At 39.5% G+C, this 72,089-nt stretch overlaps 3 protein-coding genes across 3 annotated transcripts; 2 read left to right on the top strand and 1 right to left on the bottom strand.

The window, feature by feature from the left end:
• Positions 1–36,629: 36,629 nt before the first annotated feature.
• On the bottom strand, positions 36,630–37,632 carry LOC110621751 (protein MIZU-KUSSEI 1). Its single transcript, XM_021766036.2, has one exon. The coding sequence runs from the start codon at positions 37,630–37,632 to the stop codon at positions 36,910–36,912; it is 723 nt and encodes a 240-aa protein (XP_021621728.1). The 3' UTR covers positions 36,630–36,909.
• A 4,663-nt stretch (positions 37,633–42,295) lies between these two features.
• LOC110621507 (glycine-rich cell wall structural protein 1.0) lies at positions 42,296–42,694 on the top strand. The gene has a single exon (XM_021765787.1). The coding sequence runs from the start codon at positions 42,296–42,298 to the stop codon at positions 42,692–42,694; it is 399 nt and encodes a 132-aa protein (XP_021621479.1).
• A 2,073-nt stretch (positions 42,695–44,767) lies between these two features.
• LOC110621508 (glycine-rich cell wall structural protein 1) lies at positions 44,768–47,310 on the top strand. The gene is made up of 2 exons (XM_021765788.1): positions 44,768–45,047; positions 47,021–47,310. Exons 1-2 carry the CDS (start codon positions 44,768–44,770, stop codon positions 47,308–47,310), a joined length of 570 nt encoding a protein of 189 aa, XP_021621480.1.
• The last annotated feature ends 24,779 nt before the right edge of the window (positions 47,311–72,089 follow it).

The following is a 72,089-nucleotide window of genomic DNA, read 5'->3' as shown; positions in this document are numbered from 1 at the left end:
AGTTTTGGTGAAGGAAAAGAGGTGTTGGTGCATAGCTTGGTGTTCAGGGTGTCCAGCTTCTGATTTCAGGAGGTAAGGGAAGTCTGTATACTTGTTTTAATGCTTTCTAATAGCTTTTTAAGAGGCTAAGGGTAGAGTTATGGTTATAGGTTTAGTTGTGATGTTTTAATGGTTTATGCATGCTTATGTGTTATGTGTATTGATTGTTGGGGTTGATAGGTAGGTTTGGACCCCTTGGAGCATATACTTGGGTATATGTAAGTTGAGGTTTGGAGTTATGCATGGTTAGTGAGGAGGAAAAGATGGAGGAGCTAGGTTGCGGAAGAAGCTGAGTTCGTGACGAACTCAGGTTCGGCAGCCGAAGAAGGATTCGGCCGCCGAACCCCTTGCATGGTGGCTTAGGCTGCCACAGCTTGCCCCGAGTGTTTTTGAGGTTCGGCTCTGTTTAGGGGATTCGGCCGCCGAAGGTGCCGCCGAAGGTTAGAGACTTTCGTCTCTGGAGTGAGTTGTAGCCCCCGAACCTTGCCCCCGAAAGGGTTCGGCAGCCGAAAGTGGAGATTCGGCCGCCGAAGGTACTTGAGTTTCGGCTCTGGAGAGGACATTCGGCCGCCGAACCTGCCGCCGAAAGTGTTCTGTCCAGCCTTCCTTTGCTTGTTTTACATGCATGTTTTGACGTGTTCTAGAGGGGTTTTGGGGCAGTGTTTATCAGTTATAGCGAGTATGTTTTGGTGCCTCATTTGCGTCCTCCATTGTAGGATTGGACCCGAGGAACCGAAGAGTTTAGCAGTCGTAGCTGTCTCAGAGGTAAAGGTAGCCCAGAGGTAGCCAAGCAGAGGCTACAGGTGAGTGGAACTAACTGTACTCTTTTTACATTCAGAAATGACACGAATCTAGCATGATCCATGCATCATAAAATGCCATGTTATGTATTAGGTTGTATTGCATTAGATTCCACGAATATGCTGCATTGCATAAGCTGATATTTGTGTGGATGAATGTTGGATGATCCGTAGCCCTTGATAGAGCACAGATACAGAGTTATGGCATGAGATAGCCATACCAGGTCGCCCCTGGGTAGTCCAGGTCGCTCCTGGTACTATGAGTGAGACAGCTGGGCTGTCAGACAGCTGGGCTGTCAGATCAGAGTTCAGAGCAGTCCAGGTGAGGCCTAATCGCCCCTGGCACAGTTGGACATGTTATGATATAAGTTACTTCAGAGAAGTCCAGGTGAGGCCTAATCGCCCCTGGCACAGTTGGACATACTATTATGTATGTAGAGGGCTATGGTGACAAGTTCATCCTTGAGATGATATGTTTGTGATGTGATGCATTTCATGAGAGCATGTAATGAATGAACTGTTTTTATTGTTCCTCCTCACTGGGCTCTAGAGCTCATCCCACTCCCTTAATCCCAGTTTTGCAGGTTCTGAGATAGCTATGGGAAGTTAACGTCAGCAAGAGTACAGAGGACAGTTATGCGTGAATGTATGTTGTAATAAGATAGTGGACATGATGTAATTGAAAGATTAGTTGTAATGTAATAGAGAAATATGTACTGTCATATACTGGATAGACTTATGCTTTCCCTAGTGTCACTGCTATAGTGTGATGTATGATTCATCCCTTGTACACAATCCTGTTTTACGTTTCTTGATGAGAAATGTGTGAATTAGGCTTAATGTATGGCTTCGATGAGATACCAGTGGGATGTGTTACAGATTGTGTTAATCCCTGGACCACAGCAGATAGTAGTCCCTGGTACAGGCCCTGAGGGCCATTTCAGATTGACATATCTGAGTAGCAGTGGTTAAGCCTACAGAGTATTACAGGATTGTGAGTATTGTTTTGTCTTCTGACTGGGATTTATCAGGTACACAGAGAGTATAGTTGGCTGACTACGGGTACCGGCGGCCTTAAGCCGATCTGGATCCTAGTGCCAGTGATGGTTCGGACCGTTACTGAGGGGTACCGGTTTCCGGGTCGTTACAGATTGGTATCAGAGCATAGGGCCTCTAGAGTACGATGTGCTGAGTCAGTATACTCAGGGATCAGAGATATCTCACATCGGAAAGAGGTTAAGATGTCAGAGTTGTAGATCTTTCGAGTACGGTGTGTTGAGCGAAGATGCTCAAGGATTAGATTCCCACATCGGAAAGAGGTGTAGTCTCGTATAGGAGGGAAAGCACAATAAGTTAAACTCATGTCCACTAGGATAGGATGTGGAGTCCTGTCTTGCATGATGATGTGAAATGCCATGATGAGCTACATGTGCTATGAATATGTTTGATATGTGCTGAGGATTCATGTGGTCTCACATGGATCATTTGATGATATTTTTGTGTGCTGTTGTGCTTTTCAGAGGCAGGATGAGAGGAACTCGTCGATCTGCGAGATTGATTGGAGCTCCGCCGGAGAATGAGGACATGGATGTCCATCTCCCTATTCTGCAAAGGGCAACATCCGATAGTTTACGTAGAGAAGGTACATCAAGGGACCCTAGAAGGTCTGTTGAGGAAAGTAGAAGGGGAGTTGTCCAGAGTGGTATGTCAGGGTTTATGCGAGAGGAGGATGACCAGAGTAGAGAGGGCGGCTTTGGTATGAGCGGTTTAGGAGGAGATATGGGTGAGTCCCAAGGAGGCACTCAGGCCTCGAGATTTGTTCCACCTCAGTATCCACCCTACCAGTGGGGGGCAGAGTACCCGATGAGAGGTACATCAGAGTGTCCTAGGTATCACCCATATTCTACCTTTATGCCCTATCCTCCCTTTTATCCGCCATATCCACCGTCATATCCACCATATCCACCATCATATCCACAATATACCATGTTTCCACCCTTCTTTTGTTACCCAAGGTACCCAAGGTCAGTAACCCCTAACCCAGGGCAAGTTGCACCTCCTCCAACATTAGTAGAACCAGTAGCCCCAGTCATCCAAACACTTAAGCTTAGTTCACCTGGAGAAAGTATGGTGCAGCTGACAGATTATTTGAGGTTAGATGTTCCCCAATTTGAGGCTGGTGATGACCCTGGTGAGTATCTTAGAATGGTTAAGATGATAACTGATGAGTTGGGAGCCAGTGAGAGTAGAGCCATTCAGATGGCAGGGGTCACATTGAAATGTGAAAAGGCAAGGGAATGGTTCAACCAGTATGTGAACCCGCGGTTAGATAGCTTAGCCTGGGAGCAGTTTACTCATGAGTTTGTAGGAGGGGTTCTCAGTAGGTCAAGGGCGAATTCCCATGATATAGTAGATATGGCACAGAAGAGAGAAGCTAGTGCCAAACGTGTAGGGACAAGTAATGTGAAGCTCTCCCCTCTGTATGAGGCTAATACAAAGAATAAGAAAGGAGGTAGAGGCCTCAGACGATCAAAGAAGAATAAGTTCTGGAAGCAGATAAAGTCTGGTCTGGGACTAGGTGAGGGTTCGAGTTCTGGTTTGACTACCTCAAAATGTCCGAGGTGCGGTAGGTCGCACAAAGGAGTCTGTTTCGTAGGGACAACAGCATGTTTCAGGTGCGGACAAGAGGGGCACATAGCACGTGAGTGTTCCACCGCTACTTTGCAGTCCCAGCAAACAGTCTCAGACAGAGTGGCTCAGCCAGAAGCTCTAGCCATGGCGCAGGGCAGAGGCAGAAGGAGCGGGATCACTCCTTTTTCCACAGGTTCCCCAGGGAAAGATCCATCAGTACCAGCACGGATCTTCGCTTTGACGCAGCAGGAGACTGACACATCGGACATGGCGGTGACAGGTACTTTTCACTTCCATATGTTTTGATGTGTTTGTTCATAGCGACTTTGATGTTTCGCTTTCCTTAGGGCCGTGAGAGCTGTCGAGAGTATGGGTTTGATAACTTCTGGGATTAGAATGTCCTCTTTGGGTCAATAGACTCAAGTGTGATCCGTCAGTGGCAGAGTGAGTCTGCCAATAGAGTTGAGTGTGAGTTTTGAGTAGGTGCCTTCCAGCTGACCTTGTGGTTCTAGAGTGACTGGTTGATGTCATTCTAGGGGTGGATGGGCTAGCTACTCATCGTACTGCCTTAGATAGCAGAGGCAGAGTAGTCAGGCTTTGAGACTAGGATGGATGGATCACAGGTAATGTGTGAGGGGACAAAGTAGAGATGCCTAGAAGTTTGCTATCAGCCCTAGAGGCTCTTACGCTGTTTAGGAGAGGTTATCAAAGGTTTCTTGCTTGTGTCAGAGAACAGCATAGTTAGTCAGAGTAGAAGGGGAACAGTTGTAGTGCCCACAGTCAGAGAAAAGTTGTCGATAGGACCCAGACAAGTCATCAGGTGTACCACCCGCTAAACGAAGAGAGTGAGAACGAAGAATGGTAAGGAGAGTGCGGGAGATAGGAAAAGCCAAATGAGGAATAGCGAAATAGTGAACCAGGAATGATATTCGAGAGTGTTGCTATGAGATGCTATTTATCCAGGTATAGGGATAGGGAGAGTGATCTCTCATCTCCGAGTGCAGCCCTCAAAGATAAGAAATAAGTCAAAGAACAGAAAAGAATAAGAGTAAGAGAAAAGTAAGTGTCATAGAGTAACAAAATAAAAGAAAGAAAAGAGTAAGAATAAGGGTAAGTTCAGGAGGAGCTTTCAGTTTACTCTGGGATTCGGTGATAAATTGAGGCAGAGGAAAGGGTTAACCTTTTCATTAGTACGTTTCCGAGAGAAGGTCCGTTACCTATAGTTCGGATCTTCCTTCTGACTCCGTAAGGAAACTATCACATCGAACACAGTGACGTTAGGGATGTTCACTTGTGGATGTTCGGATGTGTATGCTTTGTTTTGACCCCGCGTGTTCCTATTTCCGTGTGACTTAGTGAGCTGTGACTCGAGTGGGTTGGATGCCTTCTAGGCTTAGAGTAGTTTTCTCTGGGTTCGTGGACCCGAGTATGATCCATCTGAGGCAGAGTCAGTCAGTCAGAGCAGTTTAGCGGTTGGAGTGAGTAGAGACTATCCAGCTGACCTTATGGTTCTAGAGTTGACTAGTTGATGTCATTCTAGGGCGGATTGGCTACTTACTCATTGTACTACTTGTGTCTGTATCTGTATAGACAAGGTAAGAGAGTTCAGAGGCTAAGATGGATCAGAGATAGTCCTTGAAAGGGACAGAATATAGGTGCCTAGAGGTTTGATGTCAGCCCAGTAGGCTCAACGGTACACAGGAAAGGGTATCAGAGGGTCTAACTCTTGTGAGCGAGTTTAGGAGTCAGATCAGGGACTCAGCCTCAACGCCCATTGCTAGTGAGTTCTAGATGGTTGTCCCAGACGAGCTGTCAGGTTTACCATCTGTCAGGGAGTCAGAGTGTGGAATAGAAGTGGTGTCTGGACGCGGAACCATTTCTTTCCTTCTACCCTACAGAATGGCACCTGCAGAGAGAGCCTAGTCAGCATAGGATAGAGAAGCTTGGTAGAGAAAGGTTATATCCGACCTCGTACCTCATCCTGGAATGTTCCAGTGTCAGTATGAGAAACGAAGGATGAAACCTTGAAATTTTGTACCGACTGTGAGCAGTTGTACAAAATCACTACCAGGACAGGTGTTTCCATGTAACATGGATGAGCTATAGGACCAGCTAGTAGAAGCTAGTAGTTTTCTAGAAGAGATCTGAGAGTTGGGAACTATATGTCGAAAGTTAGAAAACTGACATCTTGATCATAGTGAAGAGTCTAAACCCGTAATAAGGGGTAAACCTGCTCAGCGACTCTGAGTATACCAGACAGTATCTACTGGGTAAGGCAACTGAGATGTGAGCTGCCCTCAGTCAGAAGTCGCTTGTCAGTTGAGCCTATAGAACCAGCTAAGCTAGAGAGCTAGCGAGCGCTCTACAGATAGTTCAGTGTAGGTCAAAGGGAGAGAAGAAGAAAAGCGGGCAAGGATCAGAGTGCGCAGCAAAAGCGTAAAATAGTTTAGAAACAAACAGAGAAGCATGCCCAGTAGCTACTCAGTGTAGTAGTAGCTAGAGAACACGGCATGAAGGCCAAGATCAGAGCATGTCTATTCCCTTGTGTTGTGAGTCATTGCTCCTCTGACCGGAGTGAGTACAAGGAAACTAGCATCGTGAGAAAGCTAAGAAGAGCCAAAGAGAAACAGAAAAGGTAGCAGTCCCTATAGAGGAAGGACACAGATGACGCAGATAAGAATCCACAGAGTCAGTAAATATGGCTAACCCGGGAATATGTACTCCAGTGGATCTGTCTTAGAGGAAAGTGGTAGGCTTTCCTTATTTACTTGTGTGTATATGTGTTTGTTGTGTGAACATTCGAGGACGAATGTTCTTAAGGGGGGAAGATTGTAATACCCGGCTAAATCAGGCATCAGAATTCCTACCGTCCGATGGAATTCAAGGATGTCAGAGGTGTCTAGAAGGGTAGAGTGAAGGTTGTCTAAAAAGACTGATGGGTTTAAGTATTTTTAAGGATTTGTTTAAGGAAAGAGTTAAGTTTTGTGGAGAATTAGCCAAAGGAGTTTCTGTCATGTTCGGCCCCCGAATGGTAAGTTCGGCCGCCGAAAGTGTCCAATGTTCGGCCCCCGAAGGTTATGTTCGGCCCCCGAACGTTGCATGGTTTTGCATGCAGTTTCGGCAGCCGAAGCTGAGTTGGCCAGCCAATGTGTGGGCACTCCTTAGTCATTGATTTGGGACAGATGTTACCTCCAAATCGTCCCAGAGGTTATGCCACGTCTCCCATGACTCATCTATAAGTGTTTAATCACTCATGCACAGGTTTGAGGGTGGTAAAGTGTTTAGAACGTTGTGAACCAAAAGAAGAGAGTTTTGGTGAAGGAAAAGAGGTGTTGGTGCATAGCTTGGTGTTCAGGGTGTCCAGCTTCTGATTTCAGGAGGTAAGGGAAGTCTGTATACTTGTTTTAATGCTTTCTAATAGCTTTTTAAGAGGCTAAGGGTAGAGTTATGGTTATAGGTTTAGTTGTGATGTTTTAATGGTTTATGCATGCTTATGTGTTATGTGTATTGATTGTTGGGGTTGATAGGTAGGTTTGGACCCCTTGGAGCATATACTTGGGTATATGTAAGTTGAGGTTTGGAGTTATGCATGGTTAGCGAGGAGGAAAAGATGGAGGAGCTAGGTTGCGGAAGAAGCTGAGTTCGTGACGAACTCAGGTTCGGCAGCCGAAGAAGGATTCGGCCGCCGAACCCCTTGCATGGTGGCTTAGGCTGCCACAGCTTGCCCCGAGTGTTTTTGAGGTTCGGCTCTGTTTAGGGGATTCGGCCGCCGAAGGTGCCGCCGAAGGTTAGAGACTTTCGTCTCTGGAGTGAGTTGTAGCCCCCGAACCTTGCCCCCGAAAGGGTTCGGCAGCCGAAAGTGGAGATTCGGCCGCCGAAGGTACTTGAGTTTCGGCTCTGGAGAGGACATTCGGCCGCCGAACCTGCCGCCGAAAGTGTTCTGTCCAGCCTTCCTTTGCTTGTTTTACATGCATGTTTTGACGTGTTCTAGAGGGGTTTTGGGGCAGTGTTTATCAGTTATAGCGAGTATGTTTTGGTGCCTCATTTGCGTCCTCCATTGTAGGATTGGACCCGAGGAACCGAAGAGTTTAGCAGTCGTAGCTGTCTCAGAGGTAAAGGTAGCCCAGAGGTAGCCAAGCAGAGGCTACAGGTGAGTGGAACTAACTGTACTCTTTTTACATTCAGAAATGACACGAATCTAGCATGATCCATGCATCATAAAATGCCATGTTATGTATTAGGTTGTATTGCATTAGATTCCACGAATATGCTGCATTGCATAAGCTGATATTTGTGTGGATGAATGTTGGATGATCCGTAGCCCTTGATAGAGCACAGATACAGAGTTATGGCATGAGATAGCCATACCAGGTCGCCCCTGGGTAGTCCAGGTCGCTCCTGGTACTATGAGTGAGACAGCTGGGCTGTCAGACAGCTGGGCTGTCAGATCAGAGTTCAGAGCAGTCCAGGTGAGGCCTAATCGCCCCTGGCACAGTTGGACATGTTATGATATAAGTTACTTCAGAGAAGTCCAGGTGAGGCCTAATCGCCCCTGGCACAGTTGGACATACTATTATGTATGTAGAGGGCTATGGTGACAAGTTCATCCTTGAGATGATATGTTTGTGATGTGATGCATTTCATGAGAGCATGTAATGAATGAACTGTTTTTATTGTTCCTCCTCACTGGGCTCTAGAGCTCATCCCACTCCCTTAATCCCAGTTTTGCAGGTTCTGAGATAGCTATGGGAAGTTAACGTCAGCAAGAGTACAGAGGACAGTTATGCGTGAATGTATGTTGTAATAAGATAGTGGACATGATGTAATTGAAAGATTAGTTGTAATGTAATAGAGAAATATGTACTGTCATATACTGGATAGACTTATGCTTTCCCTAGTGTCACTGCTATAGTGTGATGTATGATTCATCCCTTGTACACAATCATGTTTTACGTTTCTTGATGAGAAATGTGTGAATTAGGCTTAATGTATGGCTTCGATGAGATACCAGTGGGATGTGTTACAGATTGTGTTAATCCCTGGACCATAGCAGATAGTAGTCCCTGGTACAGGCCCTGAGGGCCATTTCAGATTGACATATCTGAGTAGCAGTGGTTAAGCCTACAGAGTATTACAGGATTGTGAGTATTGTTTTGTCTTCTGACTGGGATTTATCAGGTACACAGAGAGTATAGTTGGCTGACTACGGGTCCCGGCGGCCTTAAGCCGATCTGGATCCTAGTGCCAGTGATGGTTCGGACCGTTACTGAGGGGTACCGGTTTCCGGGTCGTTACACCTGAGTTGATGAAAATTGCCAGGACTGTTCAGTCAGGCAATAGTGTAGAGTTCAGATTTGACAGCAAAGGGATCCTTCGCTATGGGAGTCGACTTTGTGTACCAGATCGGGGCAGTGTGAAGGAAGACATTATGAGGGAAGCTCATAATGCGAGGTATAGTGTTCACCCAGGAGCCACCAAGATGTATCAGGATCTGAAAAGGGTCTATTGGTGGCCAGCCATGAAGAAAGAAGTGGCGCAGTTTGTGACAGCCTGTGAGGTGTGTCAGAGGGTGAAATTAGAGCATCAGAAACCAGCCGGAATGCTTAACCCATTACCAATTCCAGAGTGGAAATGGGAGAACATAGCCATGGATTTTGTAGTGGGTTTACCAGTAGCGTCCAACAGGATAGACTCGATATGGGTGATTGTGGACAGACTCACGAAATCTGCTCATTTTCTTCCAGTACGGAGTAACTATTCTGTGGATAAGTTGGCACAGGTCTATCTGGATGAGATAGTGCGATTACATGGAGTTCCAGTGTCTATAGTTTCAGACAGAGGACCTCAGTTTACCTCTCGCTTTTGGCGGAGTCTGCAAAGTGCGATGGGCACGATATTAGATTTTAGTACTGCTTTCCACCCACAGACTGATGGACAGTCAGAAAGGACCATCCAGACCATAGAGGATATGCTTCGCCTATGTGTGTTAGACTTTGGCGGTTCTTGGAGGCAGCATCTACCTTTGGTGGAGTTTGCCTACAATAACAGCCATCATGCGAGCATCGGGATGGCTCCTTATGAAGCTTTGTATGGGAGGAAATGCAGATCCCCTGTTTGCTGGGAAGAGGTAGGAGAGAAGGCTCTTGCAGGGCCAGAGTTAGTAGACATTACCAGTAGAATGGTGCCCATGATCAGAGAGAGAATCAGATCAGCTCAGAGTAGACAGAAAAGTTATGCAGACGTTCGCAGAAAGCAGTTAGAATTTCAAGAGGGTAATTGGGTATTGCTGAAAGTGTCTCCAATGAAAGGAGTGGTTCGTTTTGGCAAGAAAGGTAAATTGGCTCCACGGTACATTGGACCCTTTGAGGTGTTGCAGAGGATCGGAAATGTGTCGTATAAGCTGGATTTACCTGCTTCTATGGAGAGAATTCACCCGGTATTTCATGTTTCTATGCTACGACAGTTTGTGTCAGATCTGAATCAGGTTCTGAATGAGCCTGAGGTGGAGATTCATACGGATCTCACCTATATAGAGCAGCCAGTGCGGATTCTGGACACGCAGATCAGACAGCTACGGAACAAGGAGATTCCGATGGTGAAAGTTCTCTGGAACCACCATAATCTAGAAGAGTGCACCTGGGAGACACGGGAGTCTATGCTCCAGCAGTATCCATATTTGTTTTGAGGTTAGTTTTTCTCCGTTTTATGTGTTTTGTTTTAGGAACATCCGAGGACGAATGTTCTTAAGGAGGGGAGAATGTAATATCCGGCTAGAATCTGGCACCGGAATTCCTGTTGTCTGGTAGAATCCGGGGTGTTGGGATTCTATATACGGGTAGGAGTTATGTTTGCTACGTGGTATGATGTGTTTTATGGTTTTCCATTGAGTTGAAATGAACCAAGGCAGAGGAGCCAAGTTCGGCCGCCGAAGATAAGTTCGGCCGCCGAAAGTGCCCAATGTTTGGCTTCCGAAGTTCAGGTTCGGCCCCCGAATGTTGCATGGTTTTGCATGCGATTCGGCAGCCGAAACTGAGTTGGCCAGCCAGCTGTTGGGTATCCTTAGTCAGCATTGTGGACAGGTGTTATGTCCAATTTGTTGCCAGAAGCTTGGCCACGTCTCCTAGGCTTTATTTGCTAAGTTTGAGCAGCTCATGCAGGAGTTTGCTCGTTTACCAAGTTTTGAAGGTTTTGAAGCAAAAAGTGAGCTTTGGAGAGTTAGTGAGGGTGAAGAAGAGTTGATCCGTTTTCCTTTGTTTAGATCACTCACCAGGAGGTAAGTGATGTTTTTGAATATGTTTTTATGTGTTTTCTGAAGGTTTTATGGGAGGTGTGAAGAGAGAGATGCATGATGGGAGTTTTACGGCTATGTGCATGTATACATGTTTTTTTTTTGTTATGTTTGATTTGTTGTTTGGGGTTATTAGATAGTTTTGGACCCCTGTGATCATATACTTGAGTATATGTGAGTTGAGTAGATGAGGTATGCATGTTTTGAGAGCTTGAAGGGAAGGAGGAGATGGTTTGCCGTTGAAGCTGAGTTCTGGATGAACTCAGGTTCGGCAGCCGAAGGTTCATTCGGCCGCCGAACCTCCTGCATGGTGGCTTGGTTGCCACAGCTTGCCCCCGAGTGTTTTTGCATGTTCGGCTCTGTTTGGGGGATTCGGCCGCCGAAGGTGCCGCCGAAGGTGCTTGAGTTTCGTCTCTGGAGAGGACATTCGGCCGCCGAACCTGCCGCCGAAAGTGTCCTGTCCAGCTTTCTTTTGCATGCTTTGCATGGATAGTTGAGTGAGTTTAAGAGGATTCTTGGGGACGTTTAAGAGAGTTAGTACTGCTCCAGAGGTTCAGAGCCTGCAGAGTCAGTCAGTCCAGATAGCCAGAGGTGAGTGGAACTAAACTTATGACTTTTAATTGAACCACAAACTGCTTTTAGCATATCTCATGCATCATGTTTATGCCATAGGTTGATTGCATTAGTATTCACGAATATGTTGCATTGCATCGTTATTTGATGATGTGAGTGAATGCTGAATGAGCCAATAGTCTCAGACAGGAAGTCCAGGAGCCTTTGACTACGCCCTGGCAGGTATAGCGAAGTCCAGGAGCCTTTGACTACGCCCTGGCAGGTATAGCAAAGTCCAGGAGCCTTTGACTACGCCCTGGCAATGGTAAGTACAGAGGTGTTATATACACATATACATATATGACAGGAAGACCAGGTGCTCGATTCTACGCCCTGGCACAGAGTTACTGGGACTATGTGGTGACAGGTTTACTCTTGATGTGGCTTGTCTGTGATATGGTGCATTCCATGAGATCATATTTTATTGAGATGTTTTACTGTTCTACTCACTGGGCTATAGAGCTCATCCCACTCCCTTAACCCCAGTTTTGCAGGTTCAGTGTACAGTGTACAGGGACAGTCCAGCAGAGTACAGGAAAAGTAAAGAGATCTGTAATAGCTTAGAGTGGACATGTAATATTAAAGAGATGTACTAGTTGTTACTTGACCTAGTGATGTATGTTTTGTACATGATCTGTATATGTATATATGTTTTCCTGTATGTGAAAACCAGGCTTAACAGGTATGAGTTAACCCATCTAGAGCAAGCTCTAGTGAGGGATACAGAGTACAGAGTACATGAGTACAGAGTACAGAGATAGTGCATGCACAGGTTAAGCCTTGGTTCAGAAAAGAGTTTTATTTTCACAGAAAATGTATGATCATGTATGAGGTTTACAGGTACACAGAGAGTATAGCAGGCTTGCTACGGGTTCTGGCGGCCTTAAGCCGACCTGAATCCTAGCGCCGGTGACGGTCCATTTTGGGGTCGTTACAGTAATATTTTAATATCTATTTATTATTTAATTTTATGAAAAAAAATAAATAAGAAGAGTATAAAAATTTTAATTCTATTTAAAATAATTTAAAAGTTTATATTTAATAATTAGATTTAATAAATTTTAATTTTATATATGATGTTATTAGTATAAATATATTATTATTAATTAAAATATCTAAACTCCATTAAATTTTAATTTGAAAAGTAGAATTATTTAGGAAGTAAGGAAAAAATATTTTAATTGAATTGACCTGGAAAATTGCAATATAAGATAAGAGGGAGTAATGATATTTAAATTAAAGTTGAAAGAGTTTTTTAAAAAAATTAATTTTTTTAAAAAATAAAACTACTGGTTGTATTAATAAAATTCTATAAAATAAAGAGGGATATCATCCAAACAGAGAGACAATCCTGCCTAATAGATTCTCTAGCCAAAGTATAAGCAGTTAGAGTGACATGACGATGAACTCATCTAACAGAAATATCAGTTCTAGAGTATAACAAAGATTTACAATCATTCAAAATCAAACCAAGTTCAGAAAAGTCTAAATGTGGAGACTGAAGAATTTGAATCACTTGCAAACAGTCCATAAAAATGTAACCATTAAAAGGCAAAAATTTCGTCGCAAAAAGTAAATAGTGATGAAGAGTTAAAGTTTCAACAATTACCGGCGTACCATTACCTTCCAATAAACCAGAAACACCACATTGAAATATACTCTCAGACTTTTTCACAACAAAACTGTAGCCAATAAAATCTTGAACTTGAAACAAAACCCCATCAACTTGACAAAACCAACTGAAATTATCCAAGCTTGAAGATGATACACGGATTTGGAGAGGAATGACTTTAGGATCATGAGCAGAGATTGGAAGAATAAAATAAGTTCCTGCCCTGATATAAAGTAGCAGTTGTATTTCCATGCAAAACACCAATATGTTGAGTAGCTTCCCAATACAAGATATGATGTATGACATCTTCCACAAGGTGAGCTGCTGAATTTTGCACTTGATTCCATAATTGAGTTTCTTATTGACCATAATCTCCATGCACAGACCATTACAAATGTTTTTCGAACCTTGTCTTGGGACTTCAAAATCTGCAGTAAAAAATTAAAAAAATGATCATTAGGCTGCAAAACTCCCACTCCCCCTAACCTCTAAATTTCCTTGGACACATAACATTGCAACAAAATATGATTGACACTTTCATCTTCATGGCACCAAGGACATCTAGCATCCACATCCACACTCCTTTGCCTTAAGTTATCCTTTGTAGGCAATATATTTCTATAAGCTCTCTAACAGAAATCCTTCACTTTTGGAGGGACCGAAACATTCCACAAACTAGTCCATAACTCACCCCCATATTAAAAGATGATCTTCCTAGCAAGTCCATATACACAAAGTATGCGGACTTTACCGTATACACACAAAGTATACGGACTTCACCGTATACACACCTCTTTTATCAAAGTGCCACAAGAAGGGATCTTCCTTATTAGTAATACTAATAGGAATTGTAATGACCCGGAAACTGGACCGCTACTGGCGCTAGAATCCAAGTAGGCTTAAGGCCGCCGGGACCCGTAGCAAGCCTGCTATGCATCCTGTACAGCTGGTATAATCCCATACATGATCAAACATTTCCATAAAACATTAAAACTTTTCATTTACCAAGCTTGACCTGTGCATGCACTATGTCTGAACACATAGAACCCCTAGGGTCAGCATACCCTAAGTCAAACTCGGTCCAACACATATATCAATACAATACATAACATAAAACTCATGTACCAAGGGATTATCCAACTCGGGCCAAGCACAATACGATAACTCTGAATTACATAATAGCATTTTACAATACATAACTTTGAATTACATCATGTCCACGACTATGTATTGCATATTCTTCACCCTAGCTGCTATCCCGTGCTAACTCTGACTGGCCCTGCAAAACTGGGAATTTGGGAGAGGGATGAGCTACTAAACCCCAGTGAGCAGAACAATAATACAAATCCATTTAAAACATATGCTCTCGTGAAATGCATCACATCTCAAACATATCACATCAAGGATGAACTTGTCACCAATAGCCCTCTACATATCATCATATGTCCAACTACGCCAGGGGAGTTAGGCCTCACCTGGGCTTCTCTTAACTAGCTCATATCATAACATGTCCAACTACGCCAGGGGCGGTTAGGCCTCACCTGGGCTTCTCTTACATCTAACATAGTGCCAGGAGCGACCTGGTCTTTCTAGCTCATGTCATATCTCATATCATGTCATCTCATCTCATATCAAGGGCTAAGGATCATCCAATATCCATCCACATCAACAACATATTATGCAATGCATCATATTCGTGGATTCTAATGCGAAACAACCTAATACATATCATGGCATTTTATGATGCATGGACCATGCTAAAACATTCATTAACTTTAAAAATATAGTTCTGTTCCACTCACCTTTAGCAACTGCTGGGCTAACTCAGGACCAACTAACTCTGAAGCAGCTAACACTGTTGACTGCCTCGGTTCCCCAGGTCCGATCCTACACAGGTGGACTCAAATGAGGGACCAAACAACTCTAACATAATACTAAACATCTCCCCAAAAACCCCTCTAAAACACCTCAAAACATGCATGCAAAGCAGGCAAAGGAAGGCTGGACAGGGCACCTTCGGCGGCACATTCGGCGGCCGAAAGTCTCCTCCAGAGACGAAAGCCAGGCACTTTCGGCGGCACCTTCGACGGCCGAAAGTCCCTTCCAGAGCCGAAAGTCCATTTTCAGGGGCAAGGTTAGGCGGCCAAACCAAGCATTCAAAGGCATGTTCGGCAGCCAAAACCACCTTCGGCGGCCGAACCTGAGTTCATCCAGAACTCAGCCTCTCATGCATACAAGCCTCCTAAACCTTCCAACACCCAAAACATGCCTCAAACTCTCCAAAACATGCATAACGCACACAACAAGCATATAGGGGTCTCAAACTAGCCTAAACCCCCAACAAAACATCACATAACATGCAATAACATACTTTTGTCACAAAGGGTATCAAAACCCTAAACATGCATACCATGCAACTCATGCATAAAACCCTCTTAACCCTTCATAAAACTCATTTAAAACCTCATAAAAACTAAGGATCTACACTTACCTCTTGAAGAACAAGAGTTGGTGCGACCTCAAACTTGAAGATATGGAGAATCCAAACTCCAAAGTCTTCAAACTGCAAAACCTTGCTCAAAGCTCACAACTCTTCAAAACAAGGAGAAAACTCATGAAAACTTTGAAAGATTTGAAGAAACATCATGAAAACAACCAAAGGAGAGCATGAGCCTACCCTTTGCACGAAAAGAGAGTGAATACACACTCCATTGTCGGTCAACGGGCTTTTATAGGAGGCCAACCGCCTCTCCTTCGGCGGCCAAAACTGCATGCAAAACCATGCAACGTTCGGCGGACGAACTTCACCTTCGGAGGCAGCAAAACCAAGCAATGTTCGGCGGCCGAACTTCTCCTTCAGCGGTCGAACCTTGAAATGGCCTCCTTGCTCTTTTCTCTTCAAAACTCAATTCCTTTGCATTCAAAACTGTAAAATCATATTTAAACCATTTTAGAAAACCCATTTTACCCCCCCTAGAAGACTCTGACATCTGCAGAATTCCAGATTCCAACGGAAAGTCCGCCGGAAAGTAGGGATTTCGATGCCGGAATCTAACCGGGTATTACATTCTTCCCCCCTTCAGAACATTCGTCCCCGAATGTTCCTCAACTAACACATGCATACACACATAAACTCTAGTCTAAAACAAGCACAGTACCACTGAAGTACGAACTTCTGGTCTCCCAGACGCACTTTTCATACAGAGGTGAGTCCAAGGGACTTTTACCATCGGGATATCCTTGTTCCTCTACTCTCTAACCTGTGTGTCCGCGATCCGTACTAACTGCTCAACATAGGTGAGATCCCCTGCGATCTCGACCTCTGGTTCCTTAAGACCCTCACTCGGATCTGACACGAACTCACATACTTTGGGAACATGGAAAACCGAATGGATCTCCTCCATAGAAGTAGGTAAACCTAGCTTGTAGGATATATTCCTAATCCTTTACAGGATCTTAAAGGGTCCGATGTATCTTAAAGCTAATTTACCCTTCTTCCCATAACGGATCACCCTTTCTTTAGGAGACTCCTCCAGCAATACCATAACCTTCTCTGGAACCTTAACTAACTTCTGCTGCACACTCTGCTAAAACTTTTATCCCTTCTGGAACTCTACACACCTTCTACGAACATCTATCTTACACTTCTGCTGACTCACAGCAGTTCTGATTGTTTCCCTGACCACCGACCTTATCTCTACTGTAATACAGGATAAACTGTCAAGCGACTTTCGACTAAGGGCAGCTAACATCTCATCTGCCTCACCCAGTAGATACTGAATCTTGAAATCAAAGTCGCTAACAGTTCTACCCATTACCTCTGTCTCAAATTCATCTCTTTTTGACTCAAGATGTACCGCAAGCTCCTTTGATCTATAAAGATCTCACATCTTACCCCGATACGGGTATTGCCTCCACATCTCGAGTGCAAAGACGATAACTGCCATCTCGAGATCCTGTGTAGGAGAATTCAACTCATGCTTCATCAGCTGCCGAGAAACATAAGTAATCACCCTGCCACTGCATTAACACACAATCTAGTCCCACAAGGGATGCATCGCAGAACACCGTGAAATCTTCATTACGGTAGACAGAGCTACCACCGGTGCTGACGTCACCTTTTCTTTAGCTTTTCAAAACTCTTTTCACACTAATCAGACCACACAACTTCTGGTCCTTCTTGGTCAATCTGGTCAGAGGAGCTGTAATCCTAGAGAAGCCCTGAACGAGCCTCCTGGAGTAACCTGCCAAACCCAAGAAGCTCTTGATTTCTGTCATTGTAGTGGGTCTAGGCCAGTTCGCTACAGCTTCCACCTTCTTGGGGTCCACTTTGATTCCTTTTTCTGATACATCATACCCCAAGAATGAAATACTCCTCAACCAGAACTTGGCATATAAGCCATGTTCCTTCAAGGTCTATAACACTATTTTCTGATAATGGGCACTCTCCTCTGTGTTTCTGGAACTCACCACGGTATTGTCAATACCGGAGTGATCCAGAATCTCACTAAAAACTCTGCTTATGAGATCTACGAATGCGATAGGGGCATTTATTAGCCCGAACGGCATTACTAAGAACTCCTAGTGCCCATATCTCATTCTGTACACTATTTTCAGTTCATCTTCTACTCTCATTCTTAACTGATCGTACCTAGATCTCAGATCTATCCTGAAGAGACAACCGGCTACTACTAGCTGGTCTATAATGGATCATCGATCTAAGGTAACATATACTTACTCTTGGTAGTGACTTTGTCTAACGACTTGCAGTCGATACAAAGCCTTAAGGATTCATCCTTTATTCTCATGAACAACTCTAGAGCACTCCAAAGTGAGGTACTCGATCGGATGAAACCCTTGTCTACCAACTCTTGCAACTACTCTTTCTACTTCTTTTAACTCTGCAGGTGCCATCCTGTGGGGAGTGGTAAAGATGGGTCTGGTCCCCATCATTACTTTAATCTCCAACTCTATTCCCCTAGCAGGTGGTAAACCTGGCAGCTTTTCTGGGAAAACATCTAAGAATTCTCTGACTGCGGGCACTGAAATTGGTTCCCCCTCCGCTCTGACTGACTGTTATGCTCTCTGACACGAGCAAGAAACCCCTGACAACCTCTACTGAACAGCCTACGAGCCTATAGGGCTGATATCAAACCTCTAGGCATCTCTACACTGTCCCCTCAAAAGACTACCTTGGATCCATCCTGATCTCTGAACAAGACTACCCTGCCTCTACTATCCAAGGCAGTACGATGAGCAGCTAGCCAATCCACCCCTAGAATGACATCAACAGTCACTCTACAACCACTAGGTCAGCTGGAAGGCATCTACTCATAACAAACACTAATCTCTACTGGCAGACTGACTCTGCCGCTGATGGATCACACTTGGGTCCACTGACCTAAAGAGGACACTCTACTCCTAGAAGCTATCAAACCCATACTCTCTACGGCTCTCAAAGCACTAAGGAAAGAGAAACACCAGGGTTCATAAAAGCAGACACATCAAAACATAAGGGAGTGAAAAGTACCTGTCACCGCCATGTCCGATGTGTCAGCCTCCTGCTGCGTCAAGGTGAAGATCCGTGCTGGAGCTGATGGACCTTCACTTAGGGAACTGCGGAAGAAGGAGCTATCCCTCTCCCTCTTCCTCTGCCCTGCGCCATGGTTAGAGCTCCTGGCTGAGCCACTCTGTCTAAAGCTGTCTGCTGGGCCTGTATTACCAAGGTCGCGGTGGGACACTCACGTGCCATATGCCCCTCCTGTCCGCACCTGAAACATGCCATTGTCCTAAGCAGACAGACTCCTTTGTGCGGCCTACTGCACCTCGGACATCTAGAGTCGTCCAAACTAGAGCTCGAACCATCACCTATTCCCAGACCAGACTTTATCCGGTTCCAAAACTTGTTCTTCTTCGATCTTTTGAGGCCTATGCCTCCCTTCTTACTCTTTGTGACAACCTCGCTCAGAGGGGAGAGATTAACATCACTTGTCCCCGGGATTTTAAAACCCAAAGACTGTGCCATAGACTGCTTACTTGTCCCATGAATGATGGCACTCGCCTCCATCTTCCGTGCCATATCTACTATAGCATGGAAACTCTCCCTTTCTGCTGATTGTATCAAGGAGGAATACCTGAAATGGAGCCTCATGGTATACCTCCTAGCCTTCTTCTGGTTTGTATCAAAAACTTGTCCTGTAAACGGTAACAGCTCCAAAAATTTATCTGTAAACTCATCCATACTCATCTCTTCCGTTTGCCTCAACTGTTCAAACTCAATCATCTTAAACTCCCTTGAGCTGTCTAGAAAAGCCCATCCTGCAAACTCATTGGCAAACTGCTCCCAGGATAAGCTTTCCAACCTTGGGTCCACATAAGTTTTAAACCATTCCCTTGCCTTCTTGTATTTCAATGTGAACCCTGGCATCTGAATAGCTCTACTATCACTTGCTCGCAACTCATCAGTTATCATCTTTACCATTCTGAGATACTTAAAAGGGTCATCACCTATTTCAAACTTTGGGGCATCCAACTTTAAGTAATCCGTCATCTTTACTTTTTCCCCCAACTGATGAGCTAGATTTGGGTATCTGGACATCAGGGACAATTGGTTCTGCTGGTGGTGGAGGAGGTGCAACATTCCCTGGGTTAGGGTTTGCTGAACCTGGGTAGAATGATGAGGGTGGAAACATGGGATACTGTGGGTAAAAGGGAGGATAGGGCATGAAGGTGGGATATGGGTGATAACTGAAGTAATCCGATGTACCTCCCATCGGATACCCTGGGCCCTACGGATAGGGTTGATACTGGGGTGGGTGAATAAAACCTGAGGCCTGAGCGCCTCCTTGGGACACTTCCACACCCTCTACCGACGTACTCCTGCCCAAACTACTATCTCTTCTCTGATCCTCCTCTTCTGATTCCCTCACCTCATCTGACATTCTGCCAAAAACTAATCCCCTCCTGCTTGCATCAAAAGACCTCCTAGGGTCCCTTGATGTTCCTTCTCTGCTTGTCCTACAAGACCTTGCCCTTTGCAGAACAGGGGGATGGACATCCATGCCCTCATTCTTTGGTGGAGCTTCAGTCAATCTAGCAGATCGACGAGTTCCTCTCATCCTGCTTCTGAAAAGCACAACATCACACATAACATCAAATGATCCATGTGAGAACACATGAATCCACAACACATACATAACATATCATTAATGCACATGCATCTCATCATGGCATTTCACATCATCATGCAAGACAGGACTCCACATCCTATCCTAGTGGACATGATTTTTCCTATTGTGCTTGCCCTTCTATAACCTCTATGAGCCCGACACACTATAGGTCCGACCATATAAACCTAGGGCTCTCAACCCCTCGGTCCGACCATATGAACCTGGGGCTCTGATACCAATCTGTAACGACCCGAAAATCGGACCGCTACCGGCGCTAGGATCCAAGTCGGCTTAAGGCCGCCGGGACCCGTAGCAAGCCTGCTATGCATCCTGTACAGCTGGTATAATCCCATACATGATTAAACATTTCCATAAAACATTAAAACTTTTCCTTTACCAAGCTTGACCTGTGCATGCACTATGTCTGAACACATAGAACCCCTAGGGTAAGCATACCCTAAGTCAAACTTGGTCCAACACATATATCAATACAATACAAAACATAAAACTCATGTACCAAGGGATTATCCAACTCGGGCCAAGCACAATACGATAACTCTGAATTACATAATAGCATTTTACAATACATAACTTTGAATTACATCATGTCCACTACTATGTATTGCATACTCTTCACCCTAGCTGCTATCCCGTGCTAACTCTGACTGGCCCTGCAAAACTGGGAATTTGGGAGAGGGATGGGCTACTAAAGCCCAGTGAGCAGAACAATAATACAAATCCATTTAAAACATATGCTCTCGTGAAATGCATCACATCTCAAACATATCACATCAAGGATGAACTTGTCACCAATAGCCCTCAACATATCGTCATATGTCCAACTACGCCAGGGGCGGTTAGGCCTCACCTGGGCTTCTCTTAACTAGCTCATATCATAACATATCCAACTACGCCAGGGGCGGTTAGGCCTCACCTGGGCTTCTCTTACATCTAACATAGTGCCAGGGGCGACCTGGTCTTTCTAGCTCATGTCATATCTCATATCATGTCATCTTATCTCATATCAAGGGCTAAGGATCATCCAATATCCATCCACATCAACAACATATTATGCAATGCATCATATTCGTGGATTCTAATGCGAAACAACCTAATACATATCATGGCATTTTATGATGCATGGATCATGCTAAAACATTCATTAACTTTAAAAACATAGTTCTGTTCCACTCACCTTTAGCAACTGCTGGGCTAACTCAGGACCAACTAACTCTGAAGCAGCTAACACTGTTGACTTCCTCGGTTCCCCAGGTCTGATCCTACACAGGTGGACTCAAATGAGGGACCAAACAACTCTAACATAATACTAAACATCTCCCCAAAAACCCCTCTAAAACACCTCAAAACATGCATGCAAAGCAGGCAAAGGAAGGCTGGACAGGGCACCTTCGGCGGCACATTCGGCGGCCGAAAGTCTCCTCCAGAGACGAAAGCCAGGCACTTTCGGCGGCCGAAAGTCCCTTCCAGAGCTGAAAGTCCATGTTCTGGGGCAAGGTTAGGCGGCCAAACCAAGCATTCAAAGGCATGTTCGGCGGCCGAAACCACCTTTGGCGGCCGAACCTAAGTTCATCCAGAACTCAACCTCTCATGCATACAAGCCTCCCAAACCTTCCAACACCCAAAACATGCCTCAAACTCTCCAAAACATGCATAACGCACACAACAAGCATATAGGGGTCTCAAACTAGCCTAAACCCCCAACAAAATATCATATAACATGCAATAACATACTTTTGTCACAAAGGGTATCAAAACCCTAAACATGCATACCATGCAACTCATGCATAAAACCCTCTTAACCCTTCATAAAACTCATTTAAAACCTCATAAAAACTAAAGATCTACACTTACCTCTTGAAGAACAAGAGTTGGTGTGACCTCAAACTTGAAGATATGGAGAAACCAAACTCCAAAGTCTTCAAACTGCAAAACCTTGCTCAAAGCTCACAACTCTTCAAAACAAGGAGAAAACTCATGAAAACTTTGAAAGATTTGAAGAAACATCATGAAAACAACCAAAGGAGAGCATGAGCCTACCCTTTGCACGAAAAGAGAGTGAATACACACTCCATTGTCGGTCAACGGGGCTTTTATAGGTGGCCAACCGCCTCTCCTTCGGCGGCCAAAACTGCATGCAAAACCATGCAACGTTCGGCGACCGAACTTCACCTTCGGAGGTAGCAAAACCAAGCAATGTTCGGCGGCCGAACTTCTCCTTCGGCGGCCGAACCTTGAAATGGCCTCCTTGCTCTTTTCTCTTCAAACTCAATTCCTTTGCATCCAAAACTATAAAATCATATTTAAACCATTTTAGAAAACCCATTTTACCCCCCTAGAAGACTCTGACATCTGCAGAATTCCAGATTCCAACGAAAAGTCCGCCGGAAAGTAGGGATTCCGATGCCGGAATCTAGCCGGGTATTACAGGAATACTAATAATAGCTTTGATATCTCTTTGAGAAAAAAGCTCCATTAAAATAGCAGTGTTCCAAACCGTTCCATTACCTTCGAAAAGATCACAAACACGCAAATGTGGTTCAATAAAATCGGGGCCATCATCCGTAAGAAAGGTATCCTCATTAGGAATCCAGGGAGCTGAATCCACTAAAATCTTCTCTCCATTACCCGCCCTCCACCTTGTACCGCTCCGAATCAACTCCCTTGATGCCATCACACTTTTCTAAATAAAGCTAGCACCATTACTTACATTGGCGGAAAATAAATCACCATTTTGGAAGTACTTTGCTTTAAACACTCTATAATAAAGAGTATTAGGATTTGTTAAGAACCTCCACAGTTGCTTGCCAAGTAAAGATAAATTAAAACTTCTAAAGTCTCGAAACCCCATACCTCCCTCCTTCTTCCTACTACACATCCTCTCCCATGCTAGTCAATTAATACCCCTCCACCCTTCTCTTTTACCCCCTCCACCAAAAACCATTGACTATTCTATGCAATTCATTCAAAATAGTAATAGGAATCAAAAAAAATATTCATGCAATATGCAGGTATAGCCTGCAACACAGATTTTATGAGAATTTCTCTGCCTGCTCTAGATAGGAATTTGCTGCTCCATAAATTAATCCTCTTCCACATTCTTTCTTTCAGAAAACCAAAAATTGTTTTTTTGTTCCTTCTAATAAGAGAAGGTAACCCCAGGTAGGCATTATAACTTAATGGTGAATGAACATTCAAGATATTACTGATATTAGACCTTACAGAGGAGACCACATTGGGACTGAAGAAAATGCTAGATTTGTTAAAGTTCACCACTTGTTTAGAAGCAGCTGCAAAGGTATTGAGAATATATTTAATATTATATGCTTCCTCCAGTCTAGCATTAAAAAATAATAGAGAATCATCTGCAAAAAATAAATGTGAAAATTTTGGGTATCTAACATATGCCCTACAGCCTTGCAACCAACCCCTAAATTCAGTATTTTTAAGTAGTAACCAATATGCCTTTTCTGAAGCCCACATTTAATGTTGGCTTAATGGCTTTGCTTTGCGGCTTGTTTTGTGATTGAGCCAGCTCTATAGGTGTTGGCTTAAAAGTGGCTAGAGAAAGAAACTATTGAATAAAGCGTGCAGTTCAGAATTATTTATACCACGTGGTCTATTAGTTTTCCTTTTAACTAATTTATTAATTCATCAATTTCTATATTTTTTAAATTTAACATTTCAATTTTTTTAATTTTTTTATAATCAATTTATTCAAATTAAAAGTCTCTTTATTTATTTTTACCGTTAAAATATAGAAATATTTTTATTACCTTTTTAAATAAATAAACTATACTTAAATTTTTAAATTTTAGTATAGTAAATAAATCAATCCCTGCATTTCTAAAAATTGTATACTTAAATTCTTTTATAATTAGTCTGTCATTATTTATTAAATTTGAACATTTTTATCCTTCATTTTTTATTTAAAAAGATGCTTAGGTCCCATTAATTTTTGTTTATAATATTCCTTTTGATTAATTTTTAACATTTTTTCTCTTCAATTTTCATTTATTAAAATACTTCAACACCAATAATTTCAAAACTTTCAGAAAATACTTACAATTTAAACTATTTTGAAGTAGTACCAAGAACTTTTAAATAGGTCGTAAACTTTTATATGTATTTTAGAAAGAAATTATACTTTCAAAGTTTAATCATTCACTAGTTTTGAACTAATATTTATAATTAATGAAAAATTATAATTTTAAACGGATTAAATATAGAGGGATTTAAAAATTTAGTTTAAAAAATATAAGAACTGATTTATCAATTACATTAAATTTAGAGACGAAAGTATAGTTTACACAATATTTTTCACCTATGTTGAAAATGATTTAAGTGTTCATGAGAGTAGTTTAAATATTTCAAATGTTTATTTTCCTTTTAACTGGTTAACTAACGAAATTATAGATGCAACGATTTTTAATTTAAATGTATTGATTATATAGAAATTTAAGTGTTCGATTTTAAAAATATAAAAATCGAACCTTTAATTACGTCAAAACTCATAGACTAAAGTGTAATTTAATCTTTTGTTTTCAAAAGAATTAAGAAATTCTCAGTGTTTCAGTTTTTATTTATCCACCGCTTGAATTTTTATTTGTCCATGTATGTTTCATGTAATATGGCTTCAAGTTTTTATGAAAATTGACATGATGGAAAAATGTTAAAGCGTTCAATATTTTTTAAAAAATTACTATTTGTTACATAAAAATTAACTATTTAGTTCTTTTTATTTTAAAAAATACTTAAATAATTAATTATTAATTATTTAGTTTATCTTGTAGAAATTAAATAGTTATTATTTTAAAATTATAAGAATTAAATAATTATATTGTAAAATTATAATATTAATATGCAACAGCCCTCCAGTGAATCTCATTCTTCTTCTTACACTTTTCAGAAAGAAAAAAAAAAAAAAAATCTCTGCTTTTTCCTTGTTTCCATCAAGAAAATGATGGAAGGGCTATGCACATTATTGAGCTCTTGAAGAGCTTGAACCGTCTGGGGAGGCTCAATTCCTAGAGGTCCTAATGCAAAAGGTTCATGGTTCCTTAGTGGCTTTAGGCTAGCCATCGAACCTCGGAATTCTTACCAGTATCATCATAAGAATTCTTTTGTTCCTCTGCAATTTCAGCTTGCCCTACCACTCTTGCCCTTCTCTATCATTTACGTGGTACCCTTTTATTAGCTATCTCCTTACTTTCTGAAGAATTTGCATTTGGAATTAGGATGGAAGTAGGATTTTACTATATTGAAATTGATAGAGCTAAATCAAATTTCTGAAGAAGACTTTTTATCTCTTCTGCTGTTGGCCCGACAATGATAGAGCTGAGCTAGCAACATGCTTTTAGTAGAAATTGATCATAAAAATTGTTTATTAACACTAAATTTTACTGATGTGTTTTAAATTTTATAAATTTGTAGTTGACTGATAACATTGATTTTGATGATAACAAAATTCAAGTAGAATATGATCTATTTCAAATTAGGTATAAGTATTCTTTCTAAGTTGTATTGAAGTTGCAATTCTATGTTTGAAAGACATTTTCAATTAAGTTATGACTAATTATAGTCTGGATCTTACATAAGAATATATTTTATAATTATCTAATAAAATATTTGTATTTAAATTTATACACTCGTAATATATACAGATTTTAGTATAAAACTGCTTTTTCTCTCTATTACTTAGGCTGAATTCTGAAGCGTTTTTCCTCTTTTTATTTTCAATATCGATAAATCTGGATTGCTGATTAAAAAAAAAACCCATAGTCGTACAAAGTCGAGATTATACAATTTACGCAGTTTTTTAATAATCCTGCACCAGAACAAGCCCGCACTAAATCCAGGACGACGTCCACGTACATAGAGGTGGCTTTCAATATATATAGAGAAAAGGAATAGAATATATTACGTGTTACCACTAAATCTGATACAACATGTTAAATGAGGAAACACTTTCCTCATCAACTCACCATTTCCCATCCACATAATCTCACAAAGATTCCTGGAATTCAATTACAGTAGTTAGCTTCAAGCACACTGATTACAAGTTTGTGATGTAGATTTTTTTTTTTTCTGTTTCTTTTCTCCAAGTAGTGTAAGGGTAACAATGATTGATTGAGAGGAAGCATTTATGATCAGACAGAGAAAAGAGAAGAAGAAGAAGACGACGACGATGATGATGTGTAGTCGGTCATTTCAAAAGAAGTGAAGATTGTTCAAAAATCTATCTTTATAAAGCAAGCTTCCTAAGCCTATCATTGGGTTTCATTAGCATTTTGGAACAAAGAATCATTACTTTGATTCCAGGGTGACAGCACCTTATCATCCCCTTTATATATACCACTTTATATCTCGTGAAGCACTTACAACAGGGAATAATTAATTTTTTGTTTTTTTTTTATTTAAAATGCTATAATAATCATAAAAAATTCTCATAATCATATTGTATATATAAGCATCAACTCTCTCTTCACTTCCTGACTGCATATCAGCTTAATACTTCATTGATCTCTTTAATTCTCAGAGCTGATAATGAATGCTGGGTGAGGATTGGGTAATCTGCATCCTGAGGTTTAGATTGCCATGTATTTTAATGGATGATCTAGCCCTTGGGATGCAGATTATCCCCTCCTCACTGGCAATGCAAGAAAGCAACTCCAGGTGTTTGCTTTGTGTATAGGCCAGCTGCTGTGTTGTTCTACTATATGTTCAGGTGATTTTCCTCTTTCCTTGTTCTTTATACTTATAATATGGTATTGAGTCCAAATTATTTTAGTTTCAGAATCATTTTAGACTTATAATTCTGATAAAATCTCCTGAAGAAGACCTGCATGTCTATAAATTGTTATTTTAAATTATTATGTAATTAATTCACAATTCTGACCTTAATGATTTTTTTTTTTCAATGGAAAACAATAGCGAGCAACAATTAGCAAGTAAGAGATAGCCCTTTTCTTTTCCATTCATACAGATGAATAATCTCAGCATAGGTTGAATAACCTTAGCAAATTTTTAAACTCCAAGAAACCTTTTTTAAGGGGATTTATGCAAGTTTAAAAACTATAGAGCTCTATTGAAAGTACTCGTGCATGTCCACTATAATTTATGTAGAATAGACCTTAACAAGTCCAGAAACGGTCAGAAAGAAATTTGGAATCTTTGGTTGCTCTCAAGATATTGTCGGCAAAGAAAGATCAATCTTTCAAGTTGTTTGGAGAACCTATATCTAAGATAGTGATGTATTACTCCAGCAAAAACCAAAAAAAATCAAATCAAGTAGGATTGTTGGTGTTTATGGGATTCCTAGTGAAAGATAAGATTAAAATCAATAATAAAAAAAGAAATATAACCATATTGTTGTATAAAAAGCATTTTTAGCATACAATTATTACATGTATAACAATTTTATTGTACCCATGAATTATAATGGCCCACACACGTCTTATCATGATTTATAATTAATATTTAATTAATATATATATAACGGTCGTATATACTTATCAATTCTATCACGATCTATAATTAATATCTAACTGATAATACAACGGTCATATATATTCGTCTTAATCAATAAAGGAATATTTCTCTTGATTTGCTTTGTGTTTTTTTACCGTTTAAAAGAAAGCTCTTTTTTTTTTATATTTAATGAAAACAAATCCATCAGTCCCTCTAAGTGATTAGAGTAATGTCTAGATCAATTATTCTTCTTCGAAGATTGAACATTCTGAGCATATATATATATATATATATATATATATATATATATATATAAAAGTTAATCCCATATGTAAATGACAATTTCTTGAAGCTGCATGCAGGTGAAAGTTTCCAGATCGTGTGAGGCATATAGCAATTCTATTTAAATAAATTATTTACAATAATTTTTCTTGAATTTCTGGTTCTGCACCGTCCCAACAGCATCTTTGAACATTAGAAACTCCATCCTCTCCAACCGAGAAAAAATGAAACTCCCACCAAAATGGGTGATGCAAGAGCCAAAGTCTTTGCCAACCATACAATGAGCTTTATCAAATCTACCCATACAATGAGCTTCATCAAATCTAACCATACAATGAGCTTCATCAAATCTCTGTTTAGCAAGTAGCTTGACGCTAGTACTAACTTCATGATTCATTCCCACTTGGAATCGGCATATCCAGAATTCATAAGATAAAAAGTATAGCACAATTCATTTAGCAGCGAATTCCAAAGGTATCCTTAAAATTGCATAGTAATAAAATATATTACGAGACATGCTATTCTAAGAAAGATTGTTGGGTTACATCCATTTTGGGCCCTCCAAACGATGACATCTACTCAACCTACAACCACTCATTTGTGGGGGTGTGCGTATAGAATTAAAGATTCTGCTAATAAACTTGTCATGGTTTATTGATATTGGTTTAGTCCTATACTAAATCCGTCCTATACTAAATCTGTCTGTATGAGTATCAAAAAACAAATAAATTAAATGAAGAGTCCGTGTGTGTTTAATGTATTACAAATCTTGAATTGAGGTCTTTTGTAGACGGTGCTCTGTGAACCGATCATTCAAGATCCTTTATTAATTATCAAGTGTGTGTGCATATGGTTACACAAGACCAAAAACTATTAAAATTATTATGGTTTTGATAGCAATGCAGTTTTGTCTTTGAATCTATATGTATTTCGATAATTGGACAATAAAAAATATATAAAATATGTGAATATAATACTATATTTTAGGGTTTAAACAATAATATTTTTTGAAACAATTGTGAAATTATTATCTTAATATTATTAAGGCTGCAGTTTGGCGGTAGTTTAAAACTGGTACAAAAAAAATTTAATTTTTTTACTTTAATGAAAAGCTTATTTTATATTCAATAAAATCATAATTTTAACGGCGCTTTTTTACGCTATTTTATTCTTAACAGGGAAGACATATATAGCGATTCTCAAATTATTGCTATTGACCTATAACTATAATTAGAATATATAAGATAACAAATTAGACCCGCTGACTTAAATTTATTTTTGTAATAGTGATATTACTCTATATATATATATATTTTTTTTTTTTCTTACCATTTTCTTTCTTGTAAAACTATATGATATAGAAAATAACTTCTTTTCCTCTGCATACAATTAATTCTCTCTTTAAAATTGCATAGCATGTGTAAATATAGCAATAACTTTTATGAAAAGTTACTGAGTTTATTGGATTTAGTTTATCGTGTATTCAAGACACTGGATGTATATTGATATACTTATTTATTGAATTCCAAAAATTGATGAATTTTATGGGTTATTTTGTATATATTCTCTAAGTTCTATTATTTAGCATATATACTAATATTTAATATTCGTGTAAGGGATTCATCTATTGAGCTGGTAGTAGCAACTGGCTTATATGCTAAAGTTTTCCACAATCCTTCAATAAAAAATATAGCAATTATGCTTAACAAAAAAAGAAAAAGGGAAAAAAAGATACAGGGTAAGTTTTCCCTAACTTGTATATATTTACATTGCCCAAAGGAGTAATGATTCTACTGGCAGCAAGTAGAGCCTAAGGTTGCTTTTGAAAAGGAAAGATACCTTAATTATTTCAATTAGGCTTGCTTTGTCACTGCATAATGCAAACTTATCCATCATCAGCTGCATATGTATATCTTGCTAATCTAGAGTTTGATTGGTACCAAGCCACTCTATACTCTAAGTGATTTTAATTGGCAATTATTCTCACATATAAGAAGAAACTGTTTTTTTTATTTTTGAGACAGAAATTACTCTTAACAGAAAAGGTGTGGACTCTAAAATTTTTGAACAAAACTGTTTGAAAAATTAGGCGTGGAATTAAAATTATTGGCAATTACATTATCAAAAACAAAGAAAGGAAAAAAAAATTCTTGGCAATTAACCCACATACTTATACCATCAAAACCATTATTTAGATGGCTAATTAATTATAATAATATCTAAAAAATAATTTTTAAATACCAAATTATATTTTCATTTATGTATAGAGAAAAGAATCCGTGGAAAGAATATTACTAAATTTATAGTAGTCTTAAACAATACTAAACATTCAGAAAAACAACTTAGAAAAATTATTGACTAATATTTTTTAGCATACTAAATATTGAAAATGTGAATTTTTTTTATAAACTAAACGGAATATGAATAAAAATTAATATATATAATAATAAATAATGATATATTTTAAAAAGAGTAAATAAAGATGACTTCATCAATTTTTTTTAATTTTTTAATTTAAGTAAAAGGAGAGGCACTTTTATTTATCTTATTTTTTAAGTTTATATGCAAAGTAAAATTGTCATTTTTATTTTAAAAAATATTTTTCACTGCAAACTAATCAAATAATTTAATGAAAATTGTCATTAAACTCAAATTATTATAATTTTAGCAAATATACAATTGACAATCAATATTTTTAATTGAAATTTCTAAATTTACTAAAACTATAGGTTGTAAAACATTATAAGCGTAATTTATTTTTAAAAATTTTAATATATTAAAATAAAAATTAATTGTAAATATATAAAGAGATATTGTTCAAAAACTAAATCTTTTTGTGAATTTTCAATTATATTCATTTCTTTAAATCTTGTATATTATATCCAGATTTTATAATTTATTATAATTATATCAAATTGCTCAAATTAATTATGATCATCATCAAAATTACCAGCATGTTATAACGCATGAAATTTAAATATATTTTTTAAATTAAAAAAATTCCATCTCATAAAAAAAACTAATCATAATTAAAACTCAATATTTTTAAAATTCCCTTAAAAGAAATCGAATACCCTTTTCTTTGAAATCCTTCAAGTTTTTTCCAATCCCCTTCTCTCCCCTCTGGCTGCACAAGCTCCACCATTGTCATTGGATGCATCCGGTCATTCTTCGCTTATCTAACCACCACTTTGCTGGAACCTGCACAGAGACCTCAAGTGCAGCAGCATCTCTCCCACCATTCCAGTGACGATAGCCACAGTCTCCAACATCATGGCATGGCGCTCATACCGCTTCTACAATACATTTGATAAATTCATTGCAAATTTGCAATGACCCAGACAATTTCACCCAAGAATCTAGTAAGTAATCAAATCCAACATCATGAAGCAATATAAAATATATACATATATATACCATTATGCAATTCCATGGCCATCTCTACCATCTTCTCTCAAGATCTTAGGCCTCGAGATACCCCAATAACTAGAAATTACGGTTACTAATATGAAATTTGTTACAGGAGTATTATAAGGAGAGGGTTTTTGTTTGTGTTTAAAAAAAATATTTAACAATTTAAGTTGTAATTAAATTTATTTATCAAATAGAAATTTGACCATCCACTTAGCAGTTAAACCCTTATTTAATGTTTGTTTTTTATTAAATTTACCGCGCTTCAAACCTGCTGCAGCAGGCTCTAGATGCGGTAAGCTTGAGAAATTGAAAGCATTCTGCGACAGGTTTTGAAATTTAAATTTTATTTTTTTATTTTTTTATTTTAATTATTATTATATTATAATAATATATTTAATATAATTTTATATTTAATTCTCTCTCCATTATTATTATTTTAAAAATATATATTTATTAATTATTTATAATATAATAATAAATATTTTTTATAATATATTTTATTATTTTAACATATTGGTGTAATCGCACTATAATTAAATAATATGTGTTATAAGGTTTATTGATAAATTATTATCATATTTTTTTATAAATTATTTTTTACATTATATAGGTAATTATTAGAAAAAATGTAGGATATTATAAAAAGATATTTAAGTGTTATAAATATGTCGTTCCCTTTTTAAATATAAATAAAATATATTTAATTTTTTTTTTTAAAATGAAAGAAATATTATTAATTCAAAGTGATTAAGGAAACTATATGAAGATGAGAGACATGAACCCAAACTCCTTAACCTGACTCAAAATGAGCGATATTGCTAGAACATGAGCGATATCATTTAATTTTATTATATTTGTTTTCAGTGCCCTTTAATTTTTATAATATAATATTAAATATATTTTTTATATAAATATAAAATATATTTAATTATATTATTAATATTTAAATAAAAATTTTAATTATATTATTTAATTTTAATATTATAAAATTAATATTATGTTGTAATTAAATGTATATAGTAGTATAGAAATATCTAATAAAATGCAAATTTAATTTTATAGTTTTAAATATTTATACTATAAAAAAATATATTTAATATTATATTATAAAAATTAAAGGGTACTGTAAAAAATATAATAAAATTAATTAAATATATTTTATTTATATTTAAAAAGTAGATAATTATTTATGATATATTTATTTAAAAAAATGAATTGTAAATAATTTATAGTTGTATACGTTTCGTAGCGTAATATAATGGGGAATATATTTACTTAAATATTATTTAAGACTTGTACACTTAGAGAAAATTGGAGTAGTTTTTGAAAAATTAATCTGAAATATGAAATTCTATATTTACATATGTCAATTTTCTAAATACAACACTGTTTTCTAGTTTTCTAACATTTAACTATGATGTAGAAAACAGTCCATGGTTTTCCTTTATAAAATAAATTTATTTTCTAATTGCTTTTCAAATAGAAAATAATAACTCTTTCATAATATTCACATATACATTTACAAATAAAGTAATTATTTTAAAAATATTTAAAATTAATTATATTATTAGAAAATTATTAGTGAAACTAGTTAATTTTTCAATAATTTACTTTTTAATTATAGAATTTATGAGTATTTTTTATTAGTTTAAATTTGAAAATGAATTTTTATTGTTGACGGTTGAACATGCATGTTTTTCAAATTTTTACTTATTTTTCACAAAAACAAAAATTACAGTTTTCTTCAAAAATACAAAATGGAAAATAGAGTAAACACACCCTTAGAGTTTATTCAATACTCTAATTTTCCATCCTTTATAAAAAGATAAAATAACTGAAAACATTTCTCTTTTTTTTTTTTCCATTTTTTACAATTTTACTCCATCTTTTTACAAATTAGTATGAATTTAAAAAAATTAGGGTGTAAATTAATTTTAAATTACATTAAAATAAATTGATATATTAAATCATTGATAAAATTAAAAAAACTTATAATAATAATATAAATTATTTTTAATATTATAAAATTTTATTTTTAAGAGAAAAGAAAACTCCAATCTTTAAAAAATTTTACAATAACACGTTCAATTTTAAAAATTTACAATTAAATTTTAACATTTTAAGTTATAATAAATTATATCCTAAACTTGATTGATGTGGCAAGTCACGTAATAATGACGTGGATAATTTCACTAATTTCTAACGGAAAATTTAATGTAAAAATATAATTAAAATAAATATAAAAGTATAAAATTTAATTGAAGAATTATAAAAAGATATGCTACGGTTGCAAAAATGAAAAAAAAAAGTTTATTTAATATTAACTTTTTATAATTTATTATATTAGTCATAAAAAGATCCTGTAGATATAACACATTCTCCTCTACAACTTTCAAAATAGTCTTATTCGCCTCCTCCAAGAATTCAATCCCAAATAGGAAAAGAACTCCAGCAAATCAAAAAACAAAGGGCAACCTATTCAGCTATAAAAAGGATAGCAAAACCAGCAAAAGGGGAGCTTCATCTTCGGCAGAAACTGTATCAGCAGTCGCGCGCCATTGCTACCGGCCCTTCTTCTTCTTCTTTCTTGTTTTCTTTCTTTTATTTTTGTTAGTTTCAGTCATAAGTGACTGAAACCCTTTTTTCTAATTGAAGATTAGGTGAAACTTCAAGTTGTTTATGGATTGTGAGATCTGAACTTATTATGTTCTTCTTTTATTTATCAATATTTATGTAATTTCATACTGAATTACATTGTTGCTTTGTTGTTTAGATCAATATGGCCCATTGATTCCTGATTGTAAAGTAATAATTTGTTAGTTTGGATAGTTTGAAGTCCGTAATTGCTTGAATTATTCAAACACAAGTAATTCTTGATATAAAAATTAAGGAGATTGCATAATCTAGCAAGATCACCATACGTTTGGGTAGGTAGAATTAGGTCTCTCTATTGCTTAATGCAATTGACAGTTATACGATGCTAAAAGCTCCAATGACGTTCCTTGGCAACTTGTTGATTAGTGATTAATTAGAGAACGTTTCCTAGTTAATCTATGCTTAAGGAGGAATATGGTGGTGAAAAACGTCTTCCGCCCCATAACTAATTTATTGAGTCAAATAAAAGATTATAAGTGTCAATAATCAATCCCAACAACTGAAGTGGATCCAATTCTTCAACTAGGCTTTTCTCGTTATCGCATTCCCTTTACTTTATTATTTGCTTTACGTTATTGTTTTTAATTCTAGTTTAGCTCAACAATCTGAAAACCCCCATTTTGCTTTATTTTCCGTTTATTTAGTTGGTTTTGATAAGGAAAATAGGTAAGTAACAATTCCCTGTGGATTCGATCCTTTTAGCACTATCTACAGTTGTAAAATTGTGGATAACCACAAAAGTTATTTTTGACTGATTTCGACAACTGTACAATAAAAAATTAGCGTCGTTGCCGGAGAATTGATTTAACTAATTTATTTTTCTTCTATGAACAGGATTGGACGCAAGAAAACTCTACTTTACGATTCGAAAATTGAGCTAACAGCCAAATAACTAAGGGAGCAAACCAATCCGAGGAGTCAAGCCTCAAAGCTCTCCTCATCAACAGTTGCTGTCCAAGAAACAGCAGTCATCCACAAAAAAGAGAGACCCCTCTGGAGCTGAGAACGGTAGTAGAAGTGATACAAAAAAACTCAATGCAAATTGTAAGTTAGAACTCAAACATGCTTTCAGGAAGGCTAATAAAGTTGCTGATGGTTTGTCTAGATGGCTTGCACATATTGAATTCACTACTTATCAGCTTGTCGACCATTCACTACTTATCAGCTTGTCGACCATACTAGAGTGTGATAAACCTGGTCATTAAAATCCGGTGTCTTATTTGAGCTTTGGCTCCCCTCTCACCAAAAAGAAAAATGCATCATCTTAAAAACTTAATTTATAAATTGAAACGTTATGCGAAAGAATCCAAAAAAAAAAAATCGCAATTTGGGACATGGATTACTATCAGCCAAAAACATCAACCTACATGAAAAAACTAAGCCAATGTCTAAGCAAAGAAGAAACAGAACATCACTCCGGCAGGTTGTTTACCCAAAAGAAGGAAAAAGCATAGCTGATTAAAACAGATATCAATGAAGCAAAACTGATAATGCCTTACAATTCTGAGCAATATAAACCCAATAGACGAAGAGATCTGCAGAAGAACCCAAGGTCTTAAGTTGCTGGCTTGAATGTTAGTCGAGTTTAATAAATTTGTTTGAATGGCCACAGAATTGAACTGATGGTCCAGATAGGAGCAATTCATTATATTTTTCTTTCTACGGGGTCCCTAAACATTTTTCTCTTTCAGTTGCATCAGAAGCTGTTGACATCAGAATAATTGTCACAGATAAATATCTAAGGGGCAGGCCTCATTCTCATGGCCTGGTTATTCACTTAGCCAAGTTGGTTGATGTTGGACAACTTGTGATTAGTGACCAAGGACTCAAACTTTTATTTTTCTTTCCTGTCTTGAGAGAAACTTGCATGTACCCACTTCATTATGAACCTAAAACACAACCTAAGTGAAACTTTTTATGAAAAAATCAAATAGAATCTATTTATTTCTATCTCACGTCTATTTCCATTAATTTTTACTACGAGCCAATAATTCTCTAAATTCTTATTAATCCAATTAACCTGAGCATGTAAATTTTGAAGCAAACCATACAAATCATTAAATTAACTCTTGGTTTCATTGGTTATTCAGATCATTATAATTTCATACAGAGGTCGTACAGAGAGGAGTTGTGTTTTGCAACCACATTTGCTTGCTGCCTGCAACATTGAACGTCAGATAACGTGGTGACTGAAGTGGTCCATGACTTCCCCAAGAGAGAGAGAGAAAAAAAAAAAAAAAAAAAGACAGAATGGTCGGTCTGAAACTCCATAACATTGAAGACCATTGAACTTTGAATCTGATGTCTTGTGGGTTGTGAAGGGCTCTCACCATCCATTTACCAGGCAGGAAAAAGCTTCCACATGCTGTCAAGTCCTTCCAGTTTTCCATTTATTATTCCCATTTTCCTTTCTGAAAAGGACCTTCACTGGAACATATCCCATTAAAAAAAAAAAAAAGAAAAGAAACTTTGGTCGATAATAAGGTGTAGTGTCACCCAGTGTCGCAGTGCTGGTTTCTACCAGAAAAAGAAAGGCATCATTCTCGAATCAGATGCATCCCAACCTATTATAATAATTATAAATTATACCAGAGGAATCTTGGAACGGTAAAAAAGAACTCATGTATCATAACCCACAAAAGAAAATCAATTTCTGGTCAGTCAAAATAAGCATCTTCAACTCATTCAGAATCTTCCGATTCAGAAATTGAATGAAATTTTCAACCTTTCAATTCTACCAAAGTAGCTAGCCAAGAGAATTACATCAATTATAATTAAATGAGCTCTCTTTATCAAGATCACCTGATTATCAAAATTCTTGATAAAGAATTTCCCATGTCGCCCTTAAACAACGAGACCCTGATTTTCTGACACTAATTACAAAATATTGAAGAAATGATCTTGTGAAGGCTTTATAAATTATCCAGACCTCATCAAGAAAACACTGAGTTCTTGACCAGGGCACTCGTCCGGGTTAATCAAATGAAACGATTCCGAATCAGCGTTACCCACCACGTGCTCATAATTAGCTCTCATATACATGATCTCCTCTGAACCCATTGACTCGAATCCGGATGGAATAACACCCGCCCCGACTGTCATTGATTTCATGGTCTTTAACATCGAACGGTTCTGGTCATTTGCCTTCCTCCTCAGCGCAAACCCAACCCTCTTCCCGTTGCAGTACATGGTCCAAACTGGAATAGACCGGAGAGGGCAAGAACTGAAGTCGGATCGGTCGCATTCAAGAGCTATCCGAACGAGTCCGCATTGCATTTCTTTGACGAGCTGGTTGGTGGGCATTGAGAGTTCAAGGAGGAGGAGAGGTTTAATGGAGAGTCGGTCGTGTTGAATGCAGAACCACACATGGCCGCGACGGTTGCCGAAAATGGTACCGACGACCATGGTTTTGCTGGGACGTGAAGGGGCTAAATTAATGCTGGGTTTGATGGTTGATTCAGAGGAGGCTGAGTCTTGGTTTTGATCTTGAATCTGGGTTTCTTGGTTGGTTGTGGGGTTAGGAAGATCATCTCGAAGGGAGGCGCTGAGGCGTTTCTTGGTGGTGAGGTTGGTGGCGGTGGTGTTAGTGGAAGGAGAGAAACAGGGGAGGAGGAGTCGACGGAGGGCGTCGATCTTGGTCATGGGATTTGGGTTTGGTGGATAGAAGAAGAGTTTCTTGGGAGTGGAAGATTGAGAGGATAAAAAAGGTAAGTTTCAAATGGAGGGTGAATGGGTAAGCGATGAAGCTGATGAATTGTGTACGACAAATTAAGTAGAGGGCGGGAAGGGCACATAGCCGTTGAGATTTTGCTGGTTTCGTCATGAGATGACACGTGGAATGATATGGCAATAGGAGGCAGTCTGAGTTTGAGACACAGAGTCAGGGGCCCTCTTTCCTTCTGCCTGTATTCTCTGTTTTCTGAATAAGAAGTTACTAATATTACATATTTGCTGACTGCAACTCCCAACAGAAGTTGTGTTTCTATTCTGCTGCATTCATTCATCACTTATCCGTTGTTTGGATTATTAATTGTCAAGGGGAAGGAAGGAAAACTAAAAATGCAGGAATAGAAAGAAAAAGAAAATAGAAATAAGCTAATAATAGGTGATTTAAATAATTAATCCTTATTCTGTCTGCGTTTCTCTCAATTTAAACAAAAACACAAAGTTAGTTCATAAATAGTCATCAAAATTCAAGCTCAATAAAAAAGAGATGTGGAAAAGAATTAATCTAGAACAAAGGAAAGAAAGAAAGATTTATCTTACGTGTGAAAATAAAACATTCAAAAGTTTAATTTGTTGACAAAGTAACATTGTTGACAAAGGAAAGAAAGAAAGATTTATCTTACGTGTGAAAAGTTCCATTGTTTACTTTTCGGTCTCACTTTTATATATTTTGTAGATTAATAAAAATTTTAAATTATAAAAAAATTTATAAATTAAAATATATAAATTTTATTTCATTTAATATTATTGATATGAAATATAATTTTTATTTAATAAATTAATATATATCACAAATATACTTGTTATATAGGTAAGTAAAATAAAGAGAGAAAAGTATTGTATAATTCAAATAACTTATATAGGTAAGTAAAATAAAGAGAGAAAAGTATTGTATAATTCAAATAATTTATGAGAGATGTGAGTAAGAGATATGAGCTTTTATGAGATTATTAAGAAAATGACTTTATAGATTAAAATATATAATAGTTTATTTTATTTAATATTTTAATATGAAATATAATTTTTCATATATTAAAATATATCTATAATTTATAAGATTGAGTATAAATATTCTATAAAATATTTTAATATATGATATTTACATATAATATTTTATTTAATATAAATTTATTTATAATGAATATTTATTTATTTCAGTATTACATATAATAAATATAAAATAAATTTACTTTTAATATAAAATTTTAAAATTTATATTGTAATTTCTCATTAATTTTTTAAATTTAATTTAGTTGTTTAGTTATAATAGTTTCTTTTTACGAAAGTAACATCATCTTTGTTGATGTAACAAAGTCATTGAACTCTCACCTGAAAAACACCACCAAATGACCAAGGCCCAAATGAAACCATAATTGATGGCACTAACACAATCATGTAGCAGATGTAAAAAGGGAAAAGTAAATAAATTGCTGGCTAGGAGAGAATAACATCAAATAAGAGCTTTTCCCACTTTGCTTATATCCACAATTTGAGATGTGGCGTGTGGGTACGTACTGAGAATTTAATTATATATACGCACATCAGCTAGAACACTTCCTTAACCTTGTAAATTGCTGTCATAGAAGAGAGAATAATTATAAATATCAAAAAAAATTTCATCATCTTCCTTAACCTTGTAAATCTAGAACACTTCACTCTCTTGAGCATTTTGTCAAATACTCATTGGGCACTAATTCCATCAGTACCAATTAAGTCTTCAGAGCTAAAATTTATTTACATGCAATCATTAAAATATAAGAAAGCCAACACAAGAATCCTATATTTGACAAGAAAGAAAAATAAGAAAGCCAACACATCAAGAAAAGTTTTCAAGAGTATCATTTATCAAACACTCCTCCATCTTCTCCTCTCAATTCCAAGCTCGTATTGCTCTCCCAGCCCACCAGACTCACTAAGTTCGACCATACCCTTCGCCACCTGCTAACAAAGTCTGGAGCCGTTTCCACTTCTCAAGTGTGTCAACATGCTGGAGTTGATCCTTCAGGAGAAAGCCCTATCTTTATTACTCAATCTCTCTCTCTCTCTCAATGAAGATATCAAGATGGATTTAGTGGTAGAAGGTGCAATTGGCTAAGTTGTTACGGTTCTACGAGTTGAGTTACCGATTAGTCATGCCATCTGTTCTTTTCAAGACAATAGAAAGTGAGCTGTGGAATGTGGGTTGTACCAATTTTGGTGAGAATAGGCGGGATGGGTCTTGAGGAAGAAATGAAAGTCTTAAGTGTTTTGGTGAAGTGCGAGGAAGGAAGAGAGGAGATGGGAAGGATCTGTGGATGTTTGAGGGTATTTATTACTTTTCTTTTAAAATTAATAGACTATGTTAGTAATTTTTAACGGAAAGATTAAATGGTTATATATGAAAATAATAAGGGACATTTAAGTTTGTTTTAAAAATTATAAGAATTAATTAATTAATTTTAACCCTGAAATTTGTTAAAGCATAACAATTAATATTAAATTTGTAAAAAATAAAAATACATCTAACTTCATGTTTTATTGAGTTGACATGTAGCGGTTAAAATTATATATTAAATAAATATTAATCATAAAAAATTAAGTTGTAGATTGATTATTTAAGATGAAATCATGAGTCAAATTATGCATTATTCCATTACATACATGATTCAGCTATATGTAATTATTTTAAAGTTGGAAATTTTTTTATTCTAAGTTCTAATTAAAAGGGACAACATGGAAATAAAAGGTGTGAAAAGGAAAAGGGTTAATATGGAGAATTTGTTTAATATAATAGATATATTTTTTTATTAATTATGATGAATAAAATAAAGCTATATACATTATATTCTAATTTTTTTAAAAGTAATTTTAAATATGAGATATTAATTAAATTAAATTAAATTTTAAAAAATTAATCGGATGAATGTATTTTCTAATTTTTTATTAATGAGAATTTGTTCATCTAATCATTGTATAATACCTTTAACAAGAACTTCCTCCTACTGTAGCTACTAAAATGACAGGCTGGACCATGTTATTTCGGCCTGGTTCAAGCTCAGCCCATGTGGCATCATTGCTTTTGAGCAAAGGGCGGGCAGATCTCTTTATTTTGTGATGAGCAGCTCTGTTGTTGCTGAGTACTTAGATGACGATCGAGAGAAAAGATAAAAGGAAAATCTGGAGATGGAGCATTACATGAACTGGGCACAAGCCATAGCCTCAGCTTGGGGTTTCATGCTATTGATAGGTCTCATGTGTTGCTGTGTCAGCACTAAACCTCCCCCGCATGGAGATCCCAACAACGGCACCGCTAGCTGCTCTTGTGACGGTGGCTATGCAGTCTAATCTTTTTCATCCCTTCTTCTACTCAAAGTTCGATTCCTTGCTGTACTTTTTTGTTTTTTTGGCATGCTGATGAAGCCTGTGTTTGTACATAGAAGAAGAGAGATGTTTTGAGAGGTTATTTAAATTAATTAATTATTTTTATTCTTTGAATATTAAAAAACCTGACAGCTTTCTTGAAGCAAGTTGTGGTGATGCTAAAGTGTGTGTTTTTAAGTTACAGGTGGAAAAGGAATATGGTATCTCTTTAGTTTTGGAAATCCTTTCGGCTCGCAATAAAAAGGAGTGTTTTTGTTGAGCGGTAGTTCTGGAAGATGCTCTGGATAAACAATATGATTTCTTTTTTTTTTTTTTTATAGGCATATATCCTCATTCATCAAATTAGAAAATAATTATAAAATAAATATGCTAAATAATTAAATTAAAATATATTAAATAAAATAATATAAAAATTTATTTATATAACTTTCTTATTATTTAAATAAGATATATTTACTAGAACGTATGTGATAAATTTTATTTGTATATTTTTTAACATATTCAAGAGACTAAATTAAAACTAAACTTGAAAGTGTTAATGATAAATTATAGTATGATTTTTAAAATTTTATTTGATTAATGAACTAGTATTTTAAATAAATATTTTTATTTTAATAATATTGATTAAATTCAGTTATATTCTCTTTTTGCAATTATACTATTTCTTCTTTTAATAATTAAATAATTATAGAAATTAAATTTTTATTAATATAGAAAAATAACAAAAATAATAGTTTTAATTTAATCCATCATAAGTCATTAAATATTTATGTTTTCATTATAATTCATAATATTGAAAATCATGTAATTAAGTTTTATGAGCTAAAAAAAAATTAAAATATTTTAACTTTAATTTAAAATTAAATTTCACAAAATTATAATTATTGAAAAGGATAAAATAAATATAATTATGACCCAAAGATCATGTTAGTGCAATTGTGAGCCAAAGAAAAGGACATCTATGATTGTGTTAGGCTTCCATTATTAATTATGTTTAGACGAAGGCCATATGGTTCTTGTCGATAAATTGTACATACTTATTGGCCGCCGTATCTTTTACTTGTAAATGAAGTTTTCTGATGGAAGTGAAACTTCCTCAGCAGTACAGGCAAAACTTGTCAACTTCTCAATAATACATGTGCAATTTCATTAAGGTTGATTACTTCAACCGTCCAAAACCCAAGTTTGAATAGTATATGTTATCCTTAAGCGTGTGGTTATGGATATAAATAAGGATGCAATGACAAGAACCAAGAGGCATATACTTCCCAGAAAACAAAGAAATCTACGAGCTCTGTCACAGCTTTGGTTTCTGGTAATTATGGGGTGTTTTGGCAAGCGTCGCCATAAAAAGAAAGAAAACAAACATCAAAGACCTGCTCTTGCCACTGGAGGTGCTTACCCTGCCAATAAAGGTTATCGCAGTGGAGCGGGCAAAGGCAATGACAGTGGCAACAAAGATGGTGGGATGGTAATTATGACTAATATAATGGCTGAAACTGCAGCTGCAGCTGCAGCCACTGTTTCCAGTGACAGCACTTGTGGCGGCGGGGGTGGAGGTTGTGGTGGCGGCGGCGGTGGTGGAGGTTGTGGTGGTGGCGGCGGCGGTGGATGTTGAGCGTTGACCTAAGTTTATTTCCTACTGTTTGTGAATTTATTAGTATGTATTCTTGATTAGTTATAATCCGATTGTAAGAATATGTTCAGGCCTGTATTTCAGTGTTAGACACTTTAAATTTTATTATTATTTGGAGTAATTTACAATTTTAAAATAATTCAATTTTTTAATTTAAATAATTATAATTTATTTAATATTTAAAAATATTAATGAAAAATTAATAACTTAAAACGAAAACAATATAAATAACATATATGTGCAATCAAATTGAATTATTGATAACTTTCGAAATCTTGATAAAATTATAAAAATTAAAAGGTTGTAGACATAATTTCAAACATTTTCTTTACCATGAAGCCATTTATTAAATTGATTAAGCATTATTTTAATATATTAAAATTTTAATGAGCATAAATCCTGAAAAATTCATTTTGTCAATCATTACTTCTATATTAAAACATTTATTAATTAATTAAGGTATAGAAGCAAAGAAATTGTTTTTTCTTACACTCTATCTTGAACTAGCTAGTTAGGTTTGGATTTCTTATATATAATAAAATTTTTAAATTGGAGCAAATAAAAGAAGCCACTAATAAAGTTAAGCACTAATTTATTTGGATTAATTGCTAACAAATTAAATACTATTAGTTAATAGTGTTATAAATGGAACTACGTTTTTTGCACCGATTTTAAAATTTATTTGATAATCTCAAGAATTAATCGGACTTTTTTGAAAGAATTTAGAATCAGAATAGTAAGATATTAATGTAATCCAGCAAGGAATAGGAGAGCAGGAGAGCAGAGGAAGATAATAATATCTCTGAATTGTGAAAATAAAGTTTATAATTGCAAAAAAGAGATCTTAGAGCTGTTTAGAAAAATCAATAGAAATATTAAAGTTGTTTAGAATGGTTTTGATTCAATAAAAGTAGCCATTTGTAAATAAAATTTAAAAGATTAAATAAATAAAAAATAAAAATTTTGCAACTCTATTTATTTGCATGCGCAGAGGCGAATAGATAGATTTGAACTAAAATTGATTTTTCGATCCAAGTCCATGTGCACGAGCCTTGTTCCTCTTACTTGCCCTTTACAAGTCCAATATTTATATATCGCCTTGTTCCTTTTACTCACCCTTTACGAGTTCAATATTTATAAATCAAAGGAAAAGTTTATATCTTTTGGGATAAAAACTTTGAAATATAAAATTTTACAATAATTTTTCACATATTTCAAAAGATTTTTCTTTGATAAGTTTAAATTTTGAGTGAAAATGTTTCGAATCTGGTGTCTTCTAAACTATAAACCAGTCCTAAACTGATAATATATAACATACAGAGTAATTGGTGAAATTCTTACTTCTATGAATCAAATACCTTTTTTTAAAGCTAAAATCTATCAATCACATTAAACTTCACAATTCTTATTGTTAACGCTATTTTGCGCTAAATAAGCCCGCACACGCCTGATAGTTTATAAATACTCTAGAGATTATACCACAATCTCATAAAAACGATCTCAATTCATACTTATATATATGATATTATCAAGTGTATACTACAATTTATACACCACCCATGAATATCTCACATAAGAAGAAACATCTCTGGAAGCTTCTATGATTGTGTTAGGCTTCCATTATTAATTATATTTAGACGAAGGCCATATGGATCCTCCACAGAATTCAACATCCAATTGCAATGTGCAATCCCTAAACGGCGTAGAGTTTATTTATAACAATTTTGAAAGTTCAACTTGGCGAATCTCTTGTCGATAAATTGTACATACTTATTGTCCGCTGTATGTTTTTACTTGTAAATGAAGTTTTCTGATGGAAGTGAAACTTCCTCAGCAGTACAGGCAAAACTTGTCAACTTCTCAATAATACATATGCAATTTCATTAAGGTTGACTACTTCAACCGTCCAAAACCCAAGTTTGAATAGTATATGTTATCCTTAAGCGTGTGGTTATGGATATAAATAAGGATGCAATGACAAGAACCAAGAGGCATATACTTCCCAGAAAACAAAGAAATCTACGAGCTCTGTAACAGCTTTGGTCTCTAGTAGTTATGGGGTGTTTTGGCAAGCGTCGCCATAAAAAGAAAGAAAACAAATATCAAAGACCTGCTGCCCCTGGAGGTGCTTACCCTACCAATAAAGCTTATCGCAGTGGAGCGGGCAAAGGCGATTACAGTAGCAACAAAGATGGTGGGATGGTAATTATGACTAATATGATAGCTGGAACTGCTGCAGCCACTGATTCCTGTGGCAGCACTTGTGGCGGAGGAAGTAGTGCTTGTGACGGTGGCGGGGGCGGTGGAGGTTGTGGTGGTGGAGGTTGTGGGGGCGGTAGAGGATGCTGAGCGTTGACCTACTTGCAATAAGTTTATTTTCTACTGTTTGTAAACATATTTATGTATTCTTGATCAGTTATAATTCGGCTGTAATTAAGAAATATGATCAGGCCTACTTGTTGAGTGTGAGACATTTTAAAAGATTTAATTTAATGATAGGTGTTATACTCCTTCAATCTCGTTTAAAAATTTTTTTATTATTATTAGAGTAATTTAATCTTTATAAAATTCGAAAAAAAAAGGAAAACTTAACTTATAAAAGGACTTTTATTTTCATATTTTTCATATTTAGTTTACGGTTAGTCAACGTTAATGCTTTTGTAGGCTTATGACTGATTCATCAGTTCTGGTTGGATTGATTTAAAATAATTTTATTTTTTAATTTAAATAATTTATAATTTATTTAATTTTTAAAAGTTATACCTATAAAAATTAATAACTTAAAACGAAATTCAAATTCCATTTTTGACAATTCAATAAATTGAACTTTTGAAATCTTGATAAAATTATTAAAATTAAAAGGTTTTAGAAATAATTGCAAACATTTTTCTTTACCATGAAGCCATTTATTAAATTGATTAAGCATTATTTTAATGTATTATAATTTTAATGAGCATAAATCCTGAAAAAATTCATGTTTCTTTTCCATCGTTACTTCTATATTAAAACATTGATTAATTAAAATATAGAAGCAAAGAAATCACTTCTCTTACACCCCATCTTTCCATCTTGAACTAGCTAGGTTTGAAATTTCTTATATATAATAAAATTTGTAAATTAGATAGCAAATATAAAAGAAACCACTTATATGGTTAAGCTTTTTTTTTTCTTTAATTTGGATTAATTGGTATCAAATCAAATTCGAAGATTAGTGGGTTTGGAGCTGACAGTTCACTAAATTTTAGAAAGCTTAATGTTATAATATCTTTTAAATTCTCTAATCATTATCTTACTGAAATAATTATTATTAAGAAAATAGATGGTGTGAACTTTGAACAGCAAACAACTAAAATTATTCCTCACTATTACAATTCTGTAGATAATTATAATTTACAATACCAATTTTAATCTAGAGACATAAGATTATCTCCATAGCTCATAAACAGTTGATTATTTTATTTTCTAAAAAATGTTATTTTATTTTTTTATATTTTTTATAAAATAAATTTATAATGCAAAGATAGATTATGGTTAAAAGTAAATTTTGAATATAAAATATTATCAAAACGTATTAATTAAATAATATATAATCAAAATCATTTAGTTTAAATCATAATCAAAGTGAAACAATGGACAATCTTTAAACAATTATTAAAAAAAACTAAATCATTATCAAAGTAGACTTAATCTGTAAAAACCAAAATCAAATTAAAATTTTTCTTTAAAAAAAAAAAAAATCGTGCGAGTCATCGTCAACAGAATTTCAGTGAAGCAACCGTAAAACTACGGAACAAGGTCAAGTCAACCAAAAGCTAAACGACAAGGACGCCGCTGTTTGGACGTAATAAATTGAAAAGTCAGAACCAACGGCCACCGCACCGCCCAGAGAGATGGACGCGCAATGAATCCCACCTTGATTCTTGATTCTTGAAGTGTGGGAATACTCTCATCTCTGGCAATCTGCATTAAGTATCCATCCTTGCTAAAATTCTTGAATTCAACTTATACGTATGAAAGTTGAAGTTGAAGATTAGACGCAAGCATCTCTGGAAAATATGACGAAGTCAGCTATATATGCAGACGAGGAGTACAAAGACTCGTTAAACTGAAAAATCCGTGTTAGACTTAGCCATTTGAATTTTCATGGGATAAAGCCAAAAGGGATAACTATATATATATAGTTTTATGTTGCAAGGAGAATTTGTTAACAAAGAAAAATGCAAACTTGGCTGATTATAATCATAGTTTGGTGTTCATTTGTGGCCTTGTTCGCCATTTTTGCTTTGCTCAGACATGCAAACTTGGCAGCCACACATGGGGGCGGATTTCATAGTAATGGTGGACATGGCGGCGGATTTCATAGTAATGGTGGACATGGCGGTGATATTGAAGGTGGTGGCACTGATGGGGTTGGAGACACAGTAGATTTCAATGGTGGGGGATGGGATACCTTTGGTGGAGGTGGTGGAGCTGGGTCTGATTTTGGGGGTGGAGGAGGTGGTGGCTTTGATTCTGGTGGTGGTGGTGGAGGTGGCGGTGGCTGTGATTCTGGCGGTGGTGGTGTTGGAGGAGGAGGTGGCGGCGGCGGCGGCTTTTGATTGCTGACTATACGCCGAACATGTTGCTTGGATGTTGAGTGAATGCTGAATGCTTGCCAGGTCTCCGGAGAAAAGATAATGCAAATTTACAGATGATGTACAATTTAGGTCCTTTTACGATGCCTTTATTTGATTTAGTGTTAATGTGTTATTGTGTATATATGGATGGTTTTTTTCTCAAAAATATGAAGCGTTCATCTTTCCTTAGTTTTTTTTAATATTACACTGAATTTTTATCTTATATTTAACATAATTTATTTTATAAAAAAAAATTCAAATAAAAATAAGACATGATTTCACTTCTATTAAAATTTACATTAAGTAAGTTAAAAAAATAAATATTTTATTTGAAATAATAAAAGTAATTTAAAATATAAAAATTTTTATTTCAAAATTTTAATATTTTTAATAAAAAAAATTCAAATAAATTTTTATAAAATTTAACATGATTTCATCTCTGTTATAAATTTACATTTAATAAGTTTTAATATTTTTAATATTTTTTTTTTATAAAGTTACAAGGAGTTAGGCTAATAAACTCACCGTAAGCTATGACTGCAAGTGCAATTCACATTAATATTTATAATTTTAAATTTTGAACAATTAAATTAAAATTTTAAAATATATTACAATTTTAAATATTAACTTTTAAATTTTGAACAATTAAATTAAAATTTTAAAATATATTACAATTTTAAATATTAACTTTTAAATTTTGAACAATTAAATTAAAATTTTAAAATATATTACAATTTTAACGATGAACTCAAATCAATTTAAAATTTACAGCATGTCATCTCATAAACCTTTTCCTTATTATTTTTAAATTAGTTATTTTTTTACTTATTTAATAAAAAAATCCAAACCATTTGTCAATTAACATTTATATCTAAGTTCTTTTTTTCTATTTTGAATAAAATAATTTAAATCTTTTCACAAATTTACTTTTATATTTTAACGTTTTAATTTTGGATAATGAAAATATAGTTATTAAAATCGTTCAAAAAATCTCTACTGCATTCTTAACCAAATAATGAATAGAGAAAAAAAATCAAATTAATTAGTAGTTTTCTTCGCACTAGCTATTAGAGAGAAAATAGAATCTAAATCAGTAAAGTGGTAATGTTGCATTATTTTAAATAATCAGGTCTAAGAAACTCAATATTTGAATAATTTTATATTTATATTTTAATTCAAAAGTTTATATTTTAGATGAATTAGCTTAATATTTATATTTTAATATAATTTTAATCAATTTTAAAAATTAAAATGTGAGAATTTAGATGGGTAAAATATAATATGTAGTATATCATTTAGATTTTCACATTTTAATTTCTCAAATTTTATCAAAAATTAAAGTGAAAGATAAATGTTGGATCAATTTATTTAAAATTTTAAATTTTAAATTAAAATAAAAAATAATGTAAATATTTGACTTTTTTAAGTAATTACCCCTATTTTAATTTTATTAATTTTATGCTAATTTAAAGTTTTGTGTTAATGTTAGCTACCGATCAAAATCTATTAGTTGAAAATGTTGACGAAGCCATATATATATATTTCTTTTTGGGGATGTGAAATATTTGTGAATCATAGGGAGAAAAATTTATATAACCCAGATGATTTTGTGCGATATATTGGCAACTTGCCATCAAAGCTTCGCCAACTAGTAATAGATTGTAGTAACACAATGCATTTTTTTTATTAGGAATAAAATTAATTCATTACAGGCCTAAAAATATTAAAAATAAATATAAATGAACAATCCAACTCATAGTCTCAAAATAAAGAAACTCTAAACTAACTCAAAAGAAACAGAAAATGTCCATAGATGCAACATAAAAACCCTAGCTACTAGAAAGAGGAAAAAAAAAAAAAACAATAGAGTTATATGTTGTCGTTGCTGCTTTTGTTGTTGCCGTCTTCACTTCCAAGTTCCTTCAGAGGAAATCGCTACATGCCAAAAGGAATCTGAGATAATACAGATTTCACAAATAGAAAACAGTAGGAGCTTGGTTGGTCAAGAGCTTCAAAACGATGGAGATATAGAGACCACCACAAGCTAGATCTGGGGCTAAGGGGAGTAGAACTGGTGGGATGGCAGAGCACCTTAGCACACTTAGCCCTTCAGAGACTAAATGCCTCAAAGCATAGCATCGGTAATGTCGCCAGATTTACTAGACCTAATAAAAATCAGATCCCATCGTTTCCATAAAAACTTGGCTTTTCATCAGCGTTGACAACAAATATTGAGGGCTTGAACCTGCATGCAAGGGAAGAGAAAGACAAAAATACTATTTTAATCTGAATCTTCCACCTGCAAAAAGCATAAAACCCACAAGCCTAAAGCTAAACCCAACATAGAAGGGAGAAGCATATCTTAAGGAGACTCTCTTTGTTCATGTTTTGAGCTGCCAATAAAAATCAAAAAAATAAAAAAGTTACATTCTCTTAATGATGGAGAAAGTAAAACCCATAACCGGAGAAGAGGAGGAGACCTCCGCTGCTCGGCAAAGACAAAAGAGGCTGAATATAAAGTGTAATACCCGGCTATATTCCGGTATCGGAATTCCTACCGTCCGGTGGAATCTCGGATGTCGGAGACCTCTAGATGGGTAAAACCATGTTTTCATGAAATGTTTTAATGTTTTTGATGATTTTAAGTAAAGAGGAAATGAGTTTTTGCATGAAAACAACCTTGGAGGAAAGCTCAGATTCGGCCGCCGAAATTCAAAGTTCGGCCGCCGAACATGCATGCATTTCGGGGGAGCCTTAGGCCCCCGAAGGCATAAGTGAGGGAAGTCCAGGTTCGGCCGCCGAACCTCAAGTTCGGCCGCCGAACCTCAAGTTCGGCCGCCGAACATGGCATGCATGCGGAGGCACATTCGGCCCCCGAACGTGGCCTGGACAGCCACTATAAAAGGGTCCCTTAGCCGAAAACGGGCGAGCTTTTCCCCATTTTCGGCCAAGGTAAGCTTTTCGCCGTCCCTCACCGATCTTTGATGTTTTTCCTCTAGATCTTTCAAGTTTTTCATCTGTTTTAACTTTGTTTTGAAGATTTGAGCTTTTGAGCAAAGTTTTGGAGCTTTGAGGTTCAAGAACTCAACATCTCCCACCTCCGAGTTTAGGACGTCTCCCTCTCGATCTTCAAGAGGTAAGAGCCGATCTTAAGCTCATTTTATGTTTAAAGTAAGTTTTATGCAAGATCTATGGGGTAGAATGCATGTTTAGCTCATAGTTAGATTTTTGAGTTAATGTTATGCTTTGAGCAATGTATGTTGTTTTGTGTTGTTGTTGTGTGTTGTAGTTGGGGTTTAAGGTAGTTTGAGACCCCTAGGAGCTTGTATGCATGTTTTGGTTGAACTATATGCATGATTGAAAGATTTGGGAGGCAAATGTGCATAAAGGAGCCAAGTTTCTGCCCTTTGGCAGAAACCAGGTTCGGCAGCCGAAGGAACTTTCGGCCGCCGAACATGGCTGGGGAGGCAGGCCTTTCAGCTGCCGAAGTTGCCCCCGAAAAGAGACTTTCGTCTCTGTCTGGGACTTTCGGCCGCTGAAGGTGCCGCCGAACCTGCCTGGGTTTCGGCTCTGGATGGACTTTCGGCCGCCGAAGGTGCCGCCGAACCTGCCCTGTCCAGCCTTCCTTTGCATGTTTTCGCATGATTATTTTAAGGTGTTTTAGGGGGTTTTTGGGGGATGTTTTAGAGTTATGTTCTAGTATGTTGGTCCCTCATTTGAGTCCACCTGTGTAGGTTTGGACCCGAGGAACCGAGGACCTCAGCAGTGAGTCAGCTACTTCAGTCAGTGTCAGAGCTAGCCAGAGGTGAGTGGAATGACTCTTATGCTTTTAAATAAATAAATAAATCAGTTTTGAGCATGTTCATGCATCACGGATGCCATGTGATATTCTAGGATGCTTGCATTAAAAATCACGAATATGTTGCATTGCATAATATGTTGTTGATGTAGATGAATATTGAATGATCCATTAGCCCTCATATGTTATGACATGATGATATGATATGGAAGTCCAGGTGTGGCCTGCACTATGCCCCTGGCACTATGTAAGAGAAAGACCGGATGTGGCCTGCACTACGCCCCCGGCATCATGGATTATGTATGTTATGTTATGTTATGTATAAGAGAAAGACCAGGTGTGGCCTGCACTACGCCCCTGGCATGATTGGATTATGTAGAGGGCTAAATGGTGACAAGTTCATCCTTGATATGATTAGTTGTGATGTGATGCATTCCATGATAGCATGTGTTTTAAATACTTTATGATTATGCTCACTGGGCTCTAGTAGCTCACCCCTCTCCCAAATTCCCCAGGTTTGCAGGTACGGGTTAGACAGAGAAGTCAAGAAGAGTAATGAAGTCATATGTATGTAATAGTTAGAGTGTGGACATGACAGATTGTATAATGATGTATAGATATGTAATGTAATGATATTGAGGTTAGAAGTGTGCTTGACCATAGTTTAATGTAATCCCTTTTGAAACATGATCTTAATGTTATTGATGTCCATGTTTAGCCAACTCAACTCTTGTTATGCCACCCATTGGGGGCTTTGATGAGATCCCACAGAGGGATTAATGTTTAAGTTATGTTTATGAATAGTGCATGCACAGGTTGAGTTTGGTGTATGTTGAAAAGGAAAAGTTTTAATTTTTATGTATGTTGTTGATCATGTATGGGATTAATCAGGTTCACAGGATGTATGTTAGGCTTGCTACGGGTCCCGGCGGCCTTAAGTCGACCCGGATCCTAGCGCCGGTAGCGGTCCGATTTTCGGATCGTTACAGAATGGTATCAGAACCCTAGGTTCATATGGTCGGACCTAGAGTGTCGGGCTCATAGATGTTATAGAAGGTCAAGCACAGTAGGAAAGATCATGTCCACTAGGATAGGATGTGTAGTCCTGTCTTACATGATGATGTGAAATGTTATGATATGAATGATATGCTATGATGTGTGATGCGGGTTCATGTGTGCCCACATGAACCATATGATGCTAATGTTTATGTGATGTGTACTGTTTTTCAGAAAAACAGGATGAGAGGAACTCGTCGATCAGTAAGATTGACTGGAGTACCACCTGAGGATGAGGGCACGAGCGCCCGTCCTCCAGCATTGCCTAGGGCAATGTCTAGTAGGTCTAGCCGAGAAAGAGCAGTAAGAGACCCTAGAAGGTCTTTGGATCTGGGTAGAAGCAGATCAGTCCGAGGAACAGTTCAGGGAGGAGCGTCAGAGGACATGGGGGATGATATGGATGTAGAGCAGAGGAGGGATGGCAGTCTGGGAGTCAGTATGTCAGAAGAAGGAATGGGAGAATTCCAAGGAGGCACTCAGGCCTCGGGATTTGTTCAGCCACCCTACTACCCACCCTTCTCACAAAACCCTGAGTATTCGATGGGAGGCACATCGGACTACCACAGTTTTAGCCCTTATCCCACACAGATGCCATACCCACCCTACTACCCACCATATTCACAGTACCCAATGTATCCACCTCCACCTTACTATCCAAACCCAGCAAACCCTACCCCAGGGGATGCTGCACCTCCTCCTCCTCCAGCAGAACCAGCAGCCCCAGTTACCCAACCTCCTAGACCTAGCTCAGCTAGTGGGAGCAAGGCCAAGATGACTGACTACATGAAGTTGGGTGCTCCTCAGTATGAAAAAGGGGATGACCCGTTTGTGTATCTTGAGAGGGTCAAGGTGATCACAGATGAGATTGGGGCTGATGATAGTAGAGCCATTCAGATGGCTGGGTTCACACTTAAGTGCAAGAAGGCACGAGAGTGGTTCAAGAATTATGTGAACCCGAAAGTGGATAGCATGTCTTGGGAGGAGTTTGCAAACGAGTTTGCAGGATGGGCTTTCCCAGATAGTTCAAGGGAGCTGAAGATGATAGAGTTTGAGCAGTTGAGGCAGACTGATGAGATGGGTGTAGAGGAGTTCACGGACAGATTTTTGGAGCTGTTGCCTTTTTGCAGGGCAAAGCCTTGACTCAGACCAGAAAAGGTCAAGGAGGTATATCATGAAACTCCACTCCAGATATTCCTCCTTGATCCAGTCAGCAGATAGGGAGAGCTTCCATGCCATAGTGGATATGGCTCGGAAAATGGAGGCCAGTGCCATCGTTCAAGGGTCAGTTAAACAGTCAGTGGCACAGCCTTCTAGTTCTAAGACCCCAGGCTCTTCTTCAATGAGTGTAGCAACCTCAGGTAGTAAGAAGTGGGACAGAGGTCCCAGGAAGTCTAAGAAGAACAAGTTCTGGAACAAGGTTAAGTCCAGTCTGGGACTGGGGAGTGGCTCAAGCTCTGGTGCGGATAATGCAGTTTGTGCAAGGTGTGGTAAGCCACACAGAGGAGTATGTTGGTTTGGGACGACGACCTGTTACAGATGTGGTCAGGAGGGGCATATGTCTCGAGAATGTCTAAGAGCAGCCCCGATGGCACAGTCCTAGTAGACAGCTTCAGGTAGTGTAGCACAGCCAGCAGCTCCAGCCATGACTCAGGCCAGTGGCAGAGGCAGAGGGAGAGGGGCAGCCTCTTCTTCAGCGGGTTTCAGAGGTGAAGGTCCATCAGCTCCAGCACGGATCTTCACGATGACTCAGCAGGAGGCAGATACATCTAACACCGTGGTGGCAGGTAACTTAGTCATTGGTTGTTCAGATGTGTATGCCTTGATGGACCCTGGTGCATCTCATTCTTTTATTGCTCTGAGAGCCGTCCAGAGGTTAGGGTTGATGATCTCTGAGTTAGAGTGTCCTCTCTGGGTCAGTGGACCCAAGTGTGATCCATTAGTGGCAGAGTCAGTCTGCCAGTGTAGTCTTGTGTTTGTTGAGGGAAGATGCTTGTCCGCCGACCTTGTGGTTCTAGACTTGACAGATTTTGACGTCATTCTAAGGATGGACTGGTTATCTACCCATGGTGCTACCTTGGACTGCAGGGACAAGGTAGTCAGGTTCAGAGGTCAGGATGGGTCTGAGGTTGTCTTCAGAGGAGACAGGAGGGGTACACCTAGAGGTCTGATATCAGCTCTTCAGGCTCGTAGGTTGCTTAGGAGGGGATGTCAGGGGTATTTGGCTCATGTGAGAGAGCTTAGCAGTCAGGTTAGAGAGCCCGCCTCGGTGCCAGTGGTTAGAGAGTTCTTAGATGTGTTCCCAGACGAACTACCAGGTTTACCACCTTCTAGGGAGATAGAGTTCGAGATAGAATTGATGCCTGGAACCCGACCGATCTCTATCCCTCCCTACAGGATGGCTCCAGCCGAGTTGAAGGAATTGAAAGAACAGTTGCAAGAGCTGGTAGACAAGGGCTTCATCCGACCGAGTACCTCACCCTGGGGTGCTCCAGTCTTGTTTGTCAGAAAGAAGGATGGGTCCCTTAGACTTTGTATCGACTACAGACAGTTGAACAAAGTCACTACCAAGAACAAGTACCCTTTGCCAAGGATCGACGATCTATTCGACCAGCTAGCAGGAGCGGGTTGTTTCTCCAAAATAGATCTGAGATCCGGGTACCATCAGCTGAGGATCAGTGATGAGGATGTGCCAAAGACGGCTTTCAGGACCAGATATGGGCATTTTGAGTTCCTTGTAATGCCGTTCGGGTTAACTAACGCCCCTGCAGCATTCATGGATCTCATGAACAGAGTGTTTAGCCAGTACCTGGATCACTTCGTTATTGTCTTCATAGATGATATCTTAGTGTATTCCAGGAATGCAGAGGAGCATGCCCATCATCTGCGGTTGGTTTTGCAGACCTTGAGGGAACATGGCTTGTATGCCAAGTTCTCTAAGTGTGAGTTCTGGCTGAGGAGCATTTCATTCTTGGGGCATGTGGTGACAGAAAATGGTATAGAGGTAGACCCCAAGAAGACAGAAACTGTGGCTAACTGGCCTAGACCCACTTCAGTGACGGAGATCAGGAGTTTCTTGGGTTTGGCAGGTTACTACAGGAGGTTCATTCAGGACTTCTCGAAAATAGAAGCTCCTCTGACCAGACTAACCAGGAAGAATCAGAAGTTTCTGTGGACCAACCAGTGCGAAGAGAGTTTCGAAGAGCTTAAGAAGAGGTTGACTTCAGCACCAGTTTTAGCTCTGCCATCTAGTGATGAGGACTTTACAGTCTTTTGTGATGCGTCCCGTGTGGGACTGGGTTGTGTGCTGATGCAGAATGAGAGGGTGATTGCTTATGCTTCTAGGCAGCTGAAGAAGCATGAGTTGAATTACCCCACACATGACCTTGAGATGGCAGCGGTAATCTTTGCACTCAAGATGTGGAGGCACTACCTCTATGGGGTAAAATGTGAGATCTTCACAGATCATAAAAGCCTGCAGTACATCCTGAGTCAAAGAGATTTGAACTTGAGACAGAGGAGATGGGTGGAGCTGCTGAGTGACTATGATTGCAAGATTCAGTATCATCCGGGTAAGGCGAATGTCGTGGCAGACGCCCTAAGCCGGAAGTCACTAGGCAGTCTATCCCACATCACGGCAGAGAGGAGACCAGTGGTGAAGGAGTTTTACAAGCTCATTGATGAAGGTCTACAGTTGGAGTTGTCTGGTACCGGTGCTTTAGTGGCCCAGATGAGAGTGACGCCTGTGTTTCTGGAGCAAGTGGCTCAGAAACAGCATGAGGACCCAGAGTTAGTGAAGATTGCCAGGACTGTTCAGTCAGGCAAGGACAGTGAGTTCAGATTTGACTGTAAGGGGATCCTCCGCTATGGGAGTCGATTGTGTGTACCAGATGACATAGGGCTAAAAGGAGACATTATGAGGGAGGCTCATAATGCAAGATACAGCGTTCACCCCGGAGCCACCAAGATGTATCAAGATTTGAAGAAAGTTTATTGGTGGCCAGCGATGAAGAAAGAAGTGGCACAGTTTGTGTCAGCCTGTGAAGTGTGTCAGAGGGTGAAGCTGGAACATCAGAAGCCGGCTGGAATGCTTAACCCGCTACCTATTCCAGAGTGGAAATGGGAGAATATAGCTATGGACTTCGTAGTGGGGTTACCGGCAGCGTCCAACAGATTGGACTCCATATGGGTGATTGTGGACAGACTCACCAAATCTGCTCACTTCATCCCTGTCAGGAGTGGCTACTCTATGGACAAGTTGGCGCAGGTATATGTGGATGAGATCGTCAGGCTGCATGGGGTTCCGGTTCCGATAGTGTCGGATAGAGGGCCCCAGTTCACCTCTAGGTTTTGGCGGAGTCTGCAGAATGCCATGGGTACTAGATTGGATTTCAGTACTGCCTTTCACCCCCAGACGGACGGACAGTCCGAAAGGACCATCCAGACTATCGAGGATATGCTTAGAATGTGTGTACTGGACTTTGGCGGTTCTTGGAGGCAGCATCTACCTTTGGTGGAGTTTGCCTACAATAACAGCCATCATGCTAGCATTGGGATGGCTCCATATGAAGTTTTATATGGGAGGAAGTGCAGGTCACCTGTTTGTTGGGAGGAAGTGGGAGAAAAGGCCTTGGCAGGGCCTGAGCTTGTAGAGATCACCAGCAGGGTGGTACCCATAATCAGAGAGAGAATCAAGACTGCTGCAAGCAGACAGAAGAGTTATGCAGACATCTGCAGAAGACAGGTAGAGTTTCAGGAGGGGGATCTGGTATTGCTTAAGGTGTCCCCAATGAAAGGAGTGGTTCGCTTTGGGAAGAAAGGTAAACTAGCTCCACGATACATCGGACCCTTTGAAATTTTGCAGAAGATTGGGAATGTGTCGTACAAGCTAGATTTGCCTGCTTCAATGGCAAGAATCCATCCGGTTTTCCATGTTTCAATGTTGAGGAAATTTGTGTCAGATCCGGGCAAGGTTCTTAGTGAGCCTGATGTGGAGATCCAAGAGGATCTCACCTATGTTGAGCAGCCAGTGCGGATCATAGACACCCAGATCAGAAAGTTAAGAAGCAAGGAAATCCCAATGGTGAAAGTCTTATGGAACCACCACAATATGGAAGAGTGCACCTGGGAGACACGGGAGTCCATGCTCTAGCAATACCCTTATCTTTTCTAAGGTTAGTTTCTTATATGTTTCATGTGTTTTATGTGTATGATATGTGTATGCCATGCTATGTGTTAGTTGAGGAACATTCGGGGACGAATGTTCTTAAGGGGGGGAGAATGTAATACCCGGCTAGACTCCGGTATCGGAATTCCTACCGTCCGGTGGAATCTCGGATGTCGGAGACCTCTAGATGGGTAAAACCATGTTTTCATGAAATGTTTTAATGTTTTTGATGATTTTAAGTAAAGAGGAAATGAGTTTTTGCATGAAAACAACCTTGGAGGAAAGCTCAGGTTCGGCCGCCGAAACTCAAAGTTCGGCCACCGAACATGCATGCATTTCGGGGGAGCCTTAGGCCCCCGAAGGCATAAGTGAGGGAAGTCCAGGTTCGGCCGCCGAACCTCAAGTTCGGCCGCCGAACATGGCATGCATGCGGAGGCACATTCGGCCCCCGAACGTGGCCTGGACAGCCACTATAAAAGGGTCCCTTAGCCGAAAACGGGCGAGCTTTTCCCCATTTTCGGCCAAGGTGAGCTTTTCGCCGTCCCTCACCGATCTTTGATGTTTTTCCTCTAGATCTTTCAAGTTTTTCATCTGTTTTAACTTTGTTTTGAAGATTTGAGCTTTTGAGCAAAGTTTTGGAGCTTTGAGGTTCAAGAACTCAAAATCTCCCACCTCCGAGTTTAGGACGTCTCCCTCTCGATCTTCAAGAGGTAAGAGCCGATCTTAAGCTCATTTTATGTTTAAAGTAAGTTTTATGCAAGATCTATGGGGTAGAATGCATGTTTAGCTCATAGTTAGGTTTTTGAGTTAATGTTATGCTTTGAGCAATGTATGTTGTTTTGTGTTGTTGTTGTGTGTTGTAGTTGGGGTTTAAGGTAGTTTGAGACCCCTAGGAGCTTGTATGCATGTTTTGGTTGAACTATATGCATGATTGAAAGATTTGGGAGGCAAATGTGCATAAAGGAGCCAAGTTTCTGCCCTTTGGCAGAAACCAGGTTCGGCAGCCGAAGGAACTTTCGGCCGCCGAACATGGCTGGGGAGGCAGGCCTTTCGGCTGCCGAAGTTGCCCCCGAAAAGAGACTTTCGTCTCTGTCTGGGACTTTCGGCCGCCGAAGGTGCCGCCGAACCTGCCCTGTCCAGCCTTCCTTTGCATGTTTTCGCATGATTGTTTTAAGGTGTTTTAGGGGGTTTTTGGGGGATGTTTTAGAGTTATGTTCTAGTATGTTGGTCCCTCATTTGAGTCCACCTGTGTAGGTTTGGACCCGAGGAACCGAGGACCTCAGCAGTGAGTCAGCTACTTCAGTCAGTGTCAGAGCTAGCCAGAGGTGAGTGGAATGACTCTTATGCTTTTAAATAAATAAATAAATCAGTTTTGAGCATGTTCATGCATCACGGATGCCATGTGATATTCTAGGATGCTTGCATTAGAAATCACGAATATGTTGCATTGCATAATATGTTGTTGATGTGGATGAATATTGAATGATCCATTAGCCCTCATATGTTATGACATGATGATATGATATGGAAGTCCAGGTGTGGCCTGCACTATGCCCCTGGCACTATGTAAGAGAAAGACCGGATGTGGCCTGCACTACGCCCCCGGCATCATGGATTATGTATGTTATGTTATGTTATGTATAAGAGAAAGACCAGGTGTGGCCTGCACTACGCCCCTGGCATGATTGGATTATGTAGAGGGCTAAATGGTGACAAGTTCATCCTTGATATGATTAGTTGTGATGTGATGCATTCCATGATAGCATGTGTTTTAAATACTTTATGATTATGCTCACTGGGCTCTAGTAGCTCACCCCTCTCCCAAATTCCCCAAGTTTGCAGGTACGGGTTAGACAGAGAAGTCAAGAAGAGTAATGAAGTCATATGTATGTAATAGTTAGAGTGTGGACATGACAGATTGTATAATGATGTATAGATATGTAATGTAATGATATTGAGGTTAGAAGTGTGCTTGACCATAGTTTAATGTAATCCCTTTTGAAACATGATCTTAATGTTATTGATGTCCATGTTTAGCCAACTCAACTCTTGTTATGCCACCCATTGGGGGCTTTGATGAGATCCCACAGAGGGATTAATGTTTAAGTTATGTTTATGAATAGTGCATGCACAGGTTGAGTTTGGTGTATGTTGAAAAGGAAAAGTTTTAATTTTTATGTATGTTGTTGATCATGTATGGGATTAATCAGGCTCACAGGATGTATGTTAGGCTTGCTACGGGTCCCGGCGGCCTTAAGTCGACCCGGATCCTAGCGCCGGTAGCGGTCCGATTTTCGGGTCGTTTCTTGGAATTCCAAGAAATCAAATTGCGACCCATAAAAATAGCAAAACCCGATGTTAATTTTCTATCATCCATGTCACAAGCCCAATCAGCATCGGTATGCACACTTAATGTTGTGTTGCTAGACTTTGAAATAAAGAGACCATAATGCACAGTAGCTTTTAAATATCTCAAAATGCGTTTGACATAAACCCAATGCTCAACAGTCGGAGAGTGCATAAATTGAGAAACTTTATGCATCGAAAAATAAACTTCTGGCCGTGTCAAGCTTAAATACTATAAACCACCAACTATACTACGAAATAATGTGAAATTTGAAAAAGTATCACCTTGATGAGAAGATACACGATCTTTCGTAGTTGCGGGAGTAGAAAGACCCTTACAATCGGCTATTTGAGCTTTGACTAAAAGATCTTGGATATACTTTTGTTGTGTAAGAAAAAGACCATCTACTATCCACTTAGCCTCCATACCCAAGAAATAGTCAAGCTGCCCAAGATCTTTAAGCATGAAGTTCAACTGAAGAGCCTTGATAATATGCTGTACAACATTAATATTGTCACCAGTAATGATGATATCATCAACATAGAATAAGAAGAACACAATATTTTTGTCTTTCATATAAACAAACAAGGATGAATCTGCAGGTGATATGTAACGACTCGAAAATCGGACCGCTACCGGCGCTAGGATCCAGATCGGCTTAAGGCCGCCGGGACCCGTAGCAAGCCTGACATGTTACCTGTAAACCTGTTTAATCCCATACATGATCAACAACATACATAAAAATTTAAAACTTTTCCTTTCATACATTCTATCATACACCCAACTCAACCTGTGCATGCACTGAACATAATCATAAACTTGACCCCTCTGTGGGATCTCATCAATGCCCCCCTCAAAGGGTGGCATAACAAGTGTTGAGTTGGCTAAACATGGATATCGATAACATTAAGATCATGTTTCAAAAAGGGATTACATCATACTATGGTCAAGCACACTTCTAACCTCAATATCGTTACATTACATATCTATACATCATAATACAATCTGTCATGTCCACATTCTAACTATTACATACATGTGACTTCATTACTCTTCTTGACTTCTCTGTCTAACCCGTACCTGCAGACCTGGGGAATTTGGGAGAGGGGTGAGCTACTAGAGCCCAGTGAGCAGAATCATAAAGCATTTAAAACACATGCTATCATGGAATGCATCACATCACAACTAATCATATCAAGGATGAACTTGTCACCATTTAGCCCTCTACATAATCCAATCATGCCAGGGGCGTAGTGCAGGCCACACCTGGTCTTTCTCTTATACATAACATAACATAACATACATATTCCATGGTGCCGGGGGCGTAGTGCAGGCCACGTCCGGTCTTTCTCTTACATAGTGCCAGGGGCGTAGTGCAGGCCACATCTGAACTTCCATATCATATCATCATGTCATAACATATGAGGGCTAATGGATCATTCAACGTTCATCCACATCAACAACATTTTATGCAATGCAACATATTCGTGATTTCTAATGCAAACAGCCTAAAATATCACATGGCATCCGTGATGCATGAACATGCTCAAAACTGATTTATTGATTTGAAAGCATAAGAGTTATTCCACTCACCTCTGGCTAGCTCTGACACTGACTGAAGCAGCTGACTCACTGCTGAGGTCCTCGGTTCCTCGGGTCCGAACCTACACAGGTGGACTCAAATGAGGTACCAAACAACTAGAACATAACTCTAAAAACATCCCCCAAAAACCCCCTAAAACATCTCAAAACATCCATGCAAGAACATGCAAAGAAGGCCTAGACAGGGCACTTTCGGCGGCAGGTTCGGCGGCCGAAAGTCCCTCCAGAGCCGAAAGTCAGGCAGGTTCGGCAGCACCTTCTGCGGCCGAAACTCCCAGACAGAGACGAAACTCATGCATGTTCGGCGGCACTTTCGGTGGCTGAAACTCCCAGACAGAGGCGAAAGTCCTCTGTCGGGGGCAAGCTTCGGCAGCCGAATGCTGCCTCCACAAGAGGGTTCGGCGGCCGAAAGTCCCTTCGGCTGCCGAACCTGGTTTCTCCCAAAGGGCAGAAACTTGGTTCAAACATGCACAAACGCCTCAAACTCATACCATCATGCATTTAGCTCAACCAAAACATGCATACAAGCTCCTAGGGGTCTCAAACTAACTTAAACCCCAACTACAACACACATACACAAGCATTTGCAAGTCACATTGTCCATAAACTCAAAAATCAACAAAGCTCACTAAAAACCTACACATGCATTTCTACCTATAGATCTTGCATAAAACTTATTTAAAACATACAATGAGCTTAAGATCGGCTCTTACCTCTTAAAGATCGAGAGAGAGACGACCTAAAACTCGAAGGTGGGAGAGATTGGATTCTTGAACCTCCAAGCCCCAAAACTTTGCTCAAATGCTCAAATCTTCAAAACAAAGTTAAAAAAAATGAAAAACTTGAAAGATTTAGAGGAAAAACATCAAAGATCGGTGAGGGGCGGCGGAGAGCTCACCTTGGCCGAAAATGGGGAAAAAGCTCGCCCGTTTTCGGCTAAGGGACCCTTTTATAGTGGCTGGCCAGGCCACGTTCGGGGGTTGAATGTGCCTCCGCATGCATGCCATGTTCGGCGGCCGAACTTGAGGTTCGGCGGCCGAACCTAGACTTCCCTCACTTATGCTTTCGGGGGCCTAAAGCACACCCGCAATGCATGCATGTTCGGCGGCCGAACTTTAGGTTCGGCGGCCGAACCTGAGCTTTCCTCCAAGGTTGTTTTTATTCGAAAACTCATTTTCTTTTCATTCAAAATCATCAAAAACATTAAAACATTTCATGAAAACATAGTTTTACCCTTCTAGAGGTCTCCGACATCCGAGATTCCACCGGACGGTGGGAATTCCAATACCGGAGTCTAGCCGGGTATTACATTCTCCCCCCCTTAAGAACATTCGTCCCCGAATGTTCCTCAACTAACACATAGCATGGCATACACATAACATACATGCAAAGCACATAAAACTCACAGGGAACTAACCTCAGAAAAGATAAGGGTATTGCTGGAGCATGGACTCCCGTGTCTCCCAGGTGCACTCTTCCATATTGTGGTGGTTCCACAGGACTTTCACCATCGGGATTTCCTTGTTTCTCAGCTTTCTGATCTGGGTGTCTATGATCCGCACTAGCTGCTCAACATAGGTGAGATCCTCTTGGATCTCCACATCAGGCTCACTAAGAACCTTGCCCGGATCTGACACAAACTTCCTCAACATTGAAACATGGAAAACCGGATGGATTCTTGCCATTGAAGCAGGCAAATCTAGCTTGTACGACACATTCCCAATCTTCTGTAAGATTTCAAAGGGTCCGATGTATCATGGGGCTAGTTTACCTTTCTTCCCAAAGCGAACCACTCCTTTCATTGGAGACACCTTGAGCAATACCAGATCCCCATCCTGAAACTCTACCTGTCTTCTGTGGATGTCTGCATAACTCTTCTGTCTGCTTGCAGCAGTCTTGATTCTCTCTCTGATTAGGGGTACCACCCTGCTGGTGATCTCTACTAGCTCAGGCCCTGCCAAGGCCTTTTCTCCAACTTCTTCCCATCAAACAGGTGACCTGCACTTCCTCCCATATAAAGCTTCATATGGAGCCATCCCGATGCTAGCATGATGGCTGTTGTTGTAGGCAAACTCCACCAAAGGTAGATGCTGCCTCCAAGAATCGCCAAAGTCCAGCACGCACATTCTAAGCATATCCTCGATAGTCTGGATGGTCCTTTCGGACTGTCCGTCCGTCTGGGGGTGGAAGGCAATACTGAAATCCAATCTAGTACCCATGGCATTCTGCAGACTCCGCCAAAATCTGGAGGTGAACTGGGGCCCTCTATCCGACACTATCGAAACAGGAACCCCATGCAGCCTGACGATCTCATCCACATATACCTGCGCCAACTTGTCCACAGAGTAGCCACTCCTGACAGGGATGAAGTGAGCAGATTTGGTGAGTCTGTCCACAATCACCCATATGGAGTCCAATCTGTTGGACGCTGCCGGTAACCCCACTACGAAATCCATAGCTATATTCTCCCATTTCCACTATGGAATAGGTAGCGGGTTAAGCATTCCAGCCGGCTTCTGATGTTCCAGCTTCACCCTCTGACACACTTCGCAGGCTGACACAAACTGTGCCACTTCTTTCTTCATGGCTGGCCACCAATAAACTTTCTTCAAATCTTGATACATCTTGGTGGCTCCGGGGTGAACGTTGTATCTTGCATTATGAGCCTCCCTCATAATGTCTCCTTTTAGCCCTATGTCATCTGGTACACACAATCGACTCCCATAGCGGAGGATCCCCATACTATCAAATCTGAACTCACTGTCTTTGCCTGACTGAACAGTCCTGGCAATCTTTACTAACTCTGGATCCTCATGCTGTTTCTAAGCCACTTGCTCCAGAAACACAGGTGTCACTCTCATCTGGGCCACTAAAGCACCGGTACCAGACAACTCCAACTGTAGACCTTCATCAATGAGCTTGTAAAACTCCTTCACCACTGGTCTCCTCTCTGCCGTGATATGGGATAGACTGCCTAGTGACTTCCGGCTTAGGGCGTCTGCCACGACATTCGCCTTACCCGGATGATACTGAATCTTGCAATCATAGTCACTCAGCAACTCTACCCATCTCCTCTGTCTCAAGTTCAAATCTCTTTGACTCAGGATGTACTGCAGGCTTTTATGATCTGTGAAGATCTCACATTTTACCCCATAGAGGTAGTGCCTCCACATCTTGAGTGCAAAGATTACTGCTGCCATCTCAAGGTCATGTGTGGGGTAATTCAACTCATGCTTCTTCAGCTGCCTAGAAGCATAAGCAATCACCCTCTCATTCTGCATCAGTACACAACCCAGTCCCACACGGGACGCATCACAAAAGACTGCAAAGTCCTCATCACTAGATGGCAAAGCTAAAACTGGTGCTGAAGTCAACCTCTTCTTAAGCTCTTCAAAACTCTCTTCGCACTGGTCGGTCCACAGAAACTTCTGATTCTTCCTGGTTAGTCTGGTCAGAGGAGCTGCTATTTTCGAGAAGTCCTGAACGAACCTCCTGTAGTAACCTGCCAAACCCAAGAAACTCCTGATCTCCGTCACTGAAGTGGGTCTAGGCCAGTTAGCCACAGTTTCTGTCTTCTTGGGGTCCACCTCTATCCCATTCTCTGACACTACATGCCCCAAGAACGAAATGCTCCTCAGCCAGAACTCATACTTAGAGAACTTGGCATACAAGCCATGTTCCCTCAAGGTCTGCAAAACCAACCGCAGATGATGGGCATGCTCCTCTGCATTCCTGGAATACACTAAGATATCATCTATGAAGACAATAACAAAGTGATCCAGGTACTGGCTAAACACTCTGTTCATGAGGTCCATGAATGCTGCAGGGGCGTTAGTTAACCCGAACGGCATTACAAGGAACTCAAAATGCCCATATCTGGTTCTGAAAGCCGTCTTTGGTACATCCTCATCTCTGATCCTTAGCTGATGGTACCCAGATCTCAGATCTATTTTGGAGAAACAACCCGCTCCTGCTAGCTGGTCGAATAGATCGTCGATCCTTGGCAAAGGGTACTTGTTCTTGGTAGTGACTTTGTTCAACTGTCTGTAGTCGATACAAAGTCTAAGGGATCCATCCTTCTTTCTGACAAACAAGACTGGAGCACCCCAGGGTGAGGTACTCGGTCGGATGAAGCCCTTGTCTACCAGCTCTTGCAACTGTTCTTTCAATTCTTTCAACTCGGCTGGAGCCATCCTGTAGGGAGGGATAGAGATCGGTCGGGTTCCAGGCATCAATTCTATCTCGAACTCTATCTCCCTAGCAGGTGGTAAACCTGGCAGCTCGTCTGGGAAGACATCTAGAAACTCTCTAACCACTGGCACCGAGGCGGGCTCTCTAACCTGATTGCTAAGCTCTCTCACATGAGCCAAATACCCCTGACATCCCCTCCTAAGCAACCTATGAGCCTGAAGAGCTGATATCAGACCTCTAGGTGTACCCCTCCTGTCTCCTCTGAAGACTACCTCTGACCCATCCTGACCTCTGAACCTGACTACCTTGTCCCTGCAGTCCAAGGTAGCAGCATGGGTAGATAACCAGTCCATCCCTAGAATGACGTCAAAATCTGTCAAATCTAGAACCACAAGGTCGGCGGACAAGCATCTTCCCTCAACAAACACAGGACTACACTGGCAGACTGACTCTGCCACTGATGGATCACACTTGGGTCCACTGACCTAGAGAGGACACTCTAACTCAGAGATCATCAACCCTAACCTCTGGACGGCTCTCGATGCAATAAAAGAATGAGATGCGCCCGGGTCCATCAAGGCATACACATCTGAACAACCAATGATTAAGTTACCTGCCACCACGGTGTTAGATGCATCTGCCTCCTGCTGTGTCATTGTGAAGATCCGTGCTGGAGCTGATGGACCTTCACCTCTGAAACCCGCTGAAGAAGAGGCTGCCCCTCTCCCTCTGCCTCTGCCACTGGCCTGAGTCATGGCTGGAGCTGCTGGCTGCGCTACACTACCTGAAGCTGTCTGCTGGGACTGTGCCATCGGGGCCGCTCTTGGACAGTCTCGAGACATATGCCCCTCCTGACCACATCTGTAACAGGCTGTCGTCCCAAACCGACATACTCCCCTGTGTGGCTTACCACACCTTGCACAAACTGCATTATCCGCACCAGAGCTTGAGCCACTCCCTAGTCCCAGACTAGACTTAACCTTGTTCCAGAACTTGTTCTTCTTAGACTTCCTGGGACCTCTGTCCCACTTCTTGCTACCTGAAGTTGCTGCACTCATTGAAGAAGAGCCTGGGGTCTTAGAACCAGAAGGCTGTGCCACTGACTGTTTAACTGTCCCCTGAACGATGGCACTGGCCTCCATTTTCCGGGCCATATCCACTATGGCATGGAAGCTCTCCCTATCTGCTGACTGGATCAAGGAGGAATATCTGGAGTGGAGTTTCATGATATACCTCCTTGACCTTTTCTGATCTGAATCAAGGTTTTGCCCTGCAAACGGCAACAACTCCAAGAACTTGTCTGTGAACTCCTCTACACCCATCTCATCAGTCTGCCTCAACTGCTCAAACTCTAACATCTTCAGCTCCCTTGAACTATCTGGGAAAGCCCATCCTGCAAACTCGTTTGCAAATTCCTCCCAAGACATGCTGTCCACTTTCGGGTTCACATAATTCTTGAACCACTCTCGTGCCTTCTTGCACTTAAGTGTGAACCCAGCCATCTGAATGGCTCTACTATCATCAGCCCCAATCTCATCTGTGATCACCTTGACCCTTTCAAGATACACAAACGGGTCATCCCCTTTTTCATACTGGGGAGCGCCCAACTTCATATAGTCGGTCATCTTGACCTTGCTCCCACTGGCTGAGCTAGGTCTAGAAGGTTGAGCAACTGGGGCTGCTGGCTCTGCTGGAGGAGGAGGAGGTGCAGCATCCCCTGGGGTAGGGTTTGCTGGGTTAGGATAGTAAGGTGGGGGTGGATACATTGGGTATTGTGAATATGGTGGATAATAAGGTGGGTATGGCATCTGTATGGGATAAGGGCTAAAGCTGTGGTAATCCGATGTGCCTCCCATCGAATACCCCGGGTTTTGTGAGAAGGGTGGGTAGTAAGGTGGCTGAACAAATCCCGAGGCCTGAGTGCCTCCTTGGGATTCTCCCATTCCTTCTTCTGACAGGCTGACTCCCAGACTGCCATCCCTCCTCTGCTCTACATCCATATCATCCCCCATGTCCTCTGATGCTCCTCCCTGAACTGTTCCTCTGACTGATCTGCTTCTACCCAGATCCAAAGACCTTCTAGGGTCTCTTACTGCTCTTTCTCTGCTAGACCTACTAGACATTGCCCTAGGCAATGATGGAGGACGGGCGCTCGTGCCCTCATCCTCAGGTGGTACTCCAGTCAATCTTGCTGATCGACGAGTTCCTCTCATCCTGTTTTCTGAAAAACAGTACACATCACACAAACATTAGCATCATATGGTTCATGTGGGCACACATGAACCCGCATCACACATCATAGCATATCATTAATGCACATGCATATAATCATGGCATTTCACATCATCATGTAAGACAGGGCTCCACATCCTATCCTAGTGGACATGACCTTTCCTATTGTGCTTGACCTTTCTATAACATCTATGAGCCCGACACTCTAGGTCTGACCATATGAACCTAGGGCTCTGATACCATTCTGTAACGACCCGAAAATCGGACCGCTACCGGCGCTAGGATCCAGATCGGCTTAAGGCCGCCGAGACCCGTAGCAAGCCTGACATGTTACCTGTAAACCTGTTTAATCCCATACATGATCAACAACATACATAAAAATTTAAAACTTTTCCTTTCATACATTCTATCATACACCCAACTCAACCTGTGCATGCACTGAACATAATCATAAACTTGACCCCTCTGTGGGATCTCATCAATGCCCCCCCCAAAGGGTGGCATAACAAGTGTTGAGTTGGCTAAACATGGATATCGATAACATTAAGATCATGTTTCAAAAAGGGATTACATCATACTATGGTCAAGCGCACTTCTAACCTCAATATCGTTACATTACATATCTATACATCATAATACAATCTGTCATGTCCACATTCTAACTATTACATACATGTGACTTCATTACTCTTCTTGACTTCTCTGTCTAACCCGTACCTGCAGACCTGGGGAATTTGGGAGAGGGGTGAGCTACTAGAGCCTAGTGAGCAGAATCATAAAGCATTTAAAACACATGCTATCATGGAATGCATCACATCACAACTAATCATATCAAGGATGAACTTGTCACCATTTAGCCCTCTACATAATCCAATCATGCCAGGGGCGTAGTGCAGGCCACACCTGGTCTTTCTCTTATACATAACATAACATAACATACATATTCCATGGTGCCGGGGGCGTAGTGCAGGCCACGTCTGGTCTTTCTCTTACATAGTGCCAGGGGTGTAGTGCAGGCCACATATGGACTTCCATATCATATCATCATGTCATAACATATGAGGGCTAATGGATCATTCAACGTTCATCCACATCAACAATATTTTATGCAATGCAACATATTCGTGATTTCTAATGCAAACAGCCTAAAATATCACATGGCATCCGTGATGCATGAACATGCTCAAAACTGATTTATTGATTTGAAAGCATAAGAGTTATTCCACTCACCTCTGGCTAGCTCTGACACTGACTGAAGCAGTTGACTCACTGCTGAGGTCCTCGGTTCCTCGGGTCCGAACCTACACAGGTGGACTCAAATGAGGGACCAAACAACTAGAACATAACTCTAAAAATATCCCCCAAAAACCCCCTAAAACATCTCAAAACATCCATGCAAGAACATGCAAAGAAGGCCTGGACAGGGCACTTTCGGCGGCATGCAAAGAAGGCCGAAAGTCCCTCCAGAGCCGAAAGTCAGGCAGGTTCGGCGGCACCTTCAGCGGCCGAAACTCCCAGACAGAGACGAAACTCATGCATGTTCGGCGGCACTTTCGGCGGCCGAAACTCCCAGACAGAGGCGAAAGTCCTCTATCAGGGGCAAGCTTCAGCAGCCGAATGCTGCCTCCACAAGAGGGTTCGGCGGCCGAAAGTCCCTTCGGCTACCGAACCTGGTTTCTCCTAAAGGGCAGAAACTTGGTTCAAACATGCACAAACGCCTCAAACTCATACCATCATGCATTTAGCTCAACCAAAACATGCATACAAGCTCCTAGGGGTCTCAAACTAACTTAAACCCCAACTACAACACCAGCCTTGCAGGTACAGAGTCCAGAGAGGTCAGCGGGGTACAGATAAAGAGAAGAGTTATGTAATAGCTAGTGTGGACATGTAATTGTACAGATAGTATATGTTGTATAGAGGATGCTGGACCTTATGAGTTGTACTCCCTTTTGTATATACATGGTCTGTTATGAAAATGATTTTAGTGTTGATGTTTGTATGAAAAACCAGGCTTAACATTATATGAGAGGACCCGCCTAGAGCAAAGATGAGAGCTCTAGCAGGGGTTTTAGAGTACAGAGTTAGTGCATGCACCGGTTAAGCCTTGGAACAGAGAAAAATTTTAATGTTTACAAAAAATGTATGATCATGTATAGGATATCACAGTTACATGAAGTTCACAGTAGGCTTACTACGGGTCCCGGCGGCCTTAAGCCGATCTGGATCATAGTGCCGGTAGCAGTTCAGTTTCCGGGCTGTTACAGATTGGTATCAGAGCCCTAGGTTCATATGGTCGGACCTATAGAGAGAGAGTCGGGCTCATAGAGCTCATAGTTGGTCAAGCATCATAGGAAAGCATGTCCACTAGGATAGGATGTCAGTCCTGTCTATCTGATGTGTGAATTGCCATGAGTTATACATGTGCTGTATATGTTGCTAATGTGCTATGTGATGTGTGTTGTGATTCCAGAGAGTGAAGATGTGAGGCACTCGTCGATCCGCGAGATTGACTGGAGTCCCACCAGGAAGTGAGGGTACAGCTGCTCGTCCTCCTGCATTGCCATGGGCAAGATCTCACAGGTCAAGCAGGGAAGGAACGTCACGAGACCCTAGAAGGTCTTCTGACGAGAGCAGAAGAGGAGTAGAGAGAGGGGGAAGATCAGAGGAAGAAAGAGAGGCTAGGGAAGTTAGTCAGAGCAGAGATGAAAGTATGGGTATAGGAAGGTCTGAAGAAGGGATGGGAGAGTCCCAAGGAGGTGCACAGGCCTCGGGGTTTAGCTATCCACCCTTTCCACAGGGCCCGGGGTATCCGATGGGAGGTACGTCGGATTTCTCCAGCTTTGCCCCATACCCGCCTTATATGCCCTATATGCCTTATCCTTCGTTTTACCCACCATATCACATGTATCCACCCCCACCTGTTCAGCCAAGTCCAGCACAACCTGAACCAAGAGAACTAGTACCACCACCAGGACCTGTTGCCCCTGTTGTCGAAGCACAGCAGCCTAGATCATCAGGGGGACATAAGGTGAAGATGACTGAGTACTTAAAGTTGGATGCTCCTAAATTCAATATAGGAGATGATCCCTTTGAGTACCTTAGTGCAGTGAGAATGATAACCAATGAATTGGGAGCTGATGAGAGCAGGGCCATTGAGATGGCAGGGTTCACATTAAATTGCAAGAAAGCAAAAGAATGGTTCAAGAACTATGTGGAGCCCAGACTAGACAGCATGACATGGGAAGAGTTCGCCAATGCGTTCGCAGGGTGGGCTTTTCCTGACAGTGCCAGGGAGATGAAGGTTGCCGAGTTCGAACAGCTAAGACAGACAGAGGATATGAGAGTTGATGAGTATACAGATAAGTTTCTAGCATTGTTACCATATGTAGGGCAGGCGTATGATACGGATCAGAAGAAGGCAAGGAGATATGCCACAAGGCTTCACCCCAGGTATTTCTCCTTGATCCTTCCAGCAGAAAAAGAGAGTTTCCACTCCATTGTGGATGCAGCCAGAAAAATGGAGGCAAGTGCCATCATACAGGGAACAGAAAAGCGGCAGGTGGCACAGTCTTCGGGTGCTAAGACCCCCAGTGCAGCAGTTTCTGGCAGTAGAAAAGGAGAGAAGTTTAAATCCAAGAGAGGCAAGTTCTGGAGCAGGATTAAGTCAGGACTGGGAATGGGAAGCGGTTCCAGCTCTAGCACAGGTAGTTCAGTATGTCAGAAGTGTGGGAAACCACATCGAGGAGTTTGTCTGATGGGATCTACAGCCTGCTATAGATGTGGGCGAGAGGGACATATTGCAAGAGAATGCCCCCAGGCGACCTTTATGGCACCATCCCAGCAGATGACCTCAGGCAGTGTAGCACAGCCAGCAGCTTCAGCCGTACCTCAGAGCAGTGGCAGAGGTAGAGGAAGAGGGTCAGCCTCTTCATCAGGGATGGGTTCTCGAGGTGCAGGTCCGTTAGCCCCAGCACGGATTTTCACTATGACGCAACAAGAGGCAGACACATCAAACACAGTGGTGTCAGGTAATCTCATCATTGGTGTTCCGAGGTGTATGCTTTGATGGACCCCGGTGCTTCTCACTCTTTCATTACTTCTAGAGCCGCAGAGAGGTTGGGTTTGATAGTCTCCGAGTTAGAGTGTCCTCTCTGGGTCAGTGGACCTAGATGTGACCCATCATTGGCAGAGTCAATCTGTCAAGTCAGTCTAGTGTGTATAGAGGGTAGATACCTTCCAGCTGACCTTGTGGTTCTAGAGTTGGCAGATTTTGATGTCATTCTAGGGATGGATTGGTTATCTACATATAATGCTACTTTGAACTGCAGAGACAAAGTAGTCAGTGTCAGAGACCAGGATGGGTCAGA

The sequence above is a fragment of the Manihot esculenta genome, chromosome 8 (genome assembly GCF_001659605.2).
Source record: "Manihot esculenta cultivar AM560-2 chromosome 8, M.esculenta_v8, whole genome shotgun sequence".
NCBI classification, from domain to species: domain Eukaryota; kingdom Viridiplantae; phylum Streptophyta; class Magnoliopsida; order Malpighiales; family Euphorbiaceae; genus Manihot; species Manihot esculenta.
Note: the sequence above shows the minus strand (reverse complement) of the source record. Positions and strands in the feature narration are given on the sequence as shown.

Coding starts and splice junctions, on each gene's coding strand:
- LOC110621751 (XM_021766036.2), bottom strand. CDS start 37,632: ATGACCAAGATCGACGCCCTCCGTCGACTCCTCCTCCCCTGTTTCTCT.
- LOC110621507 (XM_021765787.1), top strand. CDS start 42,296: ATGGATATAAATAAGGATGCAATGACAAGAACCAAGAGGCATATACTT.
- LOC110621508 (XM_021765788.1), top strand. CDS start 44,768: ATGGGGTGTTTTGGCAAGCGTCGCCATAAAAAGAAAGAAAACAAATAT. Junction 45,048..47,020: donor TGGTGGAGGTTGTGGGGGCG/GTAGAGGATGCT, acceptor CAAACTTGGCAG/CCACACATGGGGGCGGATTT.